The sequence below is a fragment of the Rana temporaria genome (genome assembly GCF_905171775.1).
Source record: "Rana temporaria chromosome 9 unlocalized genomic scaffold, aRanTem1.1 chr9z, whole genome shotgun sequence".
Taxonomy (NCBI): domain Eukaryota; kingdom Metazoa; phylum Chordata; class Amphibia; order Anura; family Ranidae; genus Rana; species Rana temporaria.
This window is the reverse complement of record NW_024404484.1, coordinates 143,951-213,145: the sequence shown is the minus strand read 5'-3', so window position 1 is coordinate 213,145 and position 69,195 is coordinate 143,951. Positions and strand designations below refer to the sequence as shown.

The following is a 69,195-nucleotide window of genomic DNA, read 5'->3' as shown; positions in this document are numbered from 1 at the left end:
TGATTGACAGGCTTCCGAGAGGCTTCCGACGGTCGCATCCATCGCGTCACGATTTTCCGAAAGAAGCCGAACGTCGGTGCGCAGGCGCAGTATAGAGCCGCACCGACGTTCGGCTTCTTTCGGCTACGAGTGACGCGATGGATGCGACCGTCGGGAGCCTCTCGGAAGACTGTCAATCAAGAAGGAACGCCCGCTCCCGAAGACCATACCCGGAAGCGGCGGAGAAGATGCATCTCGAAAACGGTAAGTACGGATCATATTTTAAAACAACTAGCCGATTCCCCTAGAGAAAACGAGCAGGAATCTAAGGGGAAAAAGGGTAATTTAGGGGTGAACCTCCGCTTTAATTGTAATCCCAGCGGCCATTGGCTGCCAACTGCTGAGGGTGGGGCCTAATCACACCAATAAGTGATGGGAGGAGCCTGAGGATGATGTTCCCATGGCAACCAGACCGACCTCTCAGGAGATTCACAATCTTGTTACCCCCGACAACGACGGAACTTCATCATCCAATCACAGAGCTCCGAAATCTCACCGATCGATATCTTCATCATCATCCAATCACAGAGCTCCGAAATCTCACCGATCGATATCTTCATCATCCTCCAATCACAGAGCTCCGAAATCTCACCGATCGATATCTTCATCATCATCCATTCACAGCCCTCCAATAATAGATCCAGAGGTCCTCCTTGAACGCGGCTCCCCTGGAAGCTGTATATAGAGGTGTATTCTCGTACAGGTGATATATGTAAAGTTAGTGGGGGGATGGGAGAGGTAAGTTGCTCTGTGGGTCAGTCTGTGCCCCGGGGATGCAGTCTCATCTCTGGGCGGCAGGTGGCGCCAGAGGGGTTCAGGCGGAGCCGCTTCTCCCCAGCAGCCAATAAGAGGAGTTTTCCCTCGCGGGGCATGCTGGGGAGGGGTATTTCTGTGGCGGAGGCCGTTGTTCGGGGTTCTTCGCAGGTTCCTGGTTCCAGGTGCGGCACCTTTAGGGAGTGCGCACATCACGGGCCCCATCACAGGGCCTACCAGGCCGGGGTCGCGTGCTACGCGGAGTTCCTGGCTCTGGGCCCTCATGGTCCGGAGCAACTGATGCTGCAAAGGGGCCCCAGTGACTTGGTGGGTCCCCACTTCTACTGAGAAGATCCCAAGCTGGGTGCTGATCGGTGGGGGGGGATCGGTCTGAGGAGATCCCGGAGGCAGGTGATCCAACAGGGCTGAACGACCCATCAGGGATCTGGGCACCGGACACTGACAGGTCACAATCAGGCTGTCAGTCGGTGACCCCAAAGAGACATACTGGGGGGATTCGCTCTACCATCCCAACTTCCAGGCACTGGGCCTGTGGCAGAGGATCCTAATCCAATCAGAGCCGAGTCGGTGGCAGAGACTTGTTCCTTCCAGAAGCTCTAAGTGGCGCTCCGGCTGCCAGGCCTGTGAGAGGGGTCTGTCCAGGGGCACTTCACCCACTCCGGCTGCCAGGCCTGTGAGAGGGGTCTGTCCAGGGGCACTTCACCCACTCCGGCTGCCAGGCCTGTGAGAGGGGTCTGTCCAGGGGCACTTCACCCACTCCGGCTGCCAGGCCTGTGAGAGAGATCTCTCCGGGGGCACTTCACCCACTCCGACTGCCAGGCCTGTGAGAGGGGTCTGTCCAGGGGCACTTCACCCACTCCGGCTGCCAGGCCTGTGAGAGGGGTCTGTCCAGGGGCACTTCACCCACTCCGGCTGCCAGGCCTGTGAGAGAGATCTCTCCGGGGGCACTTCACCCACTCCGGCTGCCAGGCCTGTGAGAGAGGTCTGTCCAGGGGCACTTCACCCACTCCGGCTGCCAGGCCTGTGAGAGAGATCTCTCCGGGGGCACTTCACCCACTCCGGCTGCCAGGCCTGTGAGAGGGGTCTGTCCAGGGGCACTTCACCCACTCCGGCTGCCAGGCCTGTGAGAGAGGTCTGTCCAGGGGCACTTCACCCACTCCGGCTGCCAGGCCTGTGAGAGGGGTCTGTCCAGGGGCACTTCACCCACTCCGGCTGCCAGGCCTGTGAGAGAGATCTCTCCGGGGGCACTTCACCCACTCCGGCTGCCAGGCCTGTGAGAGAGGTCTGTCCAGGGGCACTTCACCCACTCCGGCTGCCAGGCCTGTGAGAGAGATCTCTCCGGGGGCACTTCACCCACTCCGGCTGCCAGGCCTGTGAGAGGGGTCTGTCCAGGGGCACTTCACCCACTCCGGCTGCCAGGCCTGTGAGAGAGGTCTGTCCAGGGGCACTTCACCCACTCCGGCTGCCAGGCCTGTGAGAGGGGTCTCTCCGGGGGCACTTCACCCACTCCGGCTGCCAGGCCTGTGAGAGAGGTCTGTCCAGGGGCACTTCACCCACTCCGGCTGCCAGGCCTGTGAGAGAGATCTCTCCGGGGGCACTTCACCCACTCCGGCTGCCAGGCCTGTGAGAGAGGTCTGTCCAGGGGCACTTCACCCACTCCGGCTGCCAGGCCTGTGAGAGAGATCTCTCCGGGGGCACTTCACCCACTCCGGCTGCCAGGCCTGTGAGAGGGGTCTGTCCAGGGGCACTTCACCCACTCCGGCTGCCAGGCCTGTGAGAGAGATCTCTCCGGGGGCACTTCACCCACTCCGGCTGCCAGGCCTGTGAGAGAGGTCTGTCCAGGGGCACTTCACCCACTCCGGCTGCCAGGCCTGTGAGAGGGGTCTGTCCAGGGGCACTTCACCCACTCCGGCTGCCAGGCCTGTGAGAGGGGTCTGTCCGGGGGCACTATACCCACTCCGGCTGCCAGGCCTGTGAGAGGGGTCTCTCCGGGGGCACTATACCCACTCCGACTGCCAGGCCTGTGAGAGGGGTCTGTCCAGGGGGCACTTCACCCACTCCGGCTGCCAGGCCTGTGAGAGGGGTCTGTCCGGGGGCCCTATACCCACTCCGGCTGCCATGCCTGTGAGAGGGGTCTGTCCGGGGGCACTTCACCCACTCCGGATGCCAGGCCTGTGAGAGGGGTCTGTCCGGGGGCACTTCCCCCACTCCGGCTGCCAGGCCTGTGCGAGGAAGGTCTGTCCAGGGGGCACTTTACCCACTCCGGATGCCAGGCCTGTGAGAGGGGTCTCTCCGGGGGCACTACACCCACTCCGGCTGCCAGGCCTGTGAGAGAGGTCTGTCCGTGGGCACTATACCCACTCCGGCTGCCAGGCCTGTGAGAGAGATCTGTCCGGGGGCACTATACCCCTCCGGCTGCCAGGCCTGTGAGAGGGGTCTCTCCGGGGGCACTACACCCACTCCGGCTGCCAGGCCTGTGAGGGAGGTCTGTCCGGGGGCACTTCACCCACTCCGGCTGACAGGCCTGTGAGAGGGGTCTGTCCGGGGGCACTATACCCACTCCGGCTGCCAGGCCTGTGAGAGGGGTCTCTCCGGGGGCACTATACCCACTCCGACTGCCAGGCCTGTGAGAGGGGTCTGTCCAGGGGGCACTTCACCCACTCCGGCTGCCAGGCCTGTGAGAGGGGTCTGTCCGGGGGCCCTATACCCACTCCGGCTGCCAGGCCTGTGAGAGGGGTCTGTCCGGGGGCACTTCACCCACTCCGGCTGCCAGGCCTGTGAGAGGGGTCTGTCCGGGGGCACTATACCCACTCCGGCTGCCAGGCCTGTGAGAGGGGTCTGTCCGGGGGCACTTCACCCACTCCGGCTGCCAGGCCTGTGAGAGGGGTCTGTCCGGGGGCCCTATACCCACTCCGGCTGCCAGGCCTGTGACAGAGGTCTGTCCGGGGGCCCTATACCCACTCCGGCTGCCAGGCCTGTGAGAGATCTGTCGGGGGGCACTACACCCACTCCGGCTGCCAGGCCTGTGAGAGAGATCTGTCCGGGGGCACTATACCCACTCCGGCTGCTAGGCCTGTGAGAGAGGTCTGTCCGGGGGCACTATACCCACTCCGGCTGCTAGGCCTGTGAGAGGGGTCTGTCCGGGGGCACTATACCCACTTCGGCTGCCAGGCCTGTGAGAGAGGTCTGTCGGGGGGCACTACACCCACTCCGGCTGCCAGGCCTGTGAGAGAGGTCTCTCCGGGGGCACTATACCCACTCCGGCTGCCAGGCCTGTGAGAGAGGTCTGTCCGGGGACACTATACCCACTCCGGCTGCCAGGCCTGTGAGAGGGGTCTGTCCAGGGGGACTTCACCCACTCCGGCTGCCAGGCCTGTGAGAGGGGTCTGTCCGGGGCACTATACCCACTCCGGCTGCCAGGCCTGTGAGAGAGGTCTGTCCGGGGGCACTATACCCACTCCGGCTGCCAGGCCTGTGAGAGAGGTCTGTCCGGGGGCACTACACCCACTCCGGCTGCCAGGCCTGTGAGAGGGGTCTGTCCGGGGGCACTATACCCACTCCGGCTGCCAGGCCTGTGAGAGGGGTCTGTCCGGGGAAACTTCACCCACTCCGGCTGCCAGGCCTGTGAGGGAGGTCTGTCCGGGGAAACTTCACCCACTCCGGCTGCCAGGCCTGTGAGAGAGATCTGTCCGGGGGCACTACACCCGCTCCGGCTGCCAGGCCTGTGAGAGGGGTCTGTCCAGGGGGCAATTCACCCACTCCGGCTGCCAGGCCTGTGAGAGAGGTCTGTCCAGGGAAACTTCACCCACTCCGGCTGCCAGGCCTGTGAGAGAGATCTGTCCGGGGGCACTACACCCGCTCTAGCTGCCAGGCCTGTGAGAGGGACCTGTCCGGGGGCGCTATACCCACTCCGGCTGCCAGGCTTGTGAGAGGGGTCTGTCCGGGGGCGCTATACCCACTCCGGCTGCCAGGCCTGTGAGAGGGGTCTGTCCGGGGCACTATACCCACTCCGGCTGCCAGGCCTGTGAGAGAGGTCTGTCCGGGGGCACTTCACCCACTCCGGCTGCCAGGCCTGTGAGAGAGGTCTGTCCGGGGCACTATACCCACTCCGGCTGCCAGGTCTGTGAGAGGGGTCTGTCCAGGGGGCACTTCACCCACTCCGGCTGCCAGGCCTGTGAGAGGGGTCTGTCCGGGGGCACTATACCCACTCCGGCTGCCAGGCCTGTGAGAGAGGTCTGTCCGGGGGCACTACACCCACTCCGGCTGCCAGGTCTGTGAGAGGGGTCTGTCCAGGGGGCACTTCACCCACTCCGGCTGCCAGGCCTGTGAGAGAGGTCTGTCCAGGGGGACTTCACCCACTCCGGCTGTCAGGCCTGTGAGAGAGGTCTGTCCGGGGACACTATACCCACTCCGGCTGCCAGGCCTGTGAGAGAGATCTGTCCGGGGGCCCTATACCCACTCCGGCTGGAGAGGCCTGTGAGAGGGGTCTGTCCGGGGGCACTATACCCACTCCGGCTGCCAGGCCTGTGAGAGAGGTCTGTCCGGGGGCACTATACCCACTCCGGCTGCCAGGTCTGTGAGAGGGGTCTGTCCGGGGGCACTATACCCACTCCGGCTGCCAGGCCTGTGAGAGAGATCTGTCCGGGGGCCCTATACCCACTCCGGCTGGAGAGGCCTGTGAGAGGGGTCTGTCCGGGGGCACTATACCCACTCCGGCTGCCAGGCCTGTGAGAGAGGTCTGTCCGGGGGCACTATACCCACTCCGGCTGCCAGGTCTGTGAGAGGGGTCTGTCCAGGGGGCACTTCACCCACTCCGGCTGCCAGGCCTGTGAGAGGGGTCTGTCCGGGGGCACTTCACCCACTCCGGCTGCCAGGCCTGTGAGAGAGGTCTGTCCGGGGGGCACTTCACCCACTCCGGCTGCCAGGCCTGTGAGAGAGGTCTGTCCGGGGGCACTTCACCCACTCCGGCTGCCAGGCCTGTGAGAGAGGTCTGTCGGGGGGCACTTCACCCACTCCGGCTGCCAGGCCTGTGAGAGGGGTCTCTCCGGGGGCACTACACCCACTCCGGCTGCCAGGCCTGTGAGAGAGATCTGTCCGGGGGCACTTCACCCACTCCGGCTGGAGAGGCTGGCGAGACGAATACAATTACAGAGGGCAGGACTGCTTCTTCTATCCATGGCCTGATTCTGTGAAGTTGCTCTTCCTTCACCAGCCTGTCCTGTTTACCTCAAGTCACATGTTGGTCGTGTTTGACCGGAAAATAAAGCACTGAAAACGTCACCCAACGGTTCTGGACATTCCATCACTCTGCTCTCATCACCCCTAGACACAGTATAGAGGTAACTTCAATACGCCGCATCCCAAATCTAACCAGCGGCTCCTCCGGGGGTAGCGCTACATAAAGTTCTGGGTCCCCGCCCCGGATAGCGAGCTCCAACCCATCCCCCCATGCTTCAGAGGGGGTGTGGCCAATGCAGTCCATATCTGGGGGTCCCGTCGCCTCCCCACAGGGTTCCGGTCTCCATAGATGGGGAAGAAAAATCCCCTCCGTTCCATCGCCCTATCAGGGCTTGTTTTCATACCAACAAAAACTGGCTGCTAATCGGGTGCATACCTCCCAACCGCCCCGGATTCCGTGGGACTGTCCCGCCATGTAATGTAAGTCCCGGATTCCGCGGGACTGTCCCGCCATGTAATGTAAGTCCCGGATTCCGCAGGACTGTCCCGCCATGTAATGTAAGTCCCGGGGTCCCGCCATGTAATGTAAGTCCCGGGGTCCCGCCATGTAATGTAAGTCCCGGGGTCCCGCCATGTAATGTAAGTCCCGGGGTCCCGCCATGTAATGTAAGTCCCGGGGTCCCGCCATGTAATGTAAGTCCCGGGGTCCCGCCATGTAATGTAAGTCCCGGGGTCCCGCCATGTAATGTAAGTCCCGGGGTCCCGCCATGTAATGTAAGTCCCGGGGTCCCGCCATGTAATGTAAGTCCCGGATTCCACGGGATTGTCCCGCCATGTAATGTAAGTCCCGGATTCCGCAGGACTGTCCCGCCATGTAATGTAAGTCCCGGGGTCCCGCCATGTAATGTAAGTCCCGGGGTCCCGCCATGTAATGTAAGTCCCGGGGTCCCGCCATGTAATGTAAGTCCCGGGGTCCCGCCATGTAATGTAAGTCCCGGGGTCCCGCCATGTAATGTAAGTCCCGGGGTCCCGCCATGTAATGTAAGTCCCGGGGTCCCGCCATGTAATGTAAGTCCCGGGGTCCCGCCATGTAATGTAAGTCCCGGGGTCCCGCCATGTAATGTAAGTCCCGGATTCCGCAGGACTGTCCCGCCATGTAATGTAAGTCCCGGGGTCCCGCCATGTAATGTAAGTCCCGGGGTCCCGCCATGTAATGTAAGTCCCGGATTCCACGGGACTGTCCCGCCATGTAATGTAAGTCCCGGATTCCGCAGGACTGTCCCGCCATGTAATGTAAGTCCCGGGGTCCCGCCATGTAATGTAAGTCCCGGGGTCCCGCCATGTAATGTAAGTCCCGGGGTCCCGCCATGTAATGTAAGTCCCGGGGTCCCGCCATGTAATGTAAGTCCCGGGGTCCCGCCATGTAATGTAAGTCCCGGGGTCCCGCCATGTAATGTAAGTCCCGGGGTCCCGCCATGTAATGTAAGTCCCGGGGTCCCGCCATGTAATGTAAGTCCCGGGGTCCCGCCATGTAATGTAAGTCCCGGATTCCACGGGATTGTCCCGCCATGTAATGTAAGTCCCGGATTCCGCAGGACTGTCCCGCCATGTAATGTAAGTCCCGGGGTCCCGCCATGTAATGTAAGTCCCGGGGTCCCGCCATGTAATGTAAGTCCCGGGGTCCCGCCATGTAATGTAAGTCCCGGGGTCCCGCCATGTAATGTAAGTCCCGGGGTCCCGCCATGTAATGTAAGTCCCGGGGTCCCGCCATGTAATGTAAGTCCCGGGGTCCCGCCATGTAATGTAAGTCCCGGGGTCCCGCCATGTAATGTAAGTCCCGGGGTCCCGCCATGTAATGTAAGTCCCGGATTCCACGGGATTGTCCCGCCATGTAATGTAAGTCCCGGATTCCGCAGGACTGTCCCGCCATGTAATGTAAGTCCCGGGGTCCCGCCATGTAATGTAAGTCCCGGGGTCCCGCCATGTAATGTAAGTCCCGGGGTCCCGCCATGTAATGTAAGTCCCGGGGTCCCGCCATGTAATGTAAGTCCCGGATTCCACGGGACTGTCCCGCCATGTAATGTAAGTCCCGGATTCCGCAGGACTGTCCCGCCATGTAATGTAAGTCCCGGGGTCCCGCCATGTAATGTAAGTCCCGGGGTCCCGCCATGTAATGTAAGTCCCGGGGTCCCGCCATGTAATGTAAGTCCCGGGGTCCCGCCATGTAATGTAAGTCCCGGATTCCACGGGACTGTCCCGCCATGTAATGTAAGTCCCGGATTCCGCAGGACTGTCCCGCCATGGAATGTAAGTCCCGGGGTCCCGCCATGTAATGTAAGTCCCGGGGTCCCGCCATGTAATGTAAGTCCCGGGGTCCCGCCATGTAATGTAAGTCCCGGGGTCCCGCCATGTAATGTAAGTCCCGGGGTCCCGCCATGTAATGTAAGTCCCGGGGTCCCGCCATGTAATGTAAGTCCCGGGGTCCTGCGGAATTCAGCCCCGGGCTCCAATCAGTAGTCATTCCTCAATGGGTGCTCTCCTGGGAGAAAATCTGGCCGCAATTTTTGCTCCTCCCCAATGCAGTCACTGGTTGTTAGGACCGCCGGCGTCCTAGCAACCGATGACATCATTTACAGGCCTCTCAGCTCCGCCTCCGTCTTCAGCTCCCGATCCCATCTATCAGTGGCGCCTATGCAGGCTCTCCGAGGCCCCCCCGGTCCTGTATGCCAACAGCCTCCATGCCACCTCTCAGTGGCTTGTGGAAGGTGAGTGCAGTGGTCTCTGGTGTGGCATGGGGGAGGGGGGGCAGCCGGGGAACTTTCAGAGGGGCGCAGAATAGCCAGAGAGGTCCTCTGTTCTGGTTGCCATGGTTACCCGATCTTACCATCAATGAGAAAATGTGGAGTATTCCAAATCTTTCTCACTCCCCCCCCCCACCTGCAGAACTCCCCCCCCACCTGCAGGACTTCCCCCCCCACCTGCAGAATCCCCCCCCCTGCAGAACTCCCCCCCCTTCATCTGAACAGCCTGGACCTCTCCTGAGAACCCATTTGTTACCCCCCCACCCCCACCTGCAGAACTCCCCCCCCCCACCTGCAGGACTCCCCCCCTTCATCCGAACAGCCTGGACCTCTCCTGAGAACCCATTTGTTACCCCCCCACCCCCACCTGCAGAACTCCCCCCCCCCACCTGCAGGACTCCCCCCCTTCATCCGAACAGCCTGGACCTCTCCTGAGAACCCATTTGTTACCCCCCCACCTGCAGGACTTCCCTCCCCACCTGCAGGACTTCCCCCCCCATGTACACTCACTACACAAACCCCCCCGTGTACACCCCCCCTGTGTACACTCCCCCCCCCTGTGTACACCCCCCCCCCTCCCTGTGTACACCCCCCCATGTACACTCCTCCCCTCCCCCCCCGTACACCCCTCCCCCCCTGTGTACACCGCCCCCCCTGTGTACACCCCCCCATGTACACTCCTCCCCTCCCCCCCCTGTACACCCCACCCCCCCATGTACACTCCTCCCCTCCCCCCTGTACACCCACTACACAACATTGTAGATACAAAGTGTCATTTCTTCAGTCTTGTCACATGAGAGGATAGAGGGGTGTACTTACTTTTGTCAGATCCTGGGTCTCGATACGACGCTAGGTATATGTTTATATATTTTTATATTTCATTTTCAGTATTGTGCTTCCTCTGTCCCTCTCCTGAAGAAGCGGTTTTGGCACGAAACGCGTGGAGACTCTGGAAGAAGCCTCCCAGGTATTAGGGGCCCCACCCCTGGGGGGGAGGGGAGGGGGGGTGACCGTCAAGAGGGAGATTTCGATAAAGTTGGAATTTTATTGGCTTTTCTGTATTGTGTGATTAAATATTGAAGTAAAAACTCTTTTGTGTGCTACGACGGCGAAAATCCTGCTGCCCCCCAACCCCCCCCCCCCAATAAGAATAAGATGCTAATAAAAAGATAAAACTGCCCCCCAACCCGCCCCCCCCCCCCACAATATTAAAGTCTTGTGACAACATTTGGGAAATCTGCCATTTCCTGTCGGTACAAATTTCATTACCTGAGAAAAGTCAATGCTGTACGGTTTCCCACCACTAGGTGTCACTTATGTCACATGAAATGCATTGTGACCCCATTCCGACAATTGTGGCCCTTCCTGGAGTCCGGAACTCAATGCGTTTGTTTTCTTTTCATTCTTTTTTTTTATTTTTTTCATTTCTTGGGTCGTTCGTTATTTCAAAAGAATGGAAATCCGAAAATAAGAAGCAAGTACACCTGTGCAAGACTAAAGGGGAGGAGCCAGTACACCTGTGCAAGACTGAAGGGGAGGAGCCAGTACACCTGTGCAAGACTGAAGGGGAGGAGCCAGTACACCTGTGCAAGACTGAAGGGGAGGAGCCGGTACACCTGTGCAAGACTGAAGGGGGAGGAGCCATACACCTGTGCAAGACTGAAGGAGAGGAGCCGGTACACCTGTGCAAGACTGAAGGGGGAGGAGCCGGTACACCTGTACAAGACTGAAGGGGGAGGAGCCAGTACACCTGTGCAAGACTAAAGGGGAGGAGCCAGTACACCTGTACAAGACTGAGGGGGAGGAGCCGGTACACCTGTACAAGACTGAAGGAGAGGAGCCAGTACACCTGTGCAAGACTGAAGGAGAGGAGCCAGTACACCTGTGCAAGACTAAAGGGGAGGAGCCAGTACACCTGTGCAAGACTGAAGGGGAGGAGCCAGTACACCTGTGCAAGACTAAAGGGGAGGAGCCAGTACACCTGTGCAAGACTAAAGGGGAGGAGCCAGTACACCTGTGCAAGACTGAAGGGGAGGAGCCAGTACACCTGTGCAAGACTAAAGGGGAGGAGCCAGTACACCTGTACAAGACTGAAGGAGAGGAGCCAGTACACCTGTGCAAGACTAAAGGGGAGGAGCCAGTACACCTGTGCAAGACTGAAGGGGAGGAGCCAGTACACCTGTGCAAGACTAAAGGGGAGGAGCCAGTACACCTGTGCAAGACTGAAGGGGAGGAGCCAGTACACCTGTGCAAGACTGAAGGGGAGGAGCCAGTACACATGTGCAAGACTGAAGGGGAGGAGCCAGTACACCTGTGCAAGACTGAAGGGGAGGAGCCAGTACACCTGTGCAAGACCGAAGGGGAGGAGGCAGTCCACCTGTGCAAGACTAAAGGGGGAGGAGCTGGTACACCTGGGCAAGACTGAAGAGGAGGAGCCGGTACACCTGTGCAAGACTGAAGGGGAGGAGCCGGTACACCTGTGCAAGACTGAAGGGGAGGAGCCGGTACACCTGTGCAAGACTGAAGGGGGAGGAGCCAGTACATCTGTGCAAGACTGAAGGGGAGGAGCCAGTACACCTGTGCAAGACTGAAGGGGAGGAGCCGGTACACCTGTGCAAGACTGAAGGGGAGGAGCCGGTACACATGTGTAAGACTGAAGGGGGAGGAGCCGGTACACCTGTGCAAGACTGAAGGGGAGGAGCCAGTACACCTGTGCAAGACTGAAGGGGGAGGAGCTGGTGCACCTGTGCAAGACTGAAGGGGAGGAGCCAGTACACCTGTGCAAGACTGAAGGGGAGGAGCCAGTACACCTGTGCAAGACTGAAGGGGGAGGAGCCGGTGCACCTGTGCAAGACTGAAGGGGAGGAGCCAGTACACCTGTGCAAGACTGAAGGGGGGGAGCCGGTGCACCTGTGCAAGACTGAAGGGGGAGGAGCCGGTACACCTGTGCAAGACTGAAGGGGAGGAGCCAGTACACCTGTACAAGACTGATGGGGAGGAGCCAGTACACCTGTGCAAGACTGAAGGGGAGGAGCCAGTACACCTGTGCAAGACTGAAGGGGGAGGAGCCGGTGCACCTGTGCAAGACTGAAGGGGAGGAGCCAGTACACCTGTGCAAGACTGAAGGGGGGGAGCCGGTACACCTGTGCAAGACTGAAGGGGGAGGAGCCGGTACACCTGTGCAAGACTGAAGGGGAGGAGCCAGTACACCTGTACAAGACTGAAGGGGAGGAGCCAGTACACCTGTGCAAGACTGAAGGGGAGGAGCCAGTACACCTGTGCAAGACTGAAGGGGGAGGAGCCGGTGCGCCTGTGCAAGACTGAAGGGGAGGAGCCAGTACACCTGTGCAAGACTGAAGGGGGGGAGCCGGTGCACCTGTGCAAGACTGAAGGGGGAGGAGCCGGTACACCTGTGCAAGACTGAAGGGGGAGGAGCCGGTACACCTGTGCAAGACTGAAGGGGAGGAGCCAGTACACCTGTACAAGACTGAAGGGGAGGAGCCAGTACACCTGTGCAAGACTGAAGGGGAGGAGCCAGTACACCTGTGCAAGACTGAAGGGGGAGGAGCCGGTGCACCTGTGCAAGACTGAAGGGGAGGAGCCAGTACACCTGTGCAAGACTGAAGGGGGGCAGCCGGTGCACCTGTGCAAGACTGAAGGGGGAGGAGCCGGTACACCTGTGCAAGACTGAAGGGGGAGGAGCCGGTACACCTGTGCAAGACTGAAGGGGAGGAGCCAGTACACCTGTACAAGACTGAAGGGGAGGAGCCAGTACACCTGTACAAGACTGAAGGGGAGGAGCCGGTACATCTGTGGAAGACTGAAGGGGAGGAGCCAGTACACCTGTGCAAGACTGAATGGGATTTAAGGAAGAACCCCGGGGAGAAAAACACGGATCTTCTGGGTTACAAATCGTTGAATCTGATTGGCTGTAGGCCACCTCCTGGATTGCTGTTGGATCTTTCCGATGTCCATGGGGGAGGGGGGGGTCGTATTATTTGTCTGCAGCCTTTTATAGACCTCGCTGGCTGTACCCCGGGAACCCTCCTCATTCTACATTATATTGGAAGATCTCCAGGAAGAGCGCGGTGTGATTTTATCTCCATAGGTCGCCGAGGAACTGGACTCTGCCCCCCGTCCTCGGGGTCATTCTGGATTTTTACATCCTCATTGCCGGCTGATAACGTTTCTTCTTTCCCTAAACTCTGCGAAGATTCTTCAGTCACATTTCCCCAACGCGCCCTTTTCAATCAAACTCACATAGTGTGCAAAGGCTCCAATGAAGCTGTACAGACACCCAACCCCCACCCAGGGGACCCAAAGATCGGAATTCACCTCAGAAATGTCCAGTGGGGTCTCCGGACCTCCCAGGAGTCACAAGTCCCGGAATATTTCTCCTTTGTCCTCGATAAGCCAAATGTCTCCTCACTTCATCGGGAGTCCTCAGCATGGCGCCACCCCCGCCTCCCGTTCCTTAAATCCTGATCAGGAGTCCTGAACATGGCGCCACCCCCGCCTCCCGTTCCTTCATTCATCAACAATTGATAGTGGGGATTGTTTTGGGGTACAAATGTCCCCCCCCCCACTTCGTCAGGGCTTGAAATCTTCTGTGTCATCAGGAGGACTCCATGTGGCGCCATCAATGGTTGAGATGAATGGAGGAAAGGGAGGTGGTGATGGCGCCATGATAAATCCTGATCAGGAGGACTCAACATGGCGCCATCACCACCATCAATGGTTGAGAAGAGGAATCAAGAGACGGGAGGTGGTGATGGCGCCATGTTGAATCCTGATCCTCACCACCATCAATGGTTGAGAAGAGGAATCAAGAGACGGGAGGTGGTGATGGCGCCATGTTGAATCCTGATCCTCACCACCATCAATGGTTGAGAAGAGGAATCAAGAGACGGGAGGTGGTGATGGCGCCATGTTGAATCCTGATCCTCACCACCATCAATGGTTGAGAAGAGGAATCAAGAGACGGGAGGTGGGGGTGGCGCCATGTTGAATCCTGATCCTCACCACCATCAATGGTTGAGAAGAGGAATCAAGAGACGGGATGTGGGGGTGGCGCCATGTTGAATCCTGATCCTCACCACCATCAATGGTTGAGAAGAGGAATCAAGAGACGGGAGGTGGGGGTGGCGCCATGTTGAATCCTGCTCCTCACCACCATCAATGGTTGAGAAGATGAACTGAGGAACGGGAGGTGGGGGGTGGGGATGGCGCCATGTTACGTTGTGATAACACATAAGATTTTGAGTCCTGACAAATGGGGGAAACATTTGTACCCCAAAACAATCCTCACCATCAATGATTAAGAAGATGAATGTGGAGGAACAGGAGGTGGGGGTGGCGCCATGTTGAGTCCTCCTGGTGACACATAAGATTCGTAATCCTGAGGAAGGGAGGGGGGGATTTGTAAGCCAAAACGCGTCGGCTTATCATTAACAAACCGTTATATTACAAGACTTTAGACTCCCAGCAGCCCTGGAGCTCCCATTGGACTGTTTTTCAGGGGGAGGACCCAACATGGTTCCATCCCCGCCTCACTTTCCTCATCTTCTCAGACACTGATGGTAGGGATGGCGCCATGTTGGGGTCTCCTGATGAAGACATTTCTACCCCAAAACGTGTTGGTTTATTGTGGCCAAGCGCTGATATTAAAGCTTTGAAGAGGAGAGGAGTGAGGGGCCCAGTGCCTCCTAATCCTTCTCTCCTCTCATCTCCTCCTTCTCTCCTCTCCCTTCTTCTCTTCTTCTCTCCTCTCTTCTCTCTCCTCTTCTTCTCTTCTCTCCTCCTTCTCTCCTCTCTTCTCTCCTGCTTCTCTCCTCTCCTCCTTCTCTCCTCTCCCTTCTCTCTCCTCTTCTTCTCTCTCCTCTTCTTCTCTTCTCTCCTCTCTTCTTCTCTTCTCTCCTCCTTCTCTCCTCTCTTCTTCTCTTCTCTCCTCCTTCTCTCTCCTCTTCTTCTCTTCTCTCCTCTCTTCTTCTCTTCTCTTCTTCTCTTCTCTCCTTCTTCTCTCCGCTCCTCTCCCTTCTTCTCTCTCCTCTTCTTCTCTCTCCTCTTCTTCTCTCTCCTGCTTCTCTCCTCTCCTCCTTCTCTCCTCTCCCTTCTTCTCTCTCCTCTCATCTCCTCCTTCTCTCCTCTCCCTTCTTCTCTTCTTCTCTCCTCTCCTCTCTTCTCTCTCCTCTTCTTCTCTTCTCTCCTCCTTCTCTCCTCTCTTCTCTCCTTTCCTCCTCTCTTCTCTCCTGCTTCTCTCCTCTCCTCCTTCTCTCCTCTCCCTTCTTCTCTCTCCTCTCCTCCTTCTCTCCTCTCATCTCCTCCTTCTCTCCTCTCCCTTCTTCTCTCTCCTCTCCTCTCCCTTCATCTCTCTCCTCTTCTTCTCTTCTCTCCTCCTTCTCTCCTCTCTTCTTCTCTTCTCTCCTCCTTCTCTCTCCTCTTCTTCTCTCCTCCTTCTCTCCTCTCTTCTTCTCTTCTCTCCTTCTTCTCTCCTCTCCTCTCCCTTCTTCTCTCTCCTCTTCTTCTCTCTCCTCTTCTTCTCTCTCCTGCTTCTCTCCTCTCCTCCTTCTCTCCTCTCCCTTCTTCTCTCTCCTCTCATCTCCTCCTTCTCTCCTCTCCCTTCTTCTCTCCTCTCCCTTCTTCTCTCCTCTTCTCCTTCTCTTCTTCTCGCCTCTCCTCTCTTCTTCTCTCCTCTCCTCCTCTCTTCCTCCTCCTCTCCTCCTCCAGCAGCTGAAAGCAATAAATGTAAAGCAGGAAAATTCCTGTCTGGAAATCTCCCAGAGAGGAGAGGAGAGGAGAGAAGGAGGAGAGGAGAGGAGAGGCTGTGTGCAGCTGCTACGCCTTTCCTGGGAGAAATAAAGTTCATTGAAGAAAAAAAGAGAACCTCCTCCCCGCCTGCAGAGCGAGAGAGTCAGAGAGAGTCAGAGAGAGTCAGAGAGGAGAAGAGAGGAGAGAAGTCCTCATCATCGCACAGCCGCTGGGGAGAGCCCAGCATCCTCATCCGTCCATCCATCCATCCCAAGACCTCCATCCATCCCAAGACCTCCAGCATGGTCATCACCGTCTATTACGCCAGTTCTTCTGGCTCCACCGCGGTGAGTACTTTGTGCTTCAACCAGACTCATCGCTGTAACGCTGTATACCTTTCCTCCGGGGACTCTTCCCATTCCTCCTCCTTGTCCTGAGGTCCCATTTCTTCAGAATAATGAAAGAATTACAAAGTATCCAATCCCAGAGGATCCTCCAAACCCAGAGGATCGCCCAATCCCAGAGGATCCCCCAACCCCAGAGGATCGCCCAATCCCAGAGGATCGCCCAATCCCAGAGGATCCTCCAACCCCAGAGGATCCTCCAACCCCAGAGGATCGCCCAATCCCAGAGGATCGCCCAATCCCAGAGGATCGCCCAATCCCAGAGGATCGCAACCTCCGGAGACACTTCTACAGATACATTGTTATCCGGAGAAAAGATACAAAGTCCAACCACAAGAAGAACCAATCCAACCCCCCCCCCTTTCATTTACTGACCCCCTCCTTCAAATACTGCCCCCCCCTTATGTACTGACCCCCCAATCCCACCGCTCACCCAGAGACCCTCAAAGAGCAAAGAGTCTCTGTACAGAGGAGCTTACACTCTAATGCCCCCCCTCCCCCCAGTCACACTCTTCCAGTCTCTGATTTTCTTTGGTATAATAAATATGAGGCAGGAAACGTCTCGCGGTCGGGGGGCTCAGAGGACAATGACCCCTCTATGTGTACAGAATATTCTATTATATGTTGTCACCGAAGTGAGACGTAAATCTTCCCGACTGTTCTGTCTATGGAGAGCAACAAATCTCCCTGTACCTGCACTATGAGGGGTTCCCACCATCCCTGTCCCCCATTATGAGGGGTTCCCACCATCCCTGTCCCCCACTATGAGGGGTTCCCACTATCCCTGTCCCCCACTATGAGGGGTTCCCACCATCCCTGTCCCCCATTATGAGGGGTTCCCACTATCCCTGTCCCCCATTATGAGGGGTTCCCACCATCCCTGTCCCCCACTATGAGGGGTTCCCACCATCCCTGTCCCCCACTATGAGGGGTTCCCACCATCCCTGTCCCCCACTATGAGGGGTTCCCACCATCCCTGTCCCCCATTAGGAGGGGTTCCCACCATCCCTGTCCCCCATTATGAGGGGTTCCCACTATCCCTGTCCCCCATTATGAGGGGTTCCCACCATCCCTGTCCCCCACTATGAGGGGTTCCCACCATCCCTGTCCCCCACTATGAGGGGTTCCCACCATCCCTGTCCCCCACTATGAGGGGTTCCCACCATCCCTGTCCCCCATTAGGAGGGGTTCCCACCATCCCTGTCCCCCATTATGAGGGGTTCCCACTATCCCTGTCCCCCATTATGAGGGGTTCCCACTATCCCTGTCCCCCATTATGAGGGGTTCCCACCATCCCTGTCCCCCACTATGAGGGGTTCCCACCATCCCTGTCCCCCACTATGAGGGGTTCCCACCATCCCTGTCCCCCACTATGAGGGGTTCCCACCATCCCTGTCCCCCATTATGAGGGGTTCCCACTATCCCTGTCCCCCATTATGAGGGGTTCCCACCATCCCTGTCCCCCACTATGAGGGGTTCCCACCATCCCTGTACCTTTACTATGAGGGGTTCCCACTATCCCTGTCCCCCATTATGAGGGGTTCCCACCATCCCTGTCCCCCACTATGAGGGGTTCCCACCATCCCTGTCCCCCATTAGGAGGGGTTCCCACCATCCCGGTACCTTTACTATGAGGGGTTCCCACCATCCCTGTGCCCCATTAGGAGGGGTTCCCACCATCCCTGTCCCCCATTAGGAGGGGTTCCCACCATCCCTGTCCCCCACTATGAGGGGTTCCCACCATCCCTGTCCCCCACTATGAGGGGTTCCCACTATCCCTGTCCCCCATTATGAGGGGTTCCCACTATCCCTGTCCCCCATTATGAGGGGTTCCCACCATCCCTGTACCTTTACTATGAGGGGTTCCCACCATCCCTGTGCCCCATTAGGAGGGGTTCCCACCATCCCTGTCCCCCATTAGGAGGGGTTCCCACCATCCCTGTACCTTTACTATGAGGGGTTCCCACCATCCCTGTCCCCCACTATGAGGGGTTCCCACCATCCCTGTGCTGAGTCCCCGGGTCTGTAGACTTTTGGGTGCAGTGATGTATATTGGGGTGCTCTCCTGTGTCGGGGATCTCGGGGGGTATTATGGGATGTCTGTGGTTGTGGAAACTTCCTGTTATTTGCATAAAGCTGTAAGTATTGAAATGCATGTAAAGCGCACTCTGTACATTATCATGGGGGATGGGCGGGGGACGCGATGTGACGGTTCCCCGGCTACAGACCCCTCATGTCTCCCCATTCCCCGGCTAGAGACCCCTGGTGTCTCCCCATTCCCTGGCTAGAGACCCCTCGTGTCTCCCCATTCCCTGGCTAGAGACCCCTCGTGTCTCCCCATTCCCCGGCTAGAGACCCCTGGTGTCTCCCCATTCCCTGGCTAGAGACCCCTCGTGTCTCCCCATTCCCTGGCTAGAGACCCCTCGTGTCTCCCCATTCCCTGGCTACAGACCCCTCGTGTCTCCCCATTCCCCGGCTAGAGACCCCTCATGTCTCCCCATTCCCCGGCTAGAGACCCCTGGTGTCTCCCCATTCCCTGGCTAGAGACCCCTCGTGTCTCCCCATTCCCCGGCTAGAGACCCCTCGTGTCTCCCCATTCCCCGGCTAGAGACCCCTGGTGTCTCCCCATTCCCTGGCTAGAGACCCCTCGTGTCTCCCCATTCCCCGGCTAGAGACCCCTGGTGTCTCCCCACTCCCTGGCTAGAGACCCCTCGTGTCTCCCCATTTCCTGGCTAGAGACCCCTCGTGTCTCCCCATTCCCTGGCTAGAGACCCCTTGTGTCTCCCCATTCCCCGGCTAGAGACCCCTCGTGTCTCCCCATTCCCCAGGTAGAGACCCCTCGTGTTTTCCCATTCCCCGGCTACAGACCCCTCATGTCTCCCCATTCCCCGGCTAGAGACCCCTCGTGTCTCCCCATTCCCTGGCTAGAGACCCCTCGTGTCTCCCCATTTCCCGGCTAGAGACCCCTCGTGTCTCCCCATTTCCCTGGCTAGAGACCCCTCGTGTCTCCCCATTCCCTGGCTAGAGACCCCTCATGTCTCCCCATTCCCCGGCTAGAGACCCCTCGTGTCTCCCCATTCCCCGGCTAGAGACCCCTCGTGTCTCCCCATTTCCCGGCTAGAGACCCCTCGTGTCTCCCCATTCCCCGGCTAGAGACCCCTCATGTCTCCCCATTCCCCGGCTAGAGACCCCTCGTGTCTCCCCATTCCCCAGGTAGAGACCCCTCGTGTCTCCCCATTCCCCGGCTACAGACCCCTCATGTCTCCCCATTCCCCGGCTAGAGACCCCTGGTGTCTCCCCATTCCCTGGCTAGAGACCCCTCGTGTCTCCCCATTCCCCGGCTAGAGACCCCTCGTGTCTCCCCATTCCCCGGCTAGAGACCCCTCGTGTCTCCCCATTTCCCGGCTAGAGACCCCTCGTGTCTCCCCATTTCCCTGGCTAGAGACCCCTCGTGTCTCCCCATTCCCCGGCTAGAGACCCCTCGTGTCTCCCCATTCCCCGGCTAGAGACCCCTCGTGTCTCCCCATTCCCTGGCTAGAGACCCCTCCTGTCTCCCCATTCCCTGGCTAGAGACCCCTCGTGTCTCCCCATTTCCCGGCTAGAGACCCCTCGTGTCTCCCCATTCCCCGGCTAGAGACCCCTCATGTCTCCCCATTCCCCGGCTAGAGACCCCTCGTGTCTCCCCATTCCCCAGGTAGAGACCCCTCGTGTCTCCCCATTCCCCGGCTACAGACCCCTCATGTCTCCCCATTCCCCGGCTAGAGACCCCTGGTGTCTCCCCATTCCCTGGCTAGAGACCCCTCGTGTCTCCCCATTCCCCGGCTAGAGACCCCTCGTGTCTCCCCATTCCCCGGCTAGAGACCCCTCGTGTCTCCCCATTTCCCGGCTAGAGACCCCTCGTGTCTCCCCATTCCCCGGCTAGAGACCCCTCGTGTCTCCCCATTCCCCGGCTAGAGACCCCTGGTGTCTCCCCATTCCCTGGCTAGAGACCCCTCGTGTCTCCCCATTCCCTGGCTAGAGACCCCTCGTGTCTCCCCATTTCCCTGGCTAGAGACCCCTCGTGTCTCCCCATTCCCTGGCTAGAGACCCCTCGTGTCTCCCCATTCCCTGGCTAGAGACCCCTCGTGTCTCCCCATTCCCTGGCTACAGACCCCTCGTGTCTCCCCATTCCCCGGCTAGAGACCCCTCGTGTCTCCCCATTCCCTGGCTAGAGACCCCTGGTGTCTCCCCATTCCCTGGCTAGAGACCCCTCGTGTCTCCCCATTCCCTGGCTAGAGACCCCTCGTGTCTCCCCATTTCCCTGGCTAGAGACCCCTCATGTCTCCCCATTCCCCGGCTAGAGACCCCTGGTGTCTCCCCATTCCCTGGCTAGAGACCCCTCGTGTCTCCCCATTCCCCGGCTAGAGACCCCTCGTGTCTCCCCATTTCCCTGGCTAGAGACCCCTCGTGTCTCCCCATTCCCTGGCTAGAGACCCTCGTGTCTCCCCATTTCCCGGCTAGAGACCCCTCGTGTCTCCCCATTCCCTGGCTAGAGACCCCTCGTGTCTCCCCATTCCCTGGCTAGAGACCCTCGTGTCTCCCCATTCCCCGGCTAGAGACCCCTCGTGTCTCCCCATTCCCTGGCTAGAGACCCTCGTGTCTCCCCATTCCCTGGCTAGAGACCCCTCATGTCTCCCCATTCCCCGGCTAGAGACCCCTCGTGTCTCCCCATTCCCTGGCTAGAGACCCTCGTGTCTCCCCATTCCCTGGCTAGAGACCCCTTGTGTCTCCCCATTCCCCGGCTAGAGACCCCTCATGTCTCCCCATTCCCCGGCTAGAGACCCCTCATGCCTCCCCATTCCCTGGCTAGAGACCCCTCGTGTCTCCCCATTCCCTGGCTAGAGACCCCTCGTGTCTCCCCATTTCCCTGGCTAGAGACCCCTCGTGTCTCCCTATTCCCTGGCTAGAGACCCCTCCTGTCTCCCCATTCCCTGGCTAGAGACCCCTCGTGTCTCCCCATTCCCTGGCTAGAGACCCCTCCTGTCTCCCGATTCCCTGGCTAGAGACCCCTCGTGTCTCCCTATTCCCTGGCTAGAGACCCCTCCTGTCTCCCCATTCCCTGGCTAGAGACCCCTCCTGTCTCCCCATTCCCTGGCTAGAGACCCTCGTGTCTCCCCATTCCCTGGCTAGAGACCCCTCGTGTCTCCCCATTCCCCGGCTAGAGACCCCTCGTGTCTCCCCATTCCCCAGGTAGAGACCCCTCGTGTCTCCCCATTCCCTGGCTAGAGACCCCTCGTGTCTCCCCATTCCCTGGCTAGAGACCCCTGGTGTCTCCCCATTCCCTGGCTAGAGACCCCTCGTGTCTCCCCATTCCCCGACTAGAGACCCCCCACAGGGTGGATCTCAGAGGGTGAAATGACTCCTCCGGATCTATAAAACACGGCGGGGGTTTGATGATTCTCTCAGTGACGCTCGTTAGGAAGGTTTTATGGATTCTTATAAAGATTGAATCACACTGATGATGTCATAGGTGATTCTAGGCAATGATGTCACTGGGGCAGCCAGAGAGCCAACACCATGGTTGTCACTGACCGGGAGAGGGGACAGAGTCTGGTGACATCCGGGAGAGGGGACAGATTCTGGTGACATTATCTGGGAGAGGGGACAGATTCTGGTGACATCATCTGGGAGAGGGGACAGAGTCTGGTGACATCATCCGGGAGAGGGGACAGATTCTGGTGACATCCGGGAGAGGGGACAGATTCTGGTGACATCCGGGAGAGGGGACAGATTCTGGTGACATCCGGGAGAGGGGACAGATTCTGGTGACATCCGGGAGAGGGACAGAGTCTGGTGACATCCGGCAGAGGGGACAGATTCTGGTGACTCCGGGAGAGGGGACAGATTCTGGTGACATCATCCGGGAGAGGGGACAGATTCTGGTGACTCCGGGAAAGGGGACAGATTCTGGTGACATCATCTGGGAGAGGGGACAGATTCTGGTGACATCATCCGGGAGAGGGGCAGATTCTGCTGACATCATCCGGGAGAGGGGACAGATTCTGGTGACATCATCCTGGAGAGGGGACAGATTCTGGTGACATCATCCGGGAGAGGGGACAGATTCTGGTGACATCATCCGGGAGAGGGGACAGATTCTGGTGACATCATCCGGGAGAGGGGCAGATTCTGCTGACATCATCCGGGAGAGGGGACAGATTCTGGTGACATCATCCGGGAGAGGGGACAGATTCTGGTGACATCATCCGGGAGAGGGGACAGATTCTGGTGACATCATCCGGGAGAGGGGACAGATTCTGGTGACATCATCTGGGAGAGGGGACAGATTCTGGTGACATCATCCGGGAGAGGGGACAGATTCTGGTGACATCATCCGGGAGAGGGGACAGAGTCTGGTGACATCCGGGAGAGGGGACAGAGTCTGGTGACATCATCTGGGAGAGGGGACAGAGTCTGGTGACATCATCCGGGAGAGGGGACAGATTCTGGTGACATCATCCGGGAGAGGGGACAGAGTCTGGTGACATCATCCGGGAGAGGGGACAGAGTCTGGTGACATCATCCGGGAGAGGGGACAGAGTCTGGTGACATCATCCGGGAGAGGGGACAGATTCTGGTGACATCATCCGGGAGAGGGGACAGATTCTGGTGACATCATCCGGGAGAGGGGACAGATTCTGGTGACATCATCCGGGAGAGGGGACAGAGTCTGGTGACATCATCCGGGAGAGGGGACAGATTCTGGTGACATCCAGGAGAGGGGACAGAGTCTGGTGACATCATCCGGGAGAGGGGACAGATTCTGGTGACATCATCTGGGAGAGGGGACAGATTCTGGTGACATCATCCGGGAGAGGAGGCAGATTCTGGTGACATCCAGGAGAGGGGACAGATTCTGGTGACATCATCCGGGAGAGGGGACAGAGTCTGGTGACATCATCCGGGAGAGGGGACAGATTCTGGTGACATCATCCGGGAGAGGGGACAGATTCTGGTGACATCCAGGAGAGGGGACAGATTCTGGTGACATCATCCGGGAGAGGGGACAGATTCTGGTGACATCATCCGGGAGAGGGGACAGATTCTGGTGACATCATCCGGGAGAGGGGACAGAGTCTGGTGACATCCGGGAGAGGGGACAGAGTCTGGTGACATCATCTGGGAGAGGGGACAGAGTCTGGTGACATCATCCGGGAGAGGGGACAGATTCTGGTGACATCATCCGGGAGAGGGGACAGATTCTGGTGACATCATCCGGGAGAGGGGACAGATTCTGGTGACATCATCCGGGAGAGGAGGCAGATTCTGGTGACATCATCCGGGAGAGGGGGCAGAGTCTGGTGACATCATCCGGGAGACGGGACAGATTCTGGTGACATCATCCGGGAGAGGGAACAGATTCTGGTGACATCATCCGGGAGAGGGGACAGATTCTGGTGACATCATCCGGGAGAGGGGACAGAGTCTGGTGACATCCGGGAGAGGGGACAGATTCTGGTGACATCATCCGGGAGAGGGGACAGATTCTGGTGACATGATCCGGGAGAGGGGACAGATTCTGGTGACATCTGGGAGAGGGGACAGATTCTGGTGACATCTGGGAGAGGGGACAGATTCTGGTGACATCCGGGAGAGGGGACAGATTCTGGTGACATCATCCGGGAGAGGGGACAGATTCTGGTGACATCTGGGAGAGGGGACAGATTCTGGTGACATCATCCGGGAGAGGGGACAGATTCTGGTGACATCTGGGAGAGGGGACAGATTCTGGTGACATCATCCGGGAGAGGGGACAGATTCTGGTGACCCCATCCGGGAGAGGGGACAGAGTCTGGTGACATCATCCGGGAGAGGGGGCAGATTCTGGTGACATCATCCGGGAGAGGGGCAGATTCTGGTGACATCCGGGAGAGGGGCAGATTCTGGTGACATCATCCAGTAGAGGGGACAGATTCTGGTGACATCATCCGGGAGAGGGGACAGAGTCTGATGACATCATCCGGGAGAGGGGACAGAGTCTGGTGACATCATCCGGGAGAGGGGACAGATTCTGGTGACATCATCCGGGAGAGGGGACAGATTCTGGTGACATCATCCGGGAGAGGGGACAGATTCTGGTGACTCCGGGAGAGGGGACAGATTCTGGTGACATCATCTGGGAGAGGGGACAGATTCTGGTGACATCATCCGGGAGAGGGGACAGAGTCTGGTGACATCATCCGGGAGAGGGGACAGATTCTGGTGACATCATCCGGGAGAGGGGACAGATTCTGGTGACATCATCTGGGAGAGGGGACAGATTCTGGTGACATCATCCGGGAGAGGGGACAGAGTCTGGTGACATCATCCGGGAGAGGGGACAGAGTCTGGTGACATCATCCGGGAGAGGGGACAGATTCTGGTGACATCCGGGAGAGGGGACAGAGTCTGGTGACATCATCCGGGAGAGGGGGCAGATTCTGGTGACATCATCCGGGAGAGGGGACAGATTCTGGTGACATCATCCGGGAGAGGGGGCAGATTCTGGTGACATCATCCTGGAGAGGGGACAGATTCTGGTGACATCTGGGAGAGGGGACAGAGTCTGGTGACATCCGGGAGAGGGGCAGATTCTGGTGACATCATCTGGGAGAGGGGACAGATTCTGGTGACATCATCCGGGAGAGGGGACAGAGTCTGGTGACATCATCTGGGAGAGGGGACAGATTCTGGTGACATCATCCGGGAGAGGGGACAGAGTCTGGTGACATCATCCGGGAGAGGGGACAGAGTCTGGTGACATCATCCAGGAGAGGGGACAGATTCTGGTGACATCCGGGAGAGGGGACAGAGTCTGGTGACATCATCCGGGAGAGGGGGCAGATTCTGGTGACATCATCCGGGAGAGGGGACAGATTCTGGTGACATCATCCGGGAGAGGGGACAGAGTCTGGTGACATCATCCGGGAGAGGGGACAGATTCTGGTGACATCCGGGAGAGGGGACAGATTTTGGTGACATCATCTGGGAGAGGGGACAGATTTTGGTGACATCATCTGGGAGAGGGGGCAGATTCTGGTGACATCATCCGGGAGAGGGGGCAGATTCTGGTGACATCATCTGGGAGAGGGGGCAGATTCTGGTGACATCCGGGAGAGGGGGCAGATTCTGGTGACATCATTCTGGAGAGGGGACAGATTCTGGTGACATCCGGGAGAGGGGACAGATTCTGGTGACATCATCCGGGAGAGGGGACAGAGTCTGGTGACATCCGGGAGAGGGGACAGATTCTGGTGACATCATCCGGGAGAGGGGACAGATTCTGGTGACATCATCCGGGAGAGGGGGCAGATTCTGGTGACATCTGGGAGAGGGGACAGAGTCTGGTGACATCCGGGAGAGGGGCAGATTCTGGTGACATCATCTGGGAGAGGGGACAGATTCTGGTGACATCATCCGGGAGAGGGGACAGAGTCTGGTGACATCATCTGGGAGAGGGGACAGATTCTGGTGACATCATCCGGGAGAGGGGACAGAGTCTGGTGACATCATCCGGGAGAGGGGACAGAGTCTGGTGACATCATCCAGGAGAGGGGACAGATTCTGGTGACATCCGGGAGAGGGGACAGAGTCTGGTGACATCATCCGGGAGAGGGGGCAGATTCTGGTGACATCATCCGGGAGAGGGGACAGATTCTGGTGACATCATCCGGGAGAGGGGGCAGATTCTGGTGACATCATCCGGGAGAGGGGACAGAGTCTGGTGACATCATCCGGGAGAGGGGACAGATTCTGGTGACATCCGGGAGAGGGGACAGATTTTGGTGACATCATCTGGGAGAGGGGGCAGATTCTGGTGACATCATCCGGGAGAGGGGGCAGATTCTGGTGACATCATCTGGGAGAGGGGGCAGATTCTGGTGACATCATCCGGGAGAGGGGACAGATTCTGGTGACATCATTCGGGAGAGGGGACAGATTCTGGTGACATCATCCGGGAGAGGGGACAGATTCTGGTGACATCATCCGGGAGAGGGGACAGAGTCTGGTGACATCCGGGAGAGGGGACAGATTCTGGTGACATCATCCGGGAGAGGGGACAGAGTCTGGTGACATCCGGGAGAGGGGACAGAGTCTGGTGACATCCGGGAGAGGGGACAGAGTCTGGTGACATCCGGGAGAGGGGACAGATTCTGGTGACATCCGGGAGAGGGGACAGATTCTGGTGACATCATCCGGGAGAGGGGGCAGATTCTGGTGACATCATCCGGGAGAGGGGACAGATTCTGGTGACATCATCCGGGAGAGGGGACAGATTCTGGTGACATCATCCGGGAGAGGGGGCAGATTCTGGTGACTCCATGCAGGTCTTTGAGGGTATCAGGTGACCAGTATTGCTCTCTATGGCTATGACATTCCCTTGCTGTACTGTGCTGACTGGGGTGGAACTCTTAGGAGGAGCGCCCCCTGCAGTGTCTATGGGGAGATGCGGAGAGGAGGACGCGGTCCCTTCAAGACTTGGAATGCACTCAGTGTTGGATTGTTGGCGGCGGATCGCAGGGAAGAGGCGGAGGAGGAATTCTCATCGCTCATCAATTCTAAAGGACAACACCAGGAAAGTCAACAAAATCATGCCTCGCTCTTCCGTCTCTAGCCTTCCCTCTGGTGGGGGCTGGGAGAGGTCAGGGGGGTGAGCCCTCTCTGGTGGGGGGCTGGGAGAGGTCAGGGGGGTGAGCCCTCTCTGGTGGGGGGCTGGGAGAGGACAGGGGATAAGGGATCTCTAGGGGGGGCTGGGAGAGGTCAGGGGGGTGAGCCCTCTCTGGTGGGGGCTGGGAGAGGTCAGGGGGGTGAGCCCTCTCTGGTGGGGGGCTGGGAGAGGTCAGGGGGGTGAGCCCTCTCTGGTGGGGGGCTGGGAGAGGTCAGGGGGGTGAGCCCTCTCTGGTGGGGGGCTGGGAGAGGACAGGGGGGTGAGCCCTCTCTGGTGGGGAGCTGGGAGAAGTCAGGGGAATGAACCTTTTCTGGGGGGGGGGCTGGGAGCGGTCAGGGGGATGAGCGCCCTCTGGAGGGGGGGCTTGGAGAAGTCAGGGGGATGAGCCTTCTCTGGGGGGGGCTGGGAGAGGTCAGGGGTGAGCCCTCTCTGGTGGGGGGCTGGGAGAGGTCAGGGGGGTGAGCCCTCTCTGGTGGGGGGCTGGGAGAGGACAGGGGGGTGAGCCCTCTCTGGTGGGGGGCTGGGAGAGGACAGGGGGGTGAGCCCTCTCTGGTGGGGGGCTGGGAGAAGTCAGGGGAATGAGCCTTTTCTGGGGGGGCTGGGAGCGGTCAGGGGGATGAGCGCCCTCTGGAGGGGGGGCTTGGAGAAGTCAGGGGGATGAGCCTTCTCTGGGGGGGGCTGGGAGAGGTCAGGGGGATGATCGCCCTCTGGAGGGGGGCTGGGAGCGGTCATGGGATAAGGGCTCTCTAGGGGGGGCTCTGAGATGTCAGGGGGATGAGCTCTCTCTGGGGTGGGGGCTGGGAGAGGTCAGGGGGACGAGCCTTCTTTTGGGGGGGACGTCAGGGGGAGAGTCCTTTCTGGGGGGGCTGGGAGAGGTCAGGGGGGGTGAGAGCTCTCTGGGGGGGGCTGGGAAAGGTCAGGGGGACGAGTCCTCTGGTTGGAGGGGGGTTGGGAAAGGTCCGGGGGATGAGTTCTCTCTGGGGGGGCTGGGAAAGTTCAGGGGGGTGAGAGCTCTCTGGGGGGGCTGGGAAAGGTCAGGGGGACGAGTCCTTTCTGGGGGGGGCTGGGAGAGGTCAGGGGGGTGAGAGCTCTCTGGGGGGGCTGGGAAAGGTCAGGGGGACGAGTCCTTTCTGGGGGGGGGCTGGGAGAGGTCAGGGGGGGGTGAGAGCTCTCTGGGGGGGCTGGGAAAGGTCAGGGGGACGAGTCCTTTCTGGGGGGGGGCTGGGAGAGGTCAGGGGGGTGAGAGCTCTCTGGGGGGGTTGGGAAAGGTCAGGGGGACGAGTCCTTTCTGGGGGGGGGCTGGGAGAGGTCAGGGGGGGTGAGAGCTCTCTGGGGGGGCTGGGAAAGGTCAGGGGGACGAGTCCTTTCTGGGGGGGGGCTGGGAGAGGTCAGGGGGATGACTGACCTCCTTCCTGAAGCAGACTGATGACGTCATCTCAGCCTAGACACAGTCACTGAGGGGAGCTTTGTATTGATGAGGTGAGGGTCTCTTCATAGAGGCTCCAGTGACAGGTCCTCTTTATGATATAGACGATCATTGGATTATAGAGATCGGATGTATTCTGGAGGAACTCCTGAGAACTACAAGTCCCAGCATGGTCGTCTGAATCTGATAGGCTGACGTCATGTTGTCAGTGTCCGCCCTTCTTCCAGGCGGGGGGGTCTGTTGTAGAAGGGACTCTCTCCGCGCCATGCTGGCCGGCTCTGGGAACGTTGGATGTTGATGTTGGCGCCGATCCTCCGGGATAATCGCTGTGTAATATTCAGGAGGTTTCTTGTTTGTTTTTCTAATGAAAAGAACTGAATAGAAGTCTCTGTCTGTACCCCGCGAGTGTGACATCATCCCGCGAGTGTGACGTCATCCCGCGAGTGTGACATCATCCCGCGAGTGTGACGTCATCCCGCGAGTGTGACGTCATCCCGCGAGTGTGACGTCATCCCGCGAGTGTGACGTCATCCCGCGAGTGTGACGTCATCCCGCAACCGCTCATCGGAAAATAAATATAACCGCCCGTTCCATGAATATCCCCGAGAATTCCAAATATCATTATATTCCTGGAGCTCCGCCCAGTGACTGTGCCTAGGCTGAGATGATGTCATCAGTCTGCTGCAGGCAGGAGGAAGTATTTCCTCAGTCCCCCCTCCCCCAGTCTTTTTTCCACTTCAGTTCTGCTCATCTCCTCCCATCTCTTCCAGTCACTTCCTCCATACTTGTCTCCATACATTCACTGCTGTACACCATTTCACCGCCATGACAGCGATGTACCACTCCGGGGGACTGATACTCCTCTCCTCTCTCTTTTCTACCTCCTCCCCTCTCTCATTCTCTTCTCCTCTCCCTCATTCCTCTCCTCTTCTCTCCTCTCCCTTCTCTTCTACCTCCTCTCCTCTCTCATTCTCCTCTTCCCTCTCTCTTCTCCCTCATTCCTCTCCTCTTTCCTCTCTTCTCTTTCCTCTCTCTTCTCCTGTAACGGACACATGCATGCTGCCGAGACAGTTATAATCTTCGTGCAGGGGGACTACAAGGAACTGCATGGCTTGTCACAAGTGGATGTACCACATTGTATTCTGAGCTCAAAGGGTTAACTGGACAAGTTTCTTTTCATTGCTGGAATGCTAATGTTCCCTTCGCATAGATAATGAACTCTTCTTTTGTGTGCAGGTAAACAGCCCCCTGTGAGGTGTATGCTGAGGGGGATTATGTGTGAGTGATAATTGTTTTAAAGGTTAATTGAATTCTATGTGCCTGGCCAGGAAATGTTAAGTGGGGTGAGGTGCCGAAGCGTCTAGAAACTGGCCAATTAATTAATTCAAGGAGATGTCATTGTTTCAGGGGGTCTGTGTTGAAGCCCCCTACTGGGAAAAGGGGAGGGCGGAAACTGTCATTGTTCTTGTAACAGTTGTAAGCAGATATAAGCAGGTGAAATATGCCAAATAAAGTCAGTCTGCTTGACCCTCCAAACGTAGCACGTCTCGTTTCTTGGAAGGGCGTTCGATGGGATATACCGGCGGTACCTGCATATCGCAGCTTGCCAGGGAAAAGGACGTCTCCAACGGCCGATACCCCTCACTACCAGTGGGTAGCCGTTACATTGGTTGGCAGTAGTGGGATGGTCCTTTTATCCAAAGAGCAAGTTCTGAATGGAGTCGCAGTACGCCAGGCTGAAAAGATCCACACTGAAAGATCTATTGGAGATTCGTGGTAGGAGCGCCAGCAACAGACCACGGAGGGAGCTGATAGCTGACCTGCTGGAGCTGGACGAAATGGATGGATCCATGGAAGGAACGGAGCCCCTTGCACCGGTCAGCGAGGAAGATGTAATTACTGGGATTGTACAGCGGAGATTATCCTTGTATCCAGAAACGTCCGTGGAACTAATCAACCAGCTGTTCCGGGAAGCAAGGGAAGAGATACAAACGAAGAGGGGACAAGAACTGGTAAGAGCGAGACAGCCCATTACACCTGCAGTTCCTACCCCCCCACCTGCTGCTACAGGAAAGAAAATACCGTTCACTGCATTCAAAGCTTTTGTAGAAAGTGAGGAGGAAATCGATGGATATTTGGCGGACTTTGAGAGGCAGTGCTCACTACACCAGGTACCACCAGACCAATGGGTCACTATTTTGTCGGGGAAATTGTCGGGCAAAGCCAATGAAGCCTTTCGGGCTCTCGCCCCAGAGGATATTTTACAATACCAGCAAGTTAAAAAGGCGCTGCTAACCCGATACGCCGTAACGCCAGAAGCCTACCGCCGGCGCTTCCGGGAGTCCAAGAAGATGGCTGTGGACTCCCACATGGAATGGGCAAACCAGTTACAAAGGGTGGCATCCCTTTGGGTCCAAGAGTGCAAGGCCAACACCGGGGAGGAAGTATTACAGCTGTTCCTAATGGAACATTTCTTCCAAGACCTGGCCGCAGACATACAAGACTGGGTACGAGATCGCCGGCCCGCTAACTTAAACGAGGCGGCTCGGCTAGCAGATGAGTACGCGGAGACAAGGAAAGTAAGCCAGGGTACTATGCGGCTGGCTCAGAAGGTGGTACCGCGTACTCCAACCGTCACCCCACGCCCAGAGTTTCGGGCTCCAGTCCCACCAGGACCACCACGTCCTCAGGGGCCTAACAACTACCCCCGGGATTCGTCTAGGGTGACGTGCCATCACTGCAGCAACACGGGACATATTGCTCGTTATTGCCCTCTAAGAGCTACAAATAACAATTGGAGACGCACAACACCCAACACAGAGGTCACTCCATCACGTCCCTCTGCGGCCCACTGCCTGGAGACCGAGGGGGGCCCGGAGGAATGTCTGGGGATTTTGTATGAGGCAGACCCAATACAAGCTGCCTCCCCAGATAACCGTCAGCATCACCGTCAGGAGGTACGGGTGAATGGACAAGTAGCACAAGGCTTAAGAGATACCGGGGCCACTGTCACTCTGGTTCAAAAACATCTGGTAAAGCCAGAGAACCTCTCCACTCGTACAATTGCCGTCCGGGTCGCAGGGGGCGCTGTATTCCGCTTACCCACCGCCCGGGTGCACTTAGACTGGGGAGTCGGGTCAGGAAAGACCACCGTTGGTATCATGGACAACCTACCGGCCGAGGTTGTGCTGGGCAACGACATTGGCCCTCTGACTTCGGCGTATCTACCTACACCTGATGCAGCTTGCCCCGTGACCACCCGCTCACAGACCCGTATCACAGATGATCCTACAACAGGCCAGGAGACCCAGGTAAGCCAAGAACCGACATGTAACCCCACTACGGTAGAGAGACCCATAGCTTGGGACACCCCAGAGGAATTTGGGAGGGAAACTAGGGAGGACTCCACCCTTCAAAAGTATCGAGAATTAGCAGACAGTAGAGGGGATGAGCGGGAACGTTTTATATGGGAGGGTGACAGGTTATACAGATTGACTGAAGGCAGAAAGAGAGGCGGTGTCCCTTCGCAAAAGCGCCAACTAGTGGTACCCAGAAAGTACCGGTTGGAACTTCTCCGAATCGGCCACGACATTCCGTTGGCAGGGCACCTAGGGGGTAACCGCACCACCTACAGGATCACCCAGACTTTCTTTTGGCCAGGGATCTCGAAGGATGTGCGACGTTACTGCAGCACCTGTGACGTATGCCAACGGGTAGGAAAAAGAGGGGACCACCCTAAGGCTCGACTGTCACCTATGCCCGTGATCGAGGAACCGTTTAGCAGGGTAGCAGTCGACCTAGTGGGACCTCTACCTAACCCCAGTCCCTCAGGTAAGAAATACATTCTTACCGTAGTAGACTATGCTACCCGCTACCCGGAGGCCGTCGCTCTGACGAATATTCAGGCGGACACTGTTGCCAGTGCGCTCGTCGGGATATTCACCCGAGTGGGGTTCCCTCAGGAAATCCTGTCCGACCGAGGGACCCAGTTTACTGCAGATCTAACCCAACAGTTATGGAAGGTCTGCGGTATTAAGACCCTGCTTAGTTCACCGTACCACCCTCAGACCAACGGTCTCTGTGAACGCTTTAATGGTACCCTCAAGCAATTGCTGCGGACCTTTACGGCGGAATACAGAGACTGGGAGCGATTTTTGCCGCACCTCTTGTTTGCCTATCGAGAGGTACCGCAGGAATCCACAGGGTTCTCTCCCTTCGAGCTGCTCTATGGACGGAGAGTGCGAGGCCCCCTCGACCTCATCCGGGAGCACTGGGAGGGCGAGACAGAACATGAAGGTGTCCCCATTGTGCCATATGTGCTGGAAATGCGGGACCGCATGGAACATTTAGCTCGGATGGCACGGGACCATCTCCAAACGGCCCAGGGACGACAGAAACACTGGTACGACCGGGGCGCCCGTCAGAGAACGTTTCAAGTGGGCCAGAAGGTGCTGGTGCTTAGGCCTGTCAAAGGGAATAAGCTCCAGACCTCATGGCAGGGCCCTTACAAAGTGGTAGCGCAAGTCTGCGATACTACATATGTAATCGCCAGCAGCCAAGATGAAAGTGTCCAGAAATCCTTTAATGTAAACTTATTAAAAGAGTATCAGGAAAGACCAGAGGATGTAGCAGCCATATGTATCCCAGCCACTGAAGACCCCGACAGCTTACCCATCCCAGATCTATTAGCAGATTCGGAACCTAAGACTCTGCTCAATACGATACAGCTAGGGGAGCGGTTACCTCCCGCAGAAAAGGGACAGATGCGACAATTGATAACTGAGAAAGGACTGACATTTTCCCAGGAGCCCGGGTACACTCTCTTAGCGACTCACTACGTAGAGACCCCAGGACAAAACCCGCTCAGACAGACTCCCTACAGAATCCCTGAGGCAGTAAAAGAGGAGATGAGGAAGGAAATACAAGAAATGTTAAGACTGGGGATCATAGAACCATCTGACAGCCCCTGGGCCTCGCCCGTTGTCCTAGTACCCAAAAAGGACGGAACAACCCGATTCTGTGTCGATTACCGACGCCTCAATGACAAAACCGTGACCGATGCCTACCCCATGCCCCGAGTAGACGAGCTATTAGATCGTATTGCCAGGGGACGTTATCTGACCACAATCGATCTGTGCAAAGGGTATTGGCAGATTCCCCTGTCCAAGGAGGCTATCCCTAAGTCGGCATTTGTCACCCCATTTGGCTTATTCCAGTTCAAGGTCATGCCATTTGGGATGAAGAACGCCCCAGCCACATTTCAGCGCTTAGTGGACCGCCTCCTTGATGGCTTCCAGGATTTTGCTTGCGCGTACCTGGATGACATTGCGATCTATAGTGAGACTTGGGGGGAACACTTGAGGCATGTTGAGGCTGTACTGGATCAGATTAGGGCCGCCGGCCTAACCCTGAAGCCAGGAAAATGTAATTTCGGGATGGCAGAAGTCCAGTACTTGGGACACAGAGTGGGGTGTGGGAAACAACGACCAGAACCCGCTAAGGTTGAGGCTGTAGCCAATTGGCCAACACCCCACACTAAGACCCAGGTACTGGCATTTCTAGGGACAGCAGGGTATTACAGAAAATTTGTCCCTGACTATAGTACCATTGCCAAACCCCTGACGGATTTGACCAAAAAGAATTTGCCTAGAGTAGTCCTGTGGTCTCCCGCCTGTGAAACAGCATTCCAAACCTTGAAAAAAGCATTGATCAACGCACCTGTTCTATCTGCCCCCGTCCCTAACAAAAGATTTGTCGTTCATACAGATGCGTCCATGTATGGACTGGGGGCAGTTCTAAGCCAGATCGGGGAGGATGGAGGAGAACACCCTGTCGCGTACCTGAGTAGAAAACTATTACCCAGGGAAGTGAGCTACGCGGCCGTGGAAAAGGAATGTTTAGCCCTGGTTTGGGCCTTAAAGAAGCTCACACCCTACCTGTATGGTCAGGAATTCACCCTGATCACGGACCATAACCCACTAGTATGGCTGAACCGAGTAGCCGGAGATAATGGGCGCTTGCTAAGATGGAGCTTGGCCCTACAACCCTACAATTTTTCTATCCAATACCGCCCTGGCAGATTCAATGGGAATGCCGACGGACTGTCCAGGCAAACTGAACTTTTACCCTAACAGCAGACCGGACATCCCCAAGTTGATCCGAAAAGGATCAATCCGGGTCTGCCGGAGTGTTCCACAAAGGGGGAGTAGTGTAACGGACACATGCATGCTGCCGAGACAGTTATAATCTTCGTGCAGGGGGACTACAAGGAACTGCATGGCTTGTCACAAGTGGATGTACCACAGTGTATTCTGAGCACAAAGGGTTAACTGGACAAGTCTCTTTCATTGCTGGAATGCTAATGTTCCCTTCTCATAGATAATGAACTCTCTTTTGTGTGCAGGTAAACAGCCCCCTGTGAGGTGTATGCTGATGGGGATTATGTGTGAGTGATAATTGTTTTAAAGGTTAATTGAATTCTATGTGCCTGGCCAGGAAATGTTAAGTGGGGTGAGGTGCCGAAGCGTCTAGAAACTGGCCAAGTGATTAATTCAAGGAGATGTCATTGTTTCAGGGGGTCTGTGTTGAAGCCCCCTACTGGGAAAAGGGGAGGGCGGAAACTGTCATTGTTCTTGTAACAGTTGTAAGCAGATATAAGCAGGTGAAATATGCCAAATAAAGTCAGTCTGCTTGACCCTCCAAACGTAGCCCGTCTCGTTTCTTGGAAGGGCGTTCGATGGGATATACCGGCGGTACCTGCATATCGCAGCTTGCCAGGGAAAAGGACGTCTCCAACGGCCGATACCCCTCACTACCAGTGGGTAGCCGTTACATCTCCCTCATTCCTCTCCTCTCCTCTTTCATCTCTCTCTTCTTCTCTTCTCTTTCCTCTCCTCTCTTCTCCTCTTTCCTCTCTTCTCTTCTCTTTCCTCTCTCTTCTCCCTCATTCCTCTCCTCTTTCCTCTCTTCTCTTTCCTCTCTCTTCTCCCTCATTCCTCTCCTCTTTCCTCTCCTCTCCTCTTTCCTCTCTCTCTTCTTCTCTTCTCTTTCCTCTCCTCTCTTCTCCTCTTTCCTCTCTCATTCTCTTCTACCTCCTCTCCCTTCTTTTCTCCCTCATTCCTCTCCTCTTTCCTCTCTTCTCTTTCCTCTCTCTTCTCCCTCATTCCTCTCCTCTTTCCTCTCTTCTCTTCTCTTTCCTCTCTCTTCTCCCTCATTCCTCTCCTCTTTCCTCTCTCTCTTCTCCTCTTTCCTCTCCTCTTTCTCCTCTTTCCTCTCTCATTCTCTTCTACCTCCTCTCCCTTCTCTTCTCCCTCATTCCTCTCCTCTCCCCTCTCTTTTCCTCTCTTCTACCTCCTCTCCTCCCCTCTCTCATTCTCTTCTACCTTCTCTCCTCTTCTCTTCCTCTTCTCTCCTCTCTTTTTCCTTTTATTTTTGTATTGTGAAACCTGAAAATAATATCACTTTTCTGTGTATTAGGCCTCGGAGGAAGCTGTACAGGGATGGGGGGGGGGGGGGGAGAGATCCGAGACATGGAGATTTCACAACTTCCCTTCCGGAAACCATCCCCTCCCCCACCCCGACCACATTGTATATACACTCTGCACAGTACTACTTCCCCTGTAATTCTCGGTCTCTGTTGTGTAGAGGAAGTCTCCTGTGGCGATGAGTTGGGTGGAATTATCTCATATAGTAGCGCTGTAGCGGGAGCCGTGTAGTAGCGCTGTAGCGGGAGCCGTGTAGTAGAGGGAGCCGTGCAGTAGCGGGAGCCGTGCAGTAGCGGGAGCCGTGCAGTAGAGGGAGCCGTGTAGTAGCGCTGTAGCGGGAGCCATGTAGTAGCGCTGTAGCGGGAGCCGTGTAGTAGCGCTGTAGCGGGAGCCATGTAGTAGCGCTGTAGCGGGAGCCGTGTAGTAGCGCTGTAGCGGGAGCCATGTAGTAGCGGGAGCAGTGCAGTAGAGGGAGCCGTGTAGTAGCGCTGTAGTGGGAGCCATGTAGTAGCACTGTAGCGGGAGCCATGTAGTAGAGGCAGCCGTGCTGTAGCGGGAGCCGTGTAGTAGAGGGAGCCATGCTGTAGCGGGAGCCGTGCAGTAGAGGGAGCCATGTAGTAGAGGGAGCCATGTAGTAGAGTGAGCCATGTATTAGAGGGAGCCGTGCAGTAGAGGGAGCCGTGCTGTAGCCGTGTAGTAGCGGGAGCCGTGTAGTAGCGGGAGCCATGCTGTAGCGGGAGCTGTGCAGTAGAGGGAGCCGTGTAGTAGCGGGAGCCATGCAGTAGAGGGAGCCATGTAGTAGAGGGAGTCGTGCATTAGAGGGAGCCGTGCTGTAGCCGTGTAGTAGCGGGAGCCGTGTAGTAGCGGGAGCCGTGCTGTAGCGGGAGCCATGCTGTAGCGGGAGCTGTGCAGTAGAGGGAGCCGTGTAGTAGCGGGAGCCGTGCAGTAGAGGGAGCCGTGCTGTAGCCGTGTAGTAGAGGGAGCCGTGCAGTAGAGGGAGCCGTGTAGTAGCGCTGTAGCGGGAGCCGTGTAGTAGCGCTGTAGCGGGAGCCATGTAGTAGCGGGAGCCGTGTAGTAGCGCTGTAGCGGGAGCCGTGTAGTAGCGCTGTAGCGGGAGCCATGTAGTAGCGGGAGCCGTGTAGTAGAGGCGTGTTTGGTGTCTACCTGATCGGTGTCTTCTTCTACATTCATGTAACTTCTCTCCCGGCAGGGATTCTGGGTTCGGCCCCTGTAGACCCAGGATGGGTATCGCTGAGGCTGTTTATGGCCTCATTAGAAGTCCTCTGAGGACCCCGATGCCTCCAGCTTGGCCCGTTTCCTGTCCGCTGTACTATCTGGGAACCCTTCTCTGGCTGCCCTCCATAGACATGAGATTGTTATCACCAATCTGTGTATATTGGGGGAAGTGCAGGTGGCGCTGTGCCCAGTACAACTTCCTCATTCCCTCCCCCAGTGTGGGACTCGTCAGACCTCACAGCCAGTATATTGAGTGTCCCGGGATTAGGGGTCAGTGTGCTCCCAGCTCTGCCCTCTCTGTGGTGGACGGTATCACGCAACAGGAGGCTGCAGTCCTGCCAGGCACTGTGTGAACTTTCTACCTGCAGATTGAAGGTAGATTCTGTCCAGAATTGGCAGGAAACTCTCGGCTAATCTCCAGGCGCGCCGTGTTTATCCTTCCTCCCGTGTCTGGCATCCATTAATCCCCGATGTTTGTCAGGACGCGGCTTCTGCGGATTAAAGATCCGTTTATCTTACCGGGAGAGTCAGAAATGTTCCCACAGACTTCACTCGGATCAGAGCCGCGTCCGACCAATGAGGGGAAGATGGGGAATCACCACCCCTGAGATCCCCATCATTGGCGCTCCATATGCCGACGCTCTATTGGATGGCAAGGTGCAAGGGGTGTGGTTGTATTAAATTCTGGAAGGTGAGGGGTGTGGCCTTATTTGATGCTACAAATTCAAAGGAAATGGCCACATAGGATTGGTGGATGGAGAACAGTGGTTGGATTGGGTTGGTGGATGGGGGGCAGTGGTTGGATTGGATTGGTGGATGGAGAACAGTGGTTGGATTGGGTTGGTGGAGGGAGAACAGTGGTTGGATTGGTGGAGGGGGAACAGTGGTTGGATTGGATTGGTGGATGGGGGACAGTGGTTGGATTGGATTGGTGGATGGAGAACAGTGGTTGGATTGGATTGGTGGATGGAGAACAGTGGTTGGATTGGATTGGTGGATGGGGGGCAGTGGTTGGATTGGGTTGGTGGAGGGAGAACAGTGGTTGGATTGGTGGAGGGGGAACAGTGGTTGGATTGGATTGGTGGATGGGGGACAGTGGTTGGATTGGGTTGGTGGATGGAGAACAGTGGTTGGATTGGATTGGTGGATGGAGAACAGTGGTTGGATTGGATTGGTGGATGGAGAACAGTGGTTGGATTGGATTGGTGGAGGGAGAACAGTGGTTGGGTTGGATTGGTGGATGGGGAACAGTGGTTGGATTGGTGGATGGAGAACAGTGGTTGGATTAGATTGGTGGAGGGAGAACAGTGGTTGGATTGGATTGGTGGAGGGAGAACAGTGGTTGGATTGGATTGGTGGATGGGGAACAGTGGTTGGATTGGATTGGTGGATGGAGAACAGTGGGTGGATTGGATTGGTGGAGGGAGAACAGTGGTTGGATTGGATTGGTGGATGGAGAACAGTGGTTGGATTGGATTGGTGGATGGAGAACAGTGGTTGGATTGGATTGGTGGAGGGAGAACAGTGGTTGGATTGGTGGAGGGAGAACAGTGGTTGGATTGGATTGGTGGAGGGAGAACAGTGGTTGGATTGGATTGGTGGAGGGAGAACAGTGGTTGGATTGGATTGGTGGATGGAGAACAGTGGTTGGGTTGGTGGATGGAGAACAGTGGTTGGATTGGATTGGTGGAGGGAGAACAGTGGTTGGATTGGATTGGTGGATGGAGAACAGTGGTTGGATTGGATTGGTGGATGGAGAACAGTGGTTGGATTGGATTGGTGGATGGGGGACAGTGGTTGGATTGGATTGGTGGATGGAGAACAGTGGTTGGATTGGATTGGTGGATGGGGACAGTGGTTGGATTGGATTGGTGGATGGAGAACAGTGGTTGGATTGGATTGGTGGAGGGAGAATAGTGGTTGGATTGGATTGGTGGAGGGAGAACAGTGGTTGGATTGGATTGGTGGATGGGGGACAGTGGTTGGATTGGATTGGTGGATGGAGAACAGTGGTTGGATTGGATTGGTGGATGGGGACAGTGGGTGGATTGGATTGGTGGATGGAGAACAGTGGTTGGATTGGATTGGTGGAGGGAGAACAGTGGTTGGATTGGATTGGTGGATGGAGAACAGTGGTTGGATTGGATTGGTGGATGGGGACAGTGGTTGGATTGGATTGGTGGAGGGAGAACAGTGGTTGGATTGGATTGGTGGAGGGAGAACAGTGGTTGGATTGGATTGGTGGATGGAGAACAGTGGTTGGATTGGATTGGTGGATGGAGAACAGTGGTTGGATTGGATTGGTGGATGGAGAACAGTGGTTGGGTTGGTGGATGGGGGCAGTGGTTGGATTGGATTGGTGGATGGGGAACAGTGGTTGGATTGGATTGGTGAATGGGGAACAGTGGTTGGATTAGATTGGTGGAGGGAGAACAGTGGTTGGATTGGATTGGTGGATGGAGAACAGTGGTTGGATTAGATTGGTGGAGGGAGAACAGTGGTTGGATTGGATTGGTGGATGGAGAACAGTGGTTGGATTGGGTTGGTGGATGGGGAACAGTGGTTGGATTGGATTGGTGAATGGAGAACAGTGGTTGGATTGGGTTGGTGGATGGGGAACAGTGGTTGGATTGGTGGATGGGGAACAGTGGTTGGATTGGATTGGTGGAGGGAGAACAGTGGTTGGATTGGATTGGTGGATGGGGAACAGTGGTTGGATTGGTGGAGGGAGAACAGTGGTTGGATTGGATTGGTGGAGGGAGAACAGTGGTTGGATTGGATTGGTGGAGGGAGAACAGTGGTTGGATTGGATTGGTGGATGGAGAACAGTGGTTGGATTGGATTGGTGAATGGAGAACAGTGGTTGGATTGGGTTGGTGGATGGGGAACAGTGGTTGGATTGGTGGATGGGGAACAGTGGTTGGATTGGATTGGTGAATGGAGAACAGTGGTTGGATTGGTGGAGGGAGAACAGTGGTTGGATTGGTGGATGGGGGGCAGTGGTTGGATTGGATTGGTGGATGGAGAACAGTGGTTGGATTGGATTGGTGGAGGGAGAACAGTGGTTGGATTAGATTGGTGGAGGGAGAACAGTGGTTGGATTGCTGGATGGGGGACAGTGGTTGGATTGGATTGGTGGATGGAGAACAGTGGTTGGATTGGATTGGTGGAGGGAGAACAGTGGTTGGATTGGTGGATGGGGAACAGTGGTTGGATTGGATTGGTGGATGGAGAACAGTGGTTGGATTGGATTGGTGAATGGGGAACAGTGGTTGGATTGGATTGGTGGAGGGAGAACAGTGGTTGGATTGGATTGGTGGAGGGAGAACAGTGGTTGGATTGGATTGGTGGATGGAGAACAGTGGTTGGATTGGATTGGTGGATGGAGAACAGTGGTTGGATTGGATTGGTGGAGGGAGAACAGTGGTTGGATTGGATTGGTGGATGGAGAACAGTGGTTGGATTGGATTGGTGGAGGGAGAACAGTGGTTGGATTGGATTGGTGGAGGGAGAACAGTGGTTGGATTGGATTGGTGGAGGGAGAACAGTGGTTGGATTGGATTGGTGGAGGGAGAACAGTGGTTGGATTGGATTGGTGGATGGAGAACAGTGGTTGGGTTGGTGGATGGAGAACAGTGGTTGGATTGGATTGGTGGATGGGGAACAGTGGTTGGATTGGGTAGGTGGATGGGGAACAGTGGTTGGATTGGATTGGTGGATGGAGAACAGTGGTTGGATTGGATTGGTGGATGGAGAACAGTGGTTGGATTGGATTGGTGAATGGGGAACAGTGGTTGGATTAGATTGGTGGAGGGAGAACAGTGGTTGGATTAGATTGGTGGAGGGAGAACAGTGGTTGGATTAGATTGGTGGAGGGAGAACAGTGGTTGGATTGGGTTGGTGGAGGGAGAACAGTGGTTGGATTGGTGGATGGGGGCAGTGGTTGGATTGGATAGGTGGATGGGGAACAGTGGTTGGATTGGATTGGTGGATGGGAGAAAGAGGTTGGATTGGATTGGTGAATGGGGAACAGTGGTTGGATTGGATTGGTGAATGGGGAACAGTGGTTGGATTAGATTGGTGGAGGGAGAACAGTGGTTGGATTAGATTGGTGGAGGGAGAATAACAGTGGTTGGATTGGGTTGGTGGATGGAGAATAACAGTGGTTGGATTGGATTGGTGGATGGGGAACAGTGGTTGGATTGGATTGGTGGATGGAGAACAGTGGGTGGATTGGATTGGTGGAGGGAGAACAGTGGTTGGATTGGATTGGTGGATGGAGAACAGTGGTTGGATTGGATTGGTGGATGGAGAACAGTGGTTGGATTGGATTGGTGGAGGGAGAACAGTGGTTGGATTGGTGGAGGGAGAACAGTGGTTGGATTGGATTGGTGGAGGGAGAACAGTGGTTGGATTGGATTGGTGGAGGGAGAACAGTGGTTGGATTGGATTGGTGGATGGAGAACAGTGGTTGGGTTGGTGGATGGAGAACAGTGGTTGGATTGGATTGGTGGAGGGAGAACAGTGGTTGGATTGGATTGGTGGATGGAGAACAGTGGTTGGATTGGATTGGTGGATGGAGAACAGTGGTTGGATTGGATTGGTGGATGGGGGACAGTGGTTGGATTGGATTGGTGGATGGAGAACAGTGGTTGGATTGGATTGGTGGATGGGGACAGTGGTTGGATTGGATTGGTGGATGGAGAACAGTGGTTGGATTGGATTGGTGGAGGGAGAATAGTGGTTGGATTGGATTGGTGGAGGGAGAACAGTGGTTGGATTGGATTGGTGGATGGGGGACAGTGGTTGGATTGGATTGGTGGATGGAGAACAGTGGTTGGATTGGATTGGTGGATGGAGAACAGTGGTTGGATTGGATTGGTGGATGGGGACAGTGGGTGGATTGGATTGGTGGATGGAGAACAGTGGTTGGATTGGATTGGTGGAGGGAGAACAGTGGTTGGATTGGATTGGTGGATGGAGAACAGTGGTTGGATTGGATTGGTGGATGGGGACAGTGGTTGGATTGGATTGGTGGAGGGAGAATAGTGGTTGGATTGGATTGGTGGAGGGAGAACAGTGGTTGGATTGGATTGGTGGATGGAGAACAGTGGTTGGATTGGATTGGTGGATGGAGAACAGTGGTTGGATTGGATTGGTGGAGGGAGAACAGTGGTTGGATTGGATTGGTGAAGGGAGAACAGTGGTTGGATTGGATTGGTGGATGGAGAACAGTGGTTGGATTGGATTGGTGGATGGAGAACAGTGGTTGGGTTGGTGGATGGGGGGCAGTGGTTGGATTGGATTGGTGGATGGGGAACAGTGGTTGGATTGGATTGGTGAATGGGGAACAGTGGTTGGATTAGATTGGTGGAGGGAGAACAGTGGTTGGATTGGATTGGTGGATGGAGAACAGTGGTTGGATTAGATTGGTGGAGGGAGAACAGTGGTTGGATTGGATTGGTGGATGGAGAACAGTGGTTGGATTGGGTTGGTGGATGGGGAACAGTGGTTGGATTGGATTGGTGAATGGAGAACAGTGGTTGGATTGGGTTGGTGGATGGGGAACAGTGGTTGGATTGGTGGATGGGGAACAGTGGTTGGATTGGATTGGTGGAGGGAGAACAGTGGTTGGATTGGATTGGTGGATGGGGAACAGTGGTTGGATTGGATTGGTGGAGGGAGAACAGTGGTTGGATTGGATTGGTGGAGGGAGAACAGTGGTTGGATTGGATTGGTGGAGGGAGAACAGTGGTTGGATTGGATTGGTGGATGGAGAACAGTGGTTGGATTGGATTGGTGAATGGAGAACAGTGGTTGGATTGGGTTGGTGGATGGGGAACAGTGGTTGGATTGGTGGATGGGGAACAGTGGTTGGATTGGATTGGTGAATGGAGAACAGTGGTTGGATTGGTGGAGGGAGAACAGTGGTTGGATTGGTGGATGGGGGGCAGTGGTTGGATTGGATTGGTGGATGGAGAACAGTGGTTGGATTGGATTGGTGGAGGGAGAACAGTGGTTGGATTAGATTGGTGGAGGGAGAACAGTGGTTGGATTGCTGGATGGGGGACAGTGGTTGGATTGGATTGGTGGATGGAGAACAGTGGTTGGATTGGATTGGTGGAGGGAGAACAGTGGTTGGATTGGTGGATGGGGAACAGTGGTTGGATTGGATTGGTGGATGGAGAACAGTGGTTGGATTGGATTGGTGAATGGGGAACAGTGGTTGGATTGGATTGGTGGAGGGAGAACAGTGGTTGGATTGGATTGGTGGAGGGAGAACAGTGGTTGGATTGGATTGGTGGATGGAGAACAGTGGTTGGATTGGATTGGTGGATGGAGAACAGTGGTTGGATTGGATTGGTGGAGGGAGAACAGTGGTTGGATTGGATTGGTGGATGGAGAACAGTGGTTGGATTGGATTGGTGGAGGGAGAACAGTGGTTGGATTGGATTGGTGGAGGGAGAACAGTGGTTGGATTGGATTGGTGGAGGGAGAACAGTGGTTGGATTGGATTGGTGGATGGAGAACAGTGGTTGGGTTGGTGGATGGAGAACAGTGGTTGGATTGGATTGGTGGATGGGGAACAGTGGTTGGATTGGGTAGGTGGATGGGGAACAGTGGTTGGATTGGATTGGTGGATGGAGAACAGTGGTTGGATTGGATTGGTGGAGGGAGAACAGTGGTTGGATTGGATTGGTGAATGGGGAACAGTGGTTGGATTAGATTGGTGGAGGGAGAACAGTGGTTGGATTAGATTGGTGGAGGGAGAACAGTGGTTGGATTAGATTGGTGGAGGGAGAACAGTGGTTGGATTGGGTTGGTGGAGGGAGAACAGTGGTTGGATTGGTGGATGGGGGCAGTGGTTGGATTGGATAGGTGGATGGGGAACAGTGGTTGGATTGGATTGGTGGATGGGAGAACGAGGTTGGATTGGATTGGTGGATGGGGAACAGTGGTTGGATTGGATTGGTGGAGGGAGAACAGTGGTTGGATTGGATTGGTGAATGGGGAACAGTGGTTGGATTAGATTGGTGGAGGGAGAACAGTGGTTGGATTAGATTGGTGGAGGGAGAATAACAGTGGTTGGATTGGGTTGGTGGATGGAGAATAACAGTGGTTGGATTGGATTGGTGGATGGAGAACAGTGTTTGGATTGGATTGGTGGATGGAGAACAGTGGTTGGATTGGTGGAGGGAGAACAGTGGTTGGATTAGATTGGTGGATGGGGAACAGTGGTTGGATTAGATTGGTGGAGGGAGAACAGTGGTTGGATTGGGTTGGTGGATGGAGAACAGTGGTTGGATTGGATTGGTGGATGGAGAACAGTGGTTGGATTGGATTGGTGGATGGAGAACAGTGGTTGGATTGGTGGATGGAGAACAGTGGTTGGATTGGATTGGTGGATGGGGAACAGTGGTTGGATTGGATTGGTGGATGGGGGGCAGTGGTTGGATTGGATTGGTGGATGGGGGGCAGTGGTTGGATTGGTGGATGGGAAACAGTGGTTGGATTGGATTGGTGGATGGAGAACAGTGGTTGGATTGTATTGGTGGATGGAGAACAGTGGTTGGATTGGATTGGTGGATGGAGAACAGTGGTTGGATTGGATTGGTGGAGGGAGAACAGTGGTTGGATTGGATTGGTGGAGGGAGAACAGTGGTTGGATTGGATTGGTGGAGGGAGAACAGTGGTTGTATTGGATTGGTGGATGGAGAACAGTGGTTGGATTGGGTTGGTGGAGGGAGAACAGTGGTTGGATTGGATTGGTGGAGGGAGAACAGTGGTTGTATTGGATTGGTGGATGGAGAACAGTGGTTGGATTGGGTTGGTGGAGGGAGAACAGTGGTTGGATTGGGTTGGTGGATGGGGGACAGTGGTTGGATTGGATTGGTGGAGGGAGAACAGTGGTTGGATTGGATTGGTGGAGAACAGTGTTTGGATTGGATTGGTGGATGGGGACAGTGGTTGGATTGGTGGATGGGGGCAGTGGTTGGATTGGATTGGTGGATGGAGAACAGTGGTTGGATTGTATTGGTGGAGGGAGAACAGTGGTTGGATTGGATTGGTGGATGGGGGACAGTGGTTGGGTTGGTGGATGGGGAACAGTGGTTGGACTGGTGAATGGGGAACAGTGGTTGGATTGGATTGGTGGAGGGAGAACAGTGGTTGGGTTAGATTGGTGGAGGGAGAACAGTGGTTGGATTGGATTGGTGGAGGGAGAACAGGGGTTGGATTGGATTGGTGGATGGAGAACAGGGGTTGGGTTGGATTGGTGGAGGGAGAACAATGGTTGGGTTGGATTGGTGGATGGAGAACAGTGGTTGGGTTGGTGGATGGGGGGCAGTGGTTGGATTGGATTGGTGGATGGGGGGCAGTGGTTGGATTGGATTGGTGGATGGAGAACAGTGGTTGGATTGGATTGGTGGATGGAGAACCTTGGTTGGATTGGTGAATGGGGAACAGTGGTTGGATTGGATTGGTGGATGGAGAACAGTGGTTGGATTGGTGAATGGGGAACAGTGGTTGGATTGGATTGGTGGATGGGGAACAGTGGTTGGATTGGATTGGTGGATGGAGAACAGTGGTTGGGTTGGATTGGTGGATGGAGAACAGTGGTTGGATTGGTGAATGGGGAACAGTGGTTGGATTGGATTGGTGGATGGAGAACAGTGGTTGGGTTGGATTGGTGGAGGGAGAACAGTGTTTGGATTGGGTTGGTGGAGGGAGAACAGTGGTTGGATTGGTGGATGGGGAACAGTGGTTGGATTGGATTGGTGGAGGGAGAACAGTGTTTGGATTGGATTGGTGGATGGAGAACAGTGGTTGGATTGGTGGATGGGGAACAGTGGTTGGATTGGATTGGTGGATGGGGAACAGTGGTTGGATTGGTGAATGGGGAACAGTGGTTGGATTAGATTGGTGGATGGGGAACAGTGGTTTGATTAGATTGGTGGATGGGGGGCAGTGATTGGATTGGTGGATGGGGAACAGTGGTTGGATTGATGGATGGGGAACAGTGGTTGGATTGGTGGATGGAGAACAGTGGTTGGATTGGATTGGTGGAGGGGGAACAGTGGTTGGATTGGTGGAGGGAGAACAGTGGTTGGATTGGATTGGTGGATGGAGAACAGTGGTTGGATTGGATTGGTGGATGGGGGGCAGTGGTTGGATTGGATTGGTGGATGGGGGACAGTGGTTGGATTGGTGGATGGGGGACAGTGGTTGGATTGGTGGATGGGGGGCAGTGGTTGGATTGGTGGATGGAGAACAGTGGTTGGATTAGATTGGTGGATGGAGAACAGTGGTTGGATTGGATTGGTGGAGGGAGAACAGTGGTTGGATTGGATTGGTGGATGGAGAACAGTGGTTGGATTGGATTGGTGGATGGAGAACAGTGGTTGGATTGGATTGGTGGATGGGGGGCAGTGGTTGGATTGGTGGATGGGGGGCAGTGGTTGGATTGGATTGGTGGATGGGGGGCAGTGGTTGGATTGGATTGGTGGATGGGGGGCAGTGGTTGGATTGGTGGATGGGGGGCAGTGGTTGGATTGGATTGGTGGATGGAGAACAGTGGTTGGATTGGATTGGTGGATGGGGGGCAGTGGTTGGATTGGTGGATGGGGGGCAGTGGTTGGTTACCGGGGATTTTCTCACCACACTGATTGGAAGGATTTATAATGATTCAGATTGTTGCTTTGTGTTTAGAATAAAGAGGACCAGAGTGACCTCCATGTGTACTGCGGGGTCCCATGACTTAGTGTGAGGTTCCATGGCCTGGAGGGGCTCTCACAGCTCAGTGTGGGGTTTCATGGTCTGATAGGGGCCCCGTTGCTCAGTGCAGTAACCCCCGTGGCTCTGTGCAGGGTGTCATGGTCTGATAGGGGCCCATGGTTCAGTGCAGGGGCCCCGTAGCTCAGTGTGGGGTGTCATAGTCTGATAGGGGCCCCGTAGCTCAGTGTGGGGTGTCATGGTCTGATAGGGGCCCCGTAGCTCAGTGTAGGGTGTCATGTTCTGATAGGGGCCCCATAGCTCAGTGTGGGGTGTCATGGTCTGATAGGGGCCCCGTAGCTCAGTGTAGGGTGTCATGGTCTGATAGGGGCCCCGTGGCTCATTGTGGGGTGTCATGGTCTGATAGGGGGCCCCGTGGCTCAGTGTGGGGTGTCATGGTCTGATAGGGGCCCCGTAGCTCAGTGTAGGGTGTCATGGTCTGATAGGGGCCCCGTAGCTCAGTGTAGATGGTCATGGTCTGATAGGGGCCCCGTGGCTCAGTGTAGGGTGTCATGGTCTGATAGGGGCCCGTGGTTCAGTGTGGGGTGTCATGGTCTGATAGGGGCCCCGTAGCTCAGTGTGGGGTGTCATGTTCTGATAGGGGCCCCGTAGCTCAGTGAGGGGTGTCATGTTCTGATAGGGGCCCCGTAGCTCAGTGTAGGGTGTCGTGGTCTGATAGGGGCCCCCGTAGCTCAGTGTAGGGTGTCGTGGTCTGATAGGGGCCCCGTGGCTCAGTGTAGATGGTCATGGTCTGATAGGGGCCCCGTAGCTCAGTGTAGGGTGTCATGGTCGGATAGGGGCCCCGTGGCTCAGTGTGGGGTGTCATGGTCTGATAGGGGCCCCGTAGCTCAGTGTAGGGTGTCATGGTCTGATAGGGGCCCCGTAGCTCAGTGCAGGGTGTCATGTTCTGATAGGGGCCCCGTGGCTCAGTGTGGGGTGTCATGGTCTGATAGGGGCCCCGTAGCTCAGTGCCGGGTGTCATGGTCTGATAGGGGCCCCGTGGCTCAGTGTAGGGTGTCATGGTCTGATAGGGGCCCGTAGCTCAGTGTAGGGTGTCATGGTCTGATAGGGGCCCCGTGGCTCAGTGCGGGGTGTCATGGTCTGATGGGGGCCCGTGGTTCAGTGTGGGGTGTCATGGTCGGATAGGGGCCCCGTGGCTCAGTGTAGGGTGTCATGGTCTGATGGGGGCCCGTGGTTCAGTGCAGGGGCCCCGTGGCTCAGTGTGGGGTCCCAGGATGGATCTGATTCTAATTGGACTACATAACTTTCCTGTAATTTTTGTCTGAGCTGAAGAGTTAACCCTTCGCTGTCTCTGGGGGGGGGAACTGTCACTTCTCCATATTTGGTGGTGGAGTGTCTATGGCTCGGAGTCGGTGAGGAGGGGGAGGGGAGGGGGGGGAATTCTTCTCCAAATAAGGGAAATGAGCCGTGCAACACAAATATGACTCCCCCCCTCCCCCTCCACCCCGCAGGGAGAGACTTCTCTATTCCAGGCGGCGCAGCGTACCGTTTTTTACGCTACGCCTCCGTATATTACTGGAGCTACGCTTCATTCACGAAGCATTTGCTCCGTAATTTGCGGCGGCGTTTCGTAAAAGGGGCCGGCGTAAGCGCGCGTAATTTAAATGATCCGGTAGGGGGCGTGGATCATTTAAATTGGGCGCGTTCCAGCGCCGAACGTACTGCGCATGCTCCGTTGGGAAAAATTTCCCCGACGGGCATTGCGGTAAATGACGTCGCAAGGACGTCGTTGGCTTCGAAGCGAACGTAAATGGCGTCCAGCGCCATTCACGAATGAGTTACGCAAATTTTGAAAATCGCGAAAGCGGGAACAACGTCCATACTTACCATTGGCTGCGCCTCCTAATAGCAGGAGCAGCCTTACGGCGAAAACGACGTAAAAAACGAGCGCCGGCCGTGCGTACGGTTGTGAATCGGCGTGAGTATGCAATTTGCATATTCTACGCTGACAACTACGGGTGCGCCACCTAGCGGCCAGCGTCAGAATGCACCCTAAGAGAGACTTATGCCAGTGGTCTCTTAGGCTACAGACGGCGTATCGAGCTTCCTGAATACAGAAAGTCGATACGCCGGCGCTACTTAGCGATTACGCGGCGTATCTATGGATATCTATGGATACACAGGCGTAATTGCTCGCTGAATCCACCCCAAAGTTTCTATATCCTGAGCCCATCGATGGGATCATCCCGGGAATTGTAGGCGGCGATTAGATATTTATAGACTGTGTAAGCGGGGGAGGTCCGTCTCTTCCTGTGATGATGTCACAGTGGCGGTGGGCGGAGCCGGCAATGACGGGATTTCTCTTGTTTCAGTTGAAGAAGAACCAGCAGACGTTGTTCTCCATCTTGGACTCTCTGAAGATCCCTCACGAGGAGAAGGACATCGCCGCCAACGAGGAGAACCGCAAGTGGATGAGGGAGAATGTTCCGGAAAACTTCCGGCCGGCCAGCGGGGTTCCCCTCCCCCCCCAGATCTTCTGTGATGAGCGGTACCTGGGGGTAAGACGCTCTCCTCATTCCTCTATCTGGGGGGATCGGGGGTCCAACATAAGGGCCCCCATTACCTGTATAGAGTCCAGGGATCAAAACTATGTGACCTACAACACAGAGTGCAGGGGTCAGGAGTATCCAACCTACATCACTGTATATGGGGGGGGTATATATAATATATATGGGGGGAATATATATGGGGGGGTATATATAATATATTTGGGGGGGTATAAATAATATATATATGGGGGGTATATATAATACATATGGGGGGTATATAATATATATGGTGGGGGGTATATATAATACATATGGGGGGAGGGGTATATATAATATATATGGGGGGTATATATGGGGGGAAGGGTATATATGGGGGGAAGGGTATATATGGGGGGAAGGTTTATATGGGGGAGGGGTATATATGGGGGAGGGGTATAAATGGGGGGAGGGGTATATATGAGGGGAGGGGTATATATGGGGGAGGGGTATAAATGGGGGGGAGGGGTATATATGAGGGGAGGGGTATATATGGGGGAGGGGTATATATGGGGGGAGGGGTATATATGGGGGAGGGGTATATATAATATATATGGGGGGTATATATGGGGGGAAGGGTATATATGGGGGGAAGGGTATATATGGGGGGAAGGTTTATATGGGGGAGGGGTATATATGGGGGAGGGGTATAAATGGGGGGAGGGGTATAAATGGGGGGAGGGGTATATATGAGGGGAGGGGTATATATGGGGGAGGGGTATAAATGGGGGGGAGGGGTATATATGAGGGGAGGGGTATATATGGGGGAGGGGTATATATGGGGGGAGGGGTATATATGGGGGAGGGGTATATATGAGGGGAGGGGTATATATGGGGGAGGGGTATAAATGGGGGGAGGGGTATATATGAGGGGAGGGGTATATATGGGGGAGGGGTATAAATGGGGGGGTATATATGAGGGGAGGGGTATATATGAGGGGAGGGGTATATATGGGGGGAGGGGGTATATATAATATATATGGGGGAGGGGTATATGTGGGGGGAGGGGTATATGGGGGGAGGTATATATAATATATATGGGGGGAGGGGTATATATAATATATATGGGGGAGGGGTATATGTGGGGGGAGGGGTATATGTGGGGGGGTATATATTATATATGGGGGGAGGGGTATATATGAGGGGAGGGGTATATATAATATATATGGGGGAGGGGTATATATGGGGGGAGGTATATATAATATATATGGGGGGAGGGGTATATATAATATATATGGGGGAGGGGTATATATGGGGGGAGGGGTATATATATGGGGGGAGGGGTATATAAGGGGGAGGGGTATATATATGGGGGGAGGGGCATATATCCTGCACATGTGACCTCCTCTCTCCCTCCTCTCAGGACTTTGACGCCTTCTTTGAAGCCAAGGAGAATAACAATCTGTACAGATTTCTGGGACTGACTCCGCCTCCCGGATCCAAGGTGAGGACATTCCGGGTTTTCTCACCACAGGAGCTTACAATCTATCCATTCCCCACTATATAGAAGGTGAAGATTCCTCTCCTGAGAATCTCTATGAAGCTCGGGGGGTGGGGGGGATTCAGAGGGAAGCCGGGATTGGATGATCGATGGGTTACCGATCCCGGCACTGAGGAGCGGATTATCTGTTGCTGCAACCAAACTTTGTAAGATTTATAGAAAATCCATCAGTGCCCGCCATAGTGTGCTAGGACCGCCTCCCAACACACAGGCCCCGCCCACAAACTGAGCTACAACCGGTGTGCGCGCGAAATCCTGACTCCGATCCGTGCCGCACTCCTTCACCCCTTATTGAGGTGCGAGGCCGTCCTGAAGAAGTGGACTTTGACCCGAGAAACGTGTCGGATAATTGTGTCCTATGGAAGATAATGTGTGTGATCTGTCACCGGGAGAGGGGGAGGGGAGGGGATATAATCCTTCTATAGAGATATGAGATGTTGTGTGAGCGATTCCTGGATTATTTCTCCATTATCTGGAGAGACGCTTTTATGTGTCCTACTTTATATGTTGCCGGAATATTTAGGCTCGGCTCACACTTGCGCACGTGATGGAGCGTGGGCGTCCCAGCGCATCATTGTGCATGTGATGGAGCGTGCGCGTCCAGGGCGTGTCATTGTGCATGTGATGGAGCGTGCGCGTCCCAGTGTGCCATTGTGTGTGCGCGTCCCGGCGCGTCATTGTGCATGCGATGGAGCGTGCGTGTCCCAGTGTGCCATTGTGCATGTGCGTCCCGGCGGGTCATTGTGCATGCGATGGAGCGTGTGCGTCCCGGTGCGTCATTGTGCATGCGATGGAGCGTGCGCGTCCCGGCGCGTCATTGTGCATGCGATGGAGCGTGTGCGTCCCGGTGCGTCATTGTGCATGTGATGGAGCGTGCGCGTCCTGGCGCGTCATTGTGCATGTGATGGAGCGTGCGTGTCCCAGTGTGCCATTGTGCATGTGCGTCCCGGCGCGTCATTGTGCATGTGATGGAGCGTGCGTGTCCCAGTGTGCCATTGTGCATGTGCGTCCCGGCGCGTCATTGTGCATGTGATGGAGCGTGCGCGTCCCGGTGCGTCATTGTGCATGTGATGGAGCGTGCGCGTCCCGGCGCGTCATTGTGCATGCGATGGAGCGTGCGTGTCCCAGTGTGCATGTGCGTCCCGGCGCGTCATTGTGCATGCGATGGAGCGTGCGTGTCCCAGTGTGCATGTGCGTCCCGGCGCGTCATTGTGCATGCGATGGAGCGTGTGCGTCCCGGTGCGTCATTGTGCATGTGATGGAGCGTGTGCGTCCCGGTGCGTCATTGTGCATGTGATGGAGCGTTCGCGTCCCGGCGCGTCATTGTGCATGCGATGGAGCGTGTGCGTCCCGGTGCGTCATTGTGCATGCGATGGAGCGTGTGCGTCCCGGTGCGTCATTGTGCATGCGATGGAGCGTGCGTGTCCCAGTGTGCATGTGCGTCCCGGCGCGTCATTGTGCATGTGATAGAGCGTGCGTGTCCCCGCGCGTCATTGTGCATGTGCGTCCCGGCGCGTCATTGTGCATGTGATGGAGCGTGCGCGTCCCGGCGCGTCATTGTGCATGCGATGGAGCGTGTGCGTCCCGGTGCGTCATTGTGCATGTGATGGAGCGTGCGCGTCCCGGCGCGTCATTGTGCATGTGATGGAGCGTGCGCGTCCCGGCGCGTCATTGTGCATGCGATGGAGCGTGTGCGTCCCGGTGCGTCATTGTGCATGTGATGGAGCGTGCGCGTCCCGGCGCGTCATTGTGCATGCGATGGAGCGTGTGCGTCCCGGTGCGTCATTGTGCATGCGATGGAGCGTGCGCGTCCCGGCGCATCATTGTGCATGCGATGGAGCGTGTGCGTCCCGGTGCGTCATTGTGCATGTGATGGAGCGTGCGCGTCCCGGCGCGTCATTGTGCATGCGATGGAGCGTGCGCGTCCCGGCGTGTCATTGTGCATGCGATGGAGCGTGCGCGTCCCGGCCCGTCATTGTGCATGTGATGGAGCGTGCGCGTCCCGGCGTGTCATTGTGCATGCGATGGAGCGTGCGCGTCCCGGCCCGTCATTGTGCATGTGATGGAGCGTGCGCGTCCCGGCGTGTCATTGTGCATGCGATGGAGCGTGCGCGTCCCGGCCCGTCATTGTGCATGTGATGGAGCGTGCGCGTCCCGGCGTGTCATTGTGCATGCGATGGAGCGTGCGCGTCCCGGCCCGTCATTGTGCATGTGATGGAGCGTGCGCGTCCCGGCGTGTCATTGTGCATGCGATGGAGCGTTCCTGACCCGCACCAGTGTGATCTCGCCCGTGATGCCGCTTGGGTCTCTCCCATAGAATACGAAGGATTGTGCCGGTGACTTGTCCTGAATGTTCCCCTATGGGGGAAGTTCCTCCACTGACTGCGCAGGAGCAAGCTTCCCGACGGAAATCCCCGAACCTCGCCCGGCATCCAGGCTCATTCTTTAACATTCCCGTGGATTGGAGGATGTTAAAAAAAGAGCCAGGAGGCCGAGCGAGCGAAGCGAGCCATCCGAGCGCAGCGAGGACGTGAGGCCGACTGGCCACTTACCTCACAATCCACGTCGCCCTGGATGCCGGCCGCCGTTCCGTCAGCAAGTTTGCACCTGCGCAGTGCTTGAAGGAACTTTCCCGATGGCTGGAACCATCTCAGCGCATCAGTTCGCGCATGCGCTGGAACTTCCATGATACATGGAACCAGCACGTCAGATCACCGGGGGGGGGGGATGGGAGGTCCAGACTTCCTGTGGATCCAGAGGGAGGGGTAAGCTCCGCCCATCTTCGGATCTATGACATGCCGGTCTCTATAAATGCCCCCCCCCCAGTCATGTGATCATCTTGTAGGAAGGTCTCGGGGTGATAAGTGACCCAATGAAAGCCGCCATTGTGTGACTTCTAATAAAGCCGGGTGTGTGCGTCTGAAATCACGATAATCGCAGATCTGGGCGTATCCAGACCTCAGAGTGCCAAGATGGCAGAATATCAGAAAGCTTATCGCCCCCCCCAGGGCCACACCCACCTTTGTATGTCCGATCCCCGGGGAGGGGAGAAATGGCCGCGATCGGTCTGATGAAACGATCGGAGGGATGACGAGTTTGAGGGTCACTAATGAGGACAGGTGTGCGCAACAGAGCTGCAGTGCTGAGAAATGTTAAAAGAGATAAATATTATAAGGACATAAATGCACAAATAATAAAATCACAAACAGCGCTGATGGTGACAGTTCTGGTGTAGATGCCCAAAGCACCACGTCTACACTTCAATGAGGCATGAAGAAAATCAGTATGGTAGAAGCAAAGGGTCCAAAAAGAGTGTGGTCCAATTTAGGAAAGAACAGATATGCCTTGTTTCCACTGCACGGAACGGTTCGGGTCAGTAAGAATGGAGCGGTTTAGAATGGACCGGTCTATTCTCGTGAGCGTTTCCACTGCAAATCGGACCGTCGGGGACCATTCAGGATTTAGAAAAAATGCCTAGCACGTCCACCAATCAGTGGAATGTATTGCATCTCCTCCCCTAATGGAACCGTTCCATTTCCTATGGCCCCACATCTGAAGCAGGACCCAGAATGGTCCGGTACGGTTCGGTTTAATGGCACACTTTCGTAGTGGAAACACCCAAAATAGCGTACCGAACCGAACCGTACCGAACCGATCCGCTCAGTGGAAACGAGGCATTAGTAAGCGCCTTCCACCCGAACTCCTCAAGAGACACCACGTGGGACACAATAAGCCCCCTCTGGGGTACGCACTCACCAAACAGTAAATAATACAGGGCGATGTATGTGTAACTCCAGACTGATAATGAACCTTCATGCAGGGGGATCAAACACGTCTGTGTGGGAACTCCCAATCAAACCAGGAAACAAGACAAAAGAAATGCCATAGCATAATTCCGTTTTTTAATGGATAAAAAGTAGCCCACAGATGATTTGGGCTGTGGTTTATTTATCATTTCGCAATATGTCAAATATAGCTGTAATGGGACTACTGTTTATTATTGAGTTACCCAGATCTTGTAAACTGTTTCTGCTAATGCATATTTTATTCTTTATTAACCACTTCCAGACCTTAGGTGTTTTTCACATTCGGTGTTTGCAAGACTAAAACAGTTTTTTCTGCTAGAAAATTACTTAAAACCCCCAAACATTATATATATTTTTTTTTCTAACACCCTAGAGAATAAAATAGTGGTCATTCCAATTCTTTTTGTCACACCGTATTTGCGCAGCGGTCTTACAAGCGCACTTTTTTTGGAAAAAATTCACTTTTTTGAATTAAAAAATAAGACAACGATAAATTTGGCCCAATTTTTTTATATATTTTGAAAGATAATGTTATGCCGAGTAAAATGATGCCCAACATGTCACGCTTAACCACTTCCTTACTGGGCACTTAAACCCCTTCCTGACCAGAGGACTTTTTGCGATTCGGCACTGCGTCGCTTTAACTGACAATTGCGCGGTCGTGAGACGTGGCTCGAAAACAAAATTAACGTCCTTTTTTCCCCACAAATAGAGCTTTCTTTTGGTGGTATTTGATCACCTCTGCGGTTTTTATTTTTTGCGCTATAAACAAAAATAGAGCGACAATTTTGAAAAAAAAAAAATATTTTTACTTGTTGCTATAATAAATAGCTCAATTTTTTTTTTTTTACGTTTTTTTTTTATCCTCAGTCTAGGCCGATACGTATTCTACATATTTTTAGTAAAAAAAAAAAAAAAAAAATCGCAATAAGCGACTGGTTTGCGCAAAAGTTATAGCGCCTACAAAATAAGGGACAGAATTATTATTATTATTTTTTTTTTTTTACTAGAAATGGCGGCGATCTGCGATTTTTATTGGGACTGCGACGTTATGGCGGACACATCGGACACTTTTGACACATTTTTGGCGCCATTCACATTTATACTGCAATCAGTGCTATAAATAAGCACTAATTACTGTATAAATGTGACTGGCAGGGAAGGGGTTAACACTAGGGGGTGAGGAAGGGGTTAAATGTGTATCCTAATTAGTGTTCTAACTGTGTGGGGAAGGGGGGTGACTGGGGGAGGGGACCGATCTGTGTCTCTATGTACAAGAGACACAGATCCGTCTCCTCTCTCCCCTGACAGCACCGCTGTCTGCTAGAGCCGGGAATGAGAGATGATCTCATATGTAAACATATGAGATCATCTCTCATTGGCCGCACAGATCGCCTAGGAAACGGCCGCTCCGATTGGCCGTTCACGGCGATCTGTGACTGGCTGTGTCCAAGGGACACGGCCAGCACAGCAGTTCCCCGCTGCGCGCTCGGGAGCGCGCGCGGGGAACGCGAAAAGGGGCGGCCGTAAAAACACGGCCTCCCAGAGAAGTAGAGCCACCCGGCGGCTGTATATAGTCGTACGGCCGTCGGGAAGTGGTTAAAAATTGCGCCCGCTCGTGGCATGGCGTCAAACTTTTACCCTTAAAAATCTCGATAGGCGATGTTTAAAAAATTCTAGAGGTTGCATTTTTTGAGCTACAGAGTAGCTCTAGGGCTATAATTATTGCTCTCGCTCTAACGATCGCGGCGATACCTCACTTGTGTGATTTGAACACCGTTTTCATATGCGGGCGCTACTCGCGTATGCGTTTGCTTCTGCGCGCGAGCTCGTCGGGACGGGGCGCTTTAAAAAAATTTTTTTTTGTTTTCTTATTTATTTTTATTTATTTTATTATTTTTTACGCTGAAAAAATAAATAAATAATAATTTGATCACTTTTATTCCTATTACAAGGAATGTAAACATCCCTTGTAGTAGAAAAAAGCATGACAGGTCCTCTTAAATATGAGATCTGGGGTCAAAAAGACCTCAGATCTCATATTTGGGCTTAAATGCAAAAAATAAAAAATAAATAAAAAAATGTCATTTTTTCAAATGACCAAAAAAAAAAATTTGTCTCTTTAAGAGGCTGGGCGGGACTGACGTTTTGACGTCACTTCCGCCCAGCCGAGCTATGGGGACGGGCGAAGGAGATTTTTCCTTCAGTCTCGTCCCCGCTCAGCTGCCGACAGCATCCGATCGCCTCCGCCGCTACCGACGGCTCCGGTAAGCCGTCGGTAGCGGCGATCTCGCGGTGAATCCGCCGCGGAGACCGCCATTATCGGATTCCAGACTGCGCACACTAAAAATGGATACCTCGGTTGTGACAGCAGCTGCTGCCGTTACAGAGATATCCATCTTTAAAAACAGGACGTACATCGTCGTGCGCAGGTCTGGAAGTGGTTAATGCATACTTTTTAAGTATATATATAGATGTGGGGCCAGATTCACAAAGAGATACTCCGGTGTATTATCTCCTGATATCTACAGATCCCCCATCGTATCTCTGACTTACACTGGTCCTATCTATGCGCCTGGTTCATGGAATCAGTTACGCATAGATAGGGCTAAGATCTGACTGTGTTACACTGTCGGATCTTATTTTCCAATTTAAAAATGGCGCCGGGGGCGTTCCCGCTGATTTACACTGAATAATATGTAAATCAGCGAGATACGCAAATTCACGAACGTACGCGGACCCGACGCTGTGTTCTTACGTCGTTTCCGTAGCGCGGTACCCGTCGTATACTTACCCTTTCTAAAAGCAGGCGCAGCCAATGTTAAGTATGGCCGTCGTTCCCGCGTCGAATTTGAATTTTTTTACGTCGTTTCCGTAAGTCGTTCTCGAATACGGAACTACGTAGTTTACGTACGCGTCGCAACCACTGACGTCCTAGCGACGTCAGTGGGAGCAATGCACGCCGGGAAATTTCGCGGACGGCGCCTGCACATTTAAATCGGCGCGGGGACGCGCCTGATTTAAATATGACACTCCCCTAGCCGCGGAATTTGAATTCCGCCAGGGGATTTACGATCCGCCGCCGCAAGTTTGGAGGGAAGTGGTTTGTGAATTACCCACTTGCCTCGCAAACTTGCGGGAGCGGATCTTAATTCACGTAGATCGAGCGGATCTATAGATCCACTGCGCTACGTGAATCTGGCCCCTGATGTGTATCTGATATGCATACGTAATGAATTTTTATTCAATTAATTTTATGATGAAGTTATATAGTTTTTATATTATATTGTATGATGAAGTTATATAGTTTTTATATTATATTGTATGATGAAGTTATATAGTTTTTAGATTATATTGTATGATGAAGTTATATAGTTTTTATATTATATTGTATGATGAAGTTATATAGTTTTTATATTATATTGTATGATGAAGTTATATAGTTTTTAGATTATATTGTATGTGGCTACATGTTATTAGGTCTTTTACTTTTGTCATTATTGTAATGTTCCTGAGTCACATTGTGGTGTTCGCAATGATTTTGCAGCTCACCGTTATGTTTAGCTGCATTTCTATTTCCGTACGTCCCCTGACATTTTGCGTGTTGCCGTCGTGTGCGGCCGTGGTATGCGTCACTATGGGACGTATGATGTATGGGGCTATCTCCCATCCGTCCCTATACGCCGTTGTTTACGAGCAGGTGGGCGGGATAAGTGCCTTTACCCGCCCGCCTCTCTGCGGCGATTGGAGCGTCTTTGAGAAGCCAGCATATTTAAGATTGGTGGATAGCGTCGTGAGGCCACGCCCTCTGTCGAAGCCCTATGACGAAACGCGTCAGGGCGTGGCTTCTCACGACGCTCAGGAAGTGACGTTTGCGCTCCACCAGAGCCTCGGCTGGAACCGGAAGTTGCTAGTCTCCATGAGACTGAACCAGGACCAGTGCGACGCTTCTCCTATCATTGAGGAGTTGGTGATTATGCGCTTTTAATTTATATACACTGTACGTTTAATGTTTGAAGGGGTTTTTGCATCTGTGGGCTACTTTTTATCCATTAACCCTTTCACGCCGACGGATCGCATATATGCGTCCTCGGCTTTCAGGGGTTATACCGGGATGATGCCTGCAGCCGCAGGCATCATCCCGGTACCGTTGTTTAGAGCGGGCGATCGGCTTTCCAAACATAACAACCGATGTGGCTAAAAGCCGCTCGGTTGTTATGCCGGAGGAGTGGGAGGGGACATCCCCCCCCTCCCGCCGCCTCTCGCCGCTCTGACCGGGCCTCCCGTCCCACCGGGAGACCCGATCCACGATCCGGCGCCTCCAGCGTCTCGGCGAGCTCTGAAACAAAGCCGTAAACGGCTTTGATTCAGTGTCCGCATTGAAACCACGGAAGCGGCGTCATGACGTCACTTCCGGGTTTCTCAGATGACAATGGCGCCGGATTTAAAAAAGTACACAGTATTCAGAATCGCCGTTTTCGGCGATCTGAATACTTTAAAGTGCAAAGGAGGGCTCGGAGGTCTTTTAGACCCCCGATCCCTCCATAAAGAGTACCTGTCACCACCTATTGCTGTCACAAGGGATGTTTACATTCCTTGTGACAGCAATAAAAGTGATCAAAATGTAAAAAAAAATATTTAATATTAGAAAAACTAAATAAATAAATAAGAAAACAAAAAAATGTTTTTTTAAAGCGCCCCCCTTCCCGCGAGCTTGCGCAGCAAAGAAAGCGCATACGGAAGTCGCGCCCGCATATGAAAACGGTGTTCAAATAACACATGTGAGGTATCGCCGCGATCGTCAGAGCGAGAGCAATAATTATAGCACTAGGCCTACTCTGTAACTCTAACCTGGTAACCGTAAAAAAAGATTAAAGCATCGCCTATGGAGATTTTTAGTTACCGTAGTTTGTCGCCATTCCACGAGTGCGTGCAATTATAAAGCGTGTCATGCTTGGTATCTATTTACTCGGCATAACATCATCTTTCACATTATGCAAAAAAATTGGGCTGATTTTACTTTTTCATTTTTTTAAAATTCATGAAAGTAAATTTTTCCCAAAAAGTTGTGTTTAAAACACCGCCGCACAAATACCGTATGACATAAACTATTGCAACAATCGCCATTTTATTCTCTAGATTCTCTGTTAAAAATATATATATAATGTTTGGGGGTTCTAAGTAATTTTCTAGCCAAAAATATGGATTTTAACTTGTAAACACCAAATGTCATTAATAGGCTTAGGCATGAAAGGGTTAAAAAACGGAATTATGCTCTGGCATTTCTTTTGTCTTTTTTCCTGGTTTGATTGGAGTTCCCACACAGACGTGTTTGATCCCCCTGCATGAAGGTTCATTATCAGTCTGGAGTTACACATACATCGCCCTGTATTATTGACTATTTGGTGAGTGCGTACCCCAGAGGGGGCTTATTGTGTCCCACGTGGTGACACATACATCGCCCTGTATTATTGACTATTTGGTGAGTGCGTACCCCAGAGGGGGCTTATTGTGTCCCACGTGGTGACACATACATCGCCCTGTATTATTGACTATTTGGTGAGTGCGTACCCCAGAGGGGGCTTATTGTGTCCCACGTGGTGACACATACATCGCCCTGTATTATTGACTATTTGGTGAGTGCGTACCCCAGAGGGGGCTTATTGTGTCCCACGTGGTGACACATACATCGCCCTGTATTATTGACTATTTGGTGAGTGCGTACCCCAGAGGGGGCTTATTGTGTCCCACGTGGTGTCTCTTGAGGAGTTCGGGTGGAAGGCGCTTACTATCTGTTCTTTCCTAAATTGGACCCTTTGCTTCTACCTCACTGATTTCCTTCATGTCTTATTGAAGTGTAGACGTGGTGCTTTGGGCATCTACACCAGAACTATCACCATCAGCGCTGTTTGTGATTTTATTATTTGTGCATTTATGTCCTTATAATATTTATCTCTTTTAATATGTCTCCATTTTTTTTAACGGCTGCTCTCATCACCGTATGATACAGATCCTCTGTCATCTGCGGTCATCTGTTATTGGGTTATTGTAATAGTGTATATCCAGTGTTGGCGCTGGGAGGTGTGTTGTAGGCCTGTAATACACTTTTTGTTTTCTAGTGCTGAGAAATGACCAGAAGATGGCAGCGCAGAGCAGAATACACCCACCCCATAGATATGAATGTATTAGATTGTAAGCTCTCGGGATCAGGGCTCTCTGACTCCTCCTCCTTCCTGTCACCACCAAATATCCTGAATATTAATAATTTCATGTTGTATCTCTTTTTATTTTTGCTCCTCCCAGAAATAAATCCATGGCCCCGCCTCTTTCTGATTGCATTTTTCTCTCTCTCTCTCCTTTTGCAGGAAGCCGAAGCTCTGGCCAACCAAGAAGCGTGAATCCCCCCTCCCCTCCCCCGCACCGACCGCCCCCCCAACCCCCGACCAGAACCTTCAATGCTTTCCAGAACCTCCCGATAAAACCCAAACCCCTCCGCACCTAAACCCCTAACCTGCAGCCAGGAGCTCCGCCCCTGCGCGATGCGTCCCGCACGCCCGCCCGCCGCTAAATCCCTCTTGTTGTAGAAGACACGTCTGTGCCAAATGTGATGGAAGATCGATCGCTGTGATCTGATCCTCGTAGGAGGTTCTGATGGATGAAGGCGGAGTCCTGTACTGTCTGCGGATCGCGCTGTCACCGAAATCCGACCAACATTGTGCATGATGAGGAAGATCTCACCACCGATCATGGAGGAAACATTACCATCGAGGAGATCGATACATTGTCACCGATCTGATCGATCGGATACATTGCGGTACATTGTCAGTGATCTGATCGATCGGATACATTCCGGTACGGTGTCAGTGATCTGATCGATCGGATACATTCCGGTACATTGTCAGTGATCTGATCGATCGGATACATTCCGGTACATTGTCAGTGATCTGATCGATCGGATACATTTTGGTGGCCCCGGTTCTGGTGGGCTCCTCCATGAAAAGGGCCCCGCTGGTCTCCAGAGGAGTGAATGACGATCGACGAGTCCTTGGGGGAGGGGATGGTGGAAGAGATTTCGGGGTTCTCTGTGATTTTTGGGGGGTGCAGCCCCCATCTGCCCCCCCCCCCCCCCATGTATATGTGCCTTTCGGACCACGATCCGCCCCCGAAGGGACACAGGCCACGCCCTCCAGGACCCGGATCCTCACAGAGATGAATGATTGAGATCTGTAAGGTTCTCTCCTGGGCTGGAGCTGTGATCCTCAGGGGCGGGGACAAACTCCTCCTCCTGCAGATTGAGGGAGGGGCGAAGACCTCAGTGCCACGTATAGTTTTTTTGCACAAATCTGTTATTTTTATGTTTAGAATGAAGGGTCCCTGCCTGTAGAGGGCGCTGTGAGGGTGACAGGTGCTCTTCCCCTACATGTGGGGGGTGTTTAGGATTAGAACACAAAGATGGCCGCGCCCCCCACGCTCACAGTTGGTACTGCAGGAAAGGGGCGGGCCGACATCCATACAAATGGTGGGGACTGATTGGTGGAGGACATGGAGGGATCTCTTCTTCTCTGTGCTCTCCATTGGGGACAACTGACCTCTGATATGACCCCAGTGGCTGTGATTGGCTCAGGAGATATGTGGGGGGTGGGGTCTGGTTACATTTCATAGATCGGGGGCGGGTCGGAGACTTTATTTTTATTACAATGAATCTTTATTGCCAAACATTCCAATCATTTTATTGATCTTCGCTGAGATCGAACGTCTAATATATTGTATCATTGTAACGGAATAATGTCTCCCCTCCAATCAGCACAGGTTTCCTGAGGAGCTGGTGGGTGGGGTTATGTGACATGGGGGGCGAGGTCTTACTCTCAGGGTGTAGGTTGGTGGGTGTGGTCACGTTACATGAAGGAGGAGGCTTTTTACCTGGGTAAAGTTTGGTGGGTGTGGTCACGTGACATAGGGGTATTTTTTCCTGGGTATAGATTGGCGGGCGTGGTCACATGTGATATGAAGGAGGGGCTTATTACCTGGTTCAAGGTTGGCGGGCGTGGTCCCATGACATGAAGGATGGGGCTTATTTCCTGGGTAAAGATTGGGGTGTGGTCACATGACATGAAGGAGGGGTTTACTTTCTGGGTAAAGGTTGGCGGGCGTGGTCACGTGATATGAAGGAGGGGCTTATTGTCTGGGTAAAGGTTGGTGGGCGTGGTCAGGTGACATAAAGGAGGGGCTTATTACCTGGTTCAAGGTTGGCGGGCGTGGTCCCATGACATGAAGGATGGGGCTTAATTCCTGGGTAAAGATTGGGGTGTGGTCACATGACATGAAGGAGGGGCTTACTTTCTGGGTAAAGGTTGGCGGGCGTGGTCAGGTGACATGAAGGAGGGGCTTATTTCCTGGGTAAAGGTTGGCGGGCGTGGTCACGTCACATGAAGGAGAGGCTTATTTCCAGGGTATCGGTTGGGGGAGTGGTCACGTGACATGTGGGAGGGGTCTTACTTTCTGGGTAAAGGTTGGGGGCGTGGTCACGTGACATGTGGGAGGGGTCTTATGTTCTGGGTATAGGGTAATTGAAGGAGGGGTTGGGAAGGTAGCCCCCCAATAATTATGGGATGGAGGGGGAGTTTATATTTTTGATGTGTTTTTATCTCTGTATTGGATGTTGCCCCGCCCACGTATCTCCACAATGTATTACAGGGTCTGCCGGGACGGCATAACATAGGAATGGGGCCCCTGGATGTACTCAATATACTTTGGGGGCCAATTTAGCAATATTTTCACCCAAGATTCCGTGTGAAAACATTCAGGGATTTATTCCCGTCCCCGGGACCCCATTGGGGGGATTTATTCCCGTCCCCGGGACCCCATTTGGGGGATTTATTCCCGTCCCCGGGACCCCATTGGGGGGATTTATTCCCGTCACCGGGACCCCATTGGGGGATTTATTCCCGTCCCCGGGACCCCATTGGGGGGATTTATTCCCGTCCCCGGGACCCCATTTGGGGGATTTATTCCTGTCCCCGGGACCCCATTGGGGGGATTTATTCCTGTCCCCGGGACCCCATTGGGGGGATTTATTCCTGTCCCCGGGACCCCATTGGGGGGATTTATTCCCGTCCCCGGGACCCCATTGGGGAGATTTATTCCCGTCCCCGGGACCCCATTGGGGGGGGTTTATTCCCGTCCCCGGGACCCCATTGGGGGGGATGGTGGAATATCTTCCCCTCTGATAGTCTTAATGTACAGAATCAGAACAGCTGAGAGATTCAGGAAATCACTGTAACATCAGCGCCCCCTCCAGGCACAGGAAGGTACTGACCAATAGAAATTGTTTTTTAATATTTTTTATGCTCAGAGATTGGAGAATTCCGTTCTATTTATTGTAAATAACGAGACGCTTTCTTATTGATGACCGTCTGTGTTGCCCTCAGCAGCCAATCAGAATCCAGCTGTTGCGGGGTGACTGCGCACCTTCTATTCCTATCCTTCTGCTTTTATAAATCTGTTATCTGTATCACTAATCATCCAGAATTGTTACTGATAGATCCTCCGATGGATACAAAGTGTAACCCACCAATAAAATGGCGTCAGATAACGAGACCGTCTCTCATCTGTGTTCTTATTGTGGGAGGGGCAGAGACACAAACTACTCCAGGAAACCTCCCCATTGTGGGAGGGGCAGAGACCATAGGGGGGAGTACATGGACCATAGGGGGGAGTACATGGACCATAGGGGGGGTACACGGACCATAGGGGGAGTACATGGACCATAGGGGGGAGTACATGGACCATAGGGGGGAGTACATGGACCATAGGGGGGGTACACGGACCATAGGGGGAGTACATGGACCATAGGGGGGAGTACATGGACCATAGGGGAGTACATGGACCATAGGGGGAGTACATGGACCATAGGGGGAGTACATGGACCATAGGGGGAGTACACGGACCATAGGGGGAGTACAGAGACCATAGGGGGAGTACAGAGACCATAGGGGGAGTACATGGACCATAGGGGGGGAGTATAGAGAGCATAGGGGGAGTACATGGACCCTAGGGGGAGTACATGGACCATAGGGGGGAGTACATGGACCATAGGGGGGAGTACATGGACCATAGGGGGGAGTACATGGACCATAGGGGGGGTACATGGACCATAGGGGGGAGTACATGGACCATAGGGGGGGAGTACATGGACCATAGGGGGGTGTACAGGGACCATAGGGGGAGTACATGGACCATAGGGGGAGTACATGGACCATAGGGGGAGTACATGGACCATAGGGGGAGTACATGGACCATAGGGGGAGTACATGGACCATAGGGGGGGAGTACATGGACCATAGGGGGGTGTACAGGGACCATAGGGGGAGTACACGGACCATAGGGGGAGTACAGGGACCATAAGGGGAGTACAGGGACCATAAGGGGAGTACACGGACCATAAGGGGAGTACACGGACCATAGGGGGGAGTACACGGACCATAGGGGGGAGTACATGGACCATAGGGGGGGTACATGGACCATAGGGGGGAGTACACGGACCATAGGGGGAGTACACGGACCATAGGGGGGAGTACATGGACCATAGGGGGGTACATGGACCATGGGGGGGTACATGGACCATAGGGGGAGTACATGGACCATAGGGGGGAGTACATGGACCATAGGGGGGAGTACATGGACCATAGGGGGGTACATGGACCATAGGGGGAGTACATGGACCATGGGGGGGGTACAAGGACCATAGGGGGAGGGACATGGACCATAGGGGGAGTACATGGACCATAGGGGGGGAGCACATGGACCATAGGGGGGAGGACATGGACCATAGGGTGAGGACATGGACCATAGGGGGAGTACATGGACCATAGGGGGATACACGGACCATAGGGGGATACATGGACCATAGGGGGGAGTACATGGACCATAGGGGGGAGGACATGGACCATAGGGTGAGGACACGGACCATAGGGGGGAGTACATGGACCATAGGGGGGAGCACATGGACCATAGGGGGAGTACATGGACCATAGGGGGAGTACATGGACCATAGGGGGATACATGGACCATAGGGGGAGGACATGGACCATAGGGGGAGTACATGGACCATAGGGGGAGTACACGGACCATAGGGGAAGTACACGGACCATAGAGGGGAGTACACGGACCATAGAGGGAGTACACGGACCATAGAGGGAGTACATGGACCATAGGGGGGAGGACATGGACCATAGGGGGGAGTACATGGACCATAGGGGGGAGGACATGGACCATAGGGGGAGTACATGGACCATAGGGGTGAGTACATGGACCATAGGGGGAGTACATGGACCATAGAGGGGAGTACATGGACCATAGAGGGGAGTACATGGACCATAGGGGGAGTACATGGACCATAGGGGTGAGTACATGGACCATAGGGGTGAGTACATGGACCATAGGGGGAGTACATGGACCATAGAGGGGAGTACATGGACCATAGAGGGGAGTACATGGACCATAGGGGGAGTACATGGACCATAGGGTGAGTACATGGACCATAGGGGGGAGTACATGGACCATAGGGGGAGTACATGGACCATAGGGGTGAGTACATGGACCATAGGGGGGAGTACATGGACCATAGGGTGAGGACATGGACCATAGGGGGAGTATGGTTGGGGGGGGGGGGGTAGTAACACGATGTCAGATTTTAATACCGGCCTCGGATTGGACGTTGGGTCGGATATCTGGATGGACGTGGCGCTGGATGAAGATCGCGGATTTATAACCTGCCGTCACATTTATAGTTTTGCCGCCATGACAGGTTTGATTATTATAATTGGATTTCCTGTCTGCAGATTGTTTGTCCAGTAGATGGGAATGTGGCGTACGGATCACTGGAGAAGGCGGGACGGTGCGGATTAGCGGCGGCCATTACCTCCGGTCACCTCCTGATATATTTATGACTGCAGTGCGGTCACTGAGCATCGGATGAAGGACAACCGAGGGATGGAGGTCACCGGAAAATCCCAGAACAGACAACGGTGACAGCAACTAAAGGGGCACTCCGACCTGGAACTCCCGATCAGCTGACACATGTACAACGCCGCGGTATATGTCAGAGCTACAATGGGGGGAAACAACGATCGTCTCCCCTGCAGACCCCTTACATAGAAATGAAGGTCTATAACTTTTCTCATAGGTGTATTTTATATGATGGAGACAGAATATCAACCAAAACTCCAGAGAGGTCACATGATACAAATGTTATAAATGGAAGAAAATAAGTATTTGACCCCCTTAGTAGTCGGGGGAGGTTCCTTAGTAGTTGGGGGAGGTTCCTTAGTAGTTGGAGGAGGTCCCTTGTTGGGAAGCACAGAGGTCAGACGTCCCTTGTAGTTGGGGGAGGTCCCTTAGTAGTTGGGGGAGGTTCCTTAGTAGTTGGGGGAGGTTCCTTAAGAGGTTGGGGGAGGTTCCTTAGTAGTCGGGGGAGGTTCCTTAGTAGTTGGAGGAGGTCCCTTGTTGGGAAGCACAGAGGTCAGACGTTCCTTGTAGTTGGGGGAGGTTCCTTAGTAGTTGGGGGAGGTTCCTTGTTGGGAAGCACAGAGGTCAGACGTTCCTTGTAGTTGGGGGAGGTCCCTTAGTAGTTGGGGGAGGTTCCTTAGTAGTTGGGGGAGGTTCCTTAAGAGGTTGGGGGAGGTTCCTTAGTAGTTGGGGGAGGTTCCTTAGTAGTTGGGGGAGGTCCCTTGTTGGGAAGCACAGAGGTCAGACGTTCCTTGTAGTTGGGGGAGGTCCCTTAGTAGTTGGGGGAGGTTCCTTAGTAGTTGGGGGAGGTTCCTTAAGAGGTTGGGGGAGGTCCCTTAGTAGTTGGGGGAGGTTCCTTAGTAGTTGGGGGAGGTTCCTTAGTAGTTGGGGGAGGTTCCTTGTTGGGAAGCACAGAGGTCAGACGTTTCATGTAGTTGGTGATCAGGTCTCCACACATCTCAGGATTTACAGATCTTCTCTAAATCCTGAAGGTTTCTTGGCAACTCGAAGTTTCAGCTCCTCCTCCATACATTTTCTATGGGATTAAGGTCTGGAGACCGGCTAGGCCACTCCATCACCTTCATGTGCTTCTTCTTGAGCCCCTCCTTTGTTGCCTTGGCGGTATGTTTTGAGTCATTGTCATGCTGGAAGACCCGTCCATGACCATCTTCAGTGTTCTGTCTGAGGGAAGAAGGTTCTCCTCCAAGATCTTACAATACGTGGCCCCGCCCATTGGCCCCTCAATGCGGCAAAGTCGGCCTGGACCTTTATCAGAGGAACCCCCCAAACCCTCATGTTTCCCCTCCCCCGTGTGACTGTAGGGATGGAGTTCTTAGGGTCACAGTCTCCATTCTTCTTCCTCCAATCACGGCGAGTCGAGTTGATGCCAAAGAGGTGAATTTTGGTCTCATGTGACCTCAGAACTTTCTCCCGATCTTCTCTGACCTCAGAACTTTCTCCCGATCTTCTCTGACCTCAGAACTTTCTCCCGATCTTCTCTGACCTCAGAACTTTCTCCCGATCTTCTCTGACCTCAGAACTTCCTCCCGATCTTCTCTGACCTCAGAACTTCCTCCCGATCTTCTCTGACCTCAGAACTTTCCCCCGATCTTCTCTGACCTCAGAACTTTCCCCCGATCTTCTCTGACCTCAGAACTTTCTCCCGATCTTCTCTGACCTCAGAACTTTCTCCCGATCTTCTCTGACCTCAGAACTTTCTCCCGATCTTCTCTGACCTCAGAACTTTCTCCCGATCTTCTCTGACCTCAGAACTTTCTCTCGATCTTCTCTGACCTCAGAACTTTCTCCCGATCTTCTCTGACCTCAGAACTTTCCCCCGATCTTCTCTGACCTCAGAACTTTCCCCCGATCTTCTCTGACCTCAGAACTTTCTCCCGATCTTCTCTGACCTCAGAACTTTCTCCCGATCTTCTCTGACCTCAGAACTTTCTCCCGATCTTCTCTGACCTCAGAACTTTCTCCCGATCTTCTCTGACCTCAGAACTTTCTCTCGATCTTCTCTGACCTCAGAACTTTCTCCCGATCTTCTCTGACCTCAGAACTTTCCCCCGATCTTCTCTGACCTCAGAACTTTCCCCCGATCTTCTCTGACCTCAGAACTTTCCCCCGATCTTCTCTGACCTCAGAACTTCCTCCCGATCTTCTCTGACCTCAGAACTTTCCCCCGATCTTCTCTGACCTCAGAACTTTCCCCCGATCTTCTCTGACCTCAGAACTTTCCCCCGATCTTCTCTGACCTCAGAACTTTCCCCCGATCTTCTCTGACCTCAGAACTTTCTCCCGATTTTCTCTGACCTCAGAACTTTCTCCCGATCTTCTCTGACCTCAGAACTTTCTCCCGATCTTCTCTGACCCCAGAACTTCCTCCCGATCTTCTCTGACCTCAGAACTTTCTCCCGATCTTCTCTGACCTCAGAACTTTCTCCCGATCTTCTCTGACCTCAGAACTTTCTCCCGATCTTCTCTGACCTCAGAACTTTCTCCCGATCTTCTCTGACCTCAGAACTTTCTCCCGATCTTCTCTGACCTCACAACTTTCCCCCGATCTTCTCTGACCTCAGAACTTCCTCCCGATCTTCTCTGACCTCAGAACTTTCTTCCGATCTTCTCTGACCTCAGAACTTCCTCCCGATCTTCTCTGACCTCAGAACTTTCCCCCGATCTGCTCTGATCTCAGAACTTTCCCCCGATCTTCTCTAACCTCAGAACTTTCTCCCGATCTTCTCTGACCTCAGAACTTTCTCCCGATCTTCTCTGACCTCAGAACT

At 54.5% G+C, this 69,195-nt stretch overlaps 1 protein-coding gene across 1 annotated transcript; it reads left to right on the top strand.

Moving 5' to 3' along the window:
• The first annotated feature begins 13,505 nt into the window (after positions 1-13,505).
• Positions 13,506-61,334, top strand: LOC120921962. Its single transcript, XM_040334475.1, has 5 exons — positions 13,506-13,560; positions 15,492-15,886; positions 48,881-49,066; positions 50,457-50,537; positions 60,766-61,334. Exons 1-5 carry the CDS (start codon positions 13,506-13,508, stop codon positions 60,796-60,798), a joined length of 750 nt encoding a protein of 249 aa, XP_040190409.1. The 3' UTR covers positions 60,799-61,334.
• Positions 61,335-69,195: the final 7,861 nt, after the last annotated feature.

Coding starts and splice junctions, on each gene's coding strand:
- LOC120921962 (XM_040334475.1), top strand. CDS start 13,506: ATGGCGCCATCACCACCATCAATGGTTGAGAAGAGGAATCAAGAGACG. Junction 15,887..48,880: donor GTTCTTCTGGCTCCACCGCG/GTGAGTACTTTG, acceptor CTCTTGTTTCAG/TTGAAGAAGAACCAGCAGAC. Junction 49,067..50,456: donor GTGATGAGCGGTACCTGGGG/GTAAGACGCTCT, acceptor CCCTCCTCTCAG/GACTTTGACGCCTTCTTTGA.